The following is a 72089-nucleotide window of genomic DNA, read 5'->3' as shown; positions in this document are numbered from 1 at the left end:
TTTCACCAGCCCAAGATGAAATGAGCAGGTTGTCGTGCACTGGAGACAATTAGAGCCGGTAATTTGATTTAGTTGTTATAGTGAGTACATGTATTGTTTACCGGGTCAATTCCGAGTGGATAAGGTCCACCGAACACGCCGGGAATAGCAGGATCTAACTGGAGAACTGCATTTCCATCAAGAGTCTCAGACCTAGGACAGACGGAAGGAGAAGAACTACAATCCATGCTGCAAGATGAGAAACAGTTTAGAGCACGAACCTGCCAACACACACACACTGGCCACTTCTTTAGTTACACCTGGCTAGTAACAGGTTGGACCCATATGATGACGTTGACTTCCTGTCTTACTTTGACAGTCAGTTATCTTGTGTTTTGTATAATTAGCTTTGCTGCATTTAAATTCTAACACTCTTAAATATGAGAGTTTGTGCAGAGATGCTCTCCTGCATGTTATTAACTTACTGCTACCTTCCTGTTAGCGCTGACATCAAACAGGCATTTTCACCAAAGAGCTGCTGCTCACTGAGATGATCTCAGCGGACCAGACCGTCTGGCACAACAACCATGCCGTGTTCAAAGTGAGTGATTGGCTGATTAGATAACTGTTAACAAGCAGCTGAACAAGTGCTCCTGACAAAGTGGCCAGTCAGCAGATCCCTGCCCGCTCTGACTACAGAAGCCTCCTTTAGGTTCCTGCAGGCTCACACACTGAACTGGATTACATGCATCAGATTCGTTTTTTCCTCTGAGGCTGTGTTTGTGCTACTGTTGGTCATTTTAAAGGTTTAGCTGTTACGTCCCAGCTACAGCCGGGTCGTAACAATAGTGTTTTCAGTTATTTCTTGGAGACTGAAGTAAGTTTAATCTTCTAGTTGGCTGCTTCGAGTTAGTGCTGGGGATGACATTCAGTACTGGTTTTAGTCTGGTAGTGGTCACAAACAGGAAAAGTGGAAATCTAAACTTCATTTGTGATGCAGAAAAAGCCTGAACTCACGTCCAGTTGGCTCCTTTGGGGCCAAACATGGGCCTGACACTCCAGCCAGACCCAAACATGTTGAGTGACTTAGAGAAACAGTCATTGTAAATGACGCCTGTGTAGACGGAGAAGATCCCCATCAGGAGGATGATGTAGCGCCCAGCAAAAATCATGTTGAACATCTACAGAAGCAAACAGAAAACACTGGAATATGATGCTTCTGCTCACTGACTGAACAACGATGATTTACTATATTGGATTACTTCTACTTGTGTTAACGTACCTCATTGTCACTCTTCTGGGCGAGGAGGCGACTCTCTCGAATGACCAGGTAGAGGGCAGCGCAGGTCATCAACAGGCCGTGGCCCATGTCACCAAACATGACAGCAAACAGGAAGGGAAAGGTGATGATGGTGTACGGAGCTGTAGGCACACAGGGATCCAAACAACCATCATCCAACTCTGCTGCTGAAACTTCACTAAAATGTTTGGCTAGAAGCAAATTTTACACACAAAGTAACGAATCCTTTGTAACAGAACCAAAATCACTCTGTTCGTTTGGTTGACACTCGATTAGTTTGGCCTGAACACTGAACTGCTGCAGAGTCAGCGAGAGCTTCACATTCACCGCAGTCACAATCACAAGTTTGAATGAACAGTCATTTCAATATGAGCCAATGACCTGGATTGATTTCCCGGTAACTTCCGATGCCGTAGGCGTCCACAATATTCTGGAAGCCTGATGTGAACTTGTTGGTCTTGTTGAAGGTGGGTGGAGTCTGTTTGGTCTGCATCCTGTTTAGGATGGAGGGCACTGTTGATCCACTCCTCTCCTGTGAAATAAAGCCTCGTTTAGAAAACCTCAGACCTCAGTGAGTTTCACAGTCACTGTGACCTCGCCCTGTACCAAGAACATGGCCATGTTCCTTATCCACAGGTCCACAGACCAGTGAACGTTGTCTTTACAGCTAAACACAGAGCATCTCTCAGATACTGTCCTCATCCAACTATCAGCGGTCCCCAACCCACGGGGGCTCGTTTGGTACCAAGAATTGAGGCTCAGGTGTGAAATTTATGGTTTTGATCATTAACTCGGTTTCCCTGGGTCTTTTCCCGTGTGCTATGAATAAATCTTCTCTTGGTACTGGTGCAAGATACCACAGTTTGTGTCTCGGTCCTATCACTTTATTGTGTTGGATTTATCCACGACACCTTAAAGGCCGGTCCGTGAAAATATTGGTCCGTGGTGCAAAAAAGGTTTGGGACCGCTGAGGTAACTTATTAGTCTAAAGAGGGAGATTCCCCGTCAGGTGTTCTTTAAGCATTACGCAGCTTTCTGAGGCTTTTGTTGCCCTGTGCCAACTTAAATGTAAAATATGACATATAGAAGTGTTTTTCTATACATTCCCTTCCATTCTGCTCAGACATCTCTTATCTCTGCTATGCAGATGATATTCAGCTGTACAGACAGTTTTCTTCAACTAAATCGAGACAAACTGAAATAACTGTCTGTGCAGCAGAAACATGTGTCTGGGATAAAGGAGACACTTGGACGTGTTGGTTCTGTGACTCCTTCCTGTGTTTATCATCTCAAACATAAGCTGCACTGTGTCACGTCCTGAACTGGAAATGATTATTCACGCTGTTGTTTCATCACATTTGGATTCCTGCAGTGCACACGTGTCTTAGCAAAACCTCCGTAGAGCGTTTGCTCAGAATGATCCCGACAGGCTTCGACAAAATCCTGATGCAGCTGCACTGGCTTCTGGTTTATTTCAGCGTGCAATATAAGATTCTTTTATTAACATGGAGAGCGTTTCACGTGCAGGCACTAGTTTATATCAGAGAGCTTCTGCACCCATGTGTACCTCGTGGTCCTGTGACCAGGGCCGGCTTGCGGCGCCCCACACTGAGCTGAACACAAAAGGATCAGAGCCGTGTGTTCAGTGGGCCCACGCTCTGGAACTCTCTCTTCGGACTTCAGATCAGTCGCCTCCAGTTAAAAACATATTGTTTTAAACCTGTTTTGTATTCACGTTTTTTATGCATTGTTGGCTCTTGTGAAGCACTTCGTGACTGTATTTCTTAAAAGGTGCCATAAAGTTTTACTGACTTACTGCTGGGTAGTAACTATGGGAACATTTCAACAACATCATCTGCTCTTTGCACTTCTGATTAGATGCAAACTGCACTTGGTTCACCCGTATTTATACATGTGTAATGACAATAAAGTTGACTCCTAACTAAGACACAGCGATTCTCTTTGGAGACATTCTAGTTTCTTTTTGCTTACTTTATAAAAATTCTCCAAAGTAGGACTAGAGATCCCAACCTGAGTCCAGGTTTGTGACCGTGGGTGTCTGTGGGCTCAGATGCACAGCACGAGAAGCAGAACAGAGAAATGTGCGACAGGCTGCAGAGACAGGACCAAACTCACCGTTCCTCTGCGCAGAGCAAACTGGATAGAGTCCAGGTCTGAGACAGGACACCACACCTCAGCTATCAGACACTTCTGCGTGACGTCGATGTTGCAGAGGTTCAGCGTGTGGTAGATGGCCTTCATCTTCCTCACCTTGATGAACCACACCCGCATGGTCTTAGAAGCAGCCTGCAGCACTCGCTGACGGTGGTCCTCGGTTTGGTTCAGCACCTACAGCAGCAGCGTGGAAGGATGTTTCATTCTGTTAACCTGACGCACGCTTCTTTGATTTTTCACGTTTTCTTGTTGAAGTTTGAAATGTGCAGTTTTAGCAGTGCAGAAAACCTCCGTCATATTCATTCACACAACTTGTATTTCAGTGTACTGCTCGGCTCTGCTGTGGCAGGGCGTCTGGCAGCATCAGACCGGTGCAGACCTTTCAAGCAGAACAGGCTTTTTTCCTGTCTTAATAAGGAGAAACGGGGGAACCACAGCACATAAAGGACGCGGCTCTTTCAGAGATAAGACGTGTAGCACAATGAAGCCTGTCTACACTACAAGGGCCTTTGTAATTTGACTGGAAATAAATGTTCTCAAGGAAAGGTGCAGGAGCCAGAGCGTCTCATGGATTTCATCTGGTTTAGTGAACAAAAGAAGTGCACAGCTAACAGCTCTGCGGCATCTGTCCAGGGTCGACTCCTCCCCTCTGCTTTATTTTTACAAGACTGTAAGCATTTGGCTGATGCCTGTAGGGCACACATAACTTACCATTTGGAGGTCATCGATGCGGCTGTTGACTCCAGCCAGCATCTCCTTCCTCTCCTGCGGGGTCTCTGGGCAGGGGTAGAGCGACGCACGGAACCTGCAGGAGCGCCACAGTCAGTCTGACCACACAGCGTGCAACACAGCAGATGGCCCCGCCCCTCCCTGACTTTATCACAGGCCATGTTACACTGGACATGTCGTACATTTCACTAGAATAAGATCAAAGCCTTTCGTGACGACAGACAGACGGGACATGTGTGTCACTCTCTACAGAAAATGTTCCACTCTGTGGATTTACAGCTGTCACACAGCGCTCACATTCCCACCTTCACTAGCACTCAGCTGTGATGCTACTATGTGATCGTGAAACGGTGTCAGGACTAAACATAAGCATGACGCTGCGTGATTCTACATTCTAAAACCTAACAGTGACAGCAGCAACGGTTTTTCATGCAACACCCACCCCTCACAGATCTTCTTCACCCGGTTCTTCAGCTGGTCACCCTGGAAGAAGATGATGAACACTGACTTGTGGACTTGGTCTCCCTGTTGAGAGGGAACGAAACATTAGATAGTGCTCTGTGTTCAACCCCACATGTATTATTCATCTGCTTTATTATCCCATTCTTGTTTGAAATTCTGTTCTCACTACTACTCTCCACAGCTCCACTGTTAGTATACTCACTGTGGTGGGGTCTTCTAGTGGGTCCTCGATCTCTGCCTTCCTTAAAAAGACATTACCACGGCACACCCTCCACAGCATCCGCTCAAAGGTGGGAATCCTCTCCCTGCTGATCACTCCAGCCACAAAACTGCACAGACACGAAACCAGCACGACAGAAACGTTGCAGCTTATAATCGATCACAGTTCACGAGTGACAAATGTGACCTTGAGATCCACTAAGACACAGGTGTCCAACTCCAGGCCTCAAGGGCCGGTGTCCTGCAGGTTTGAGACGTGTCCTTGGTCCAACACAGCTGATTGAAATGGCTCAATGACTTCCTCAACATGTCTTGAAGTTCTCCAGAGGCCTGATAACGAATTCATCATTAGATTCAGGTGTGTTGACCCAGGGGGAGATCTAAAACCTGCAGGACACCAGCGCTCGAGGCCTGGAGTTGCCTATCCCTGCACTAAGGGATCAGGATCATATATTTGATGAAATTCTGACGAGTACTGTGCCGACACGCCTTTAGCCAAATGAGCTAAACATGCAAACTCCCAGAGAGAGCAGTTATAAGAGACAGCAGTCTCAGTACTTCTTCAGTACTGTGGTGAGCATTTAGCATCTAGCTCCGCTTGCATCAGCAGATAAGGTTGGCTTTTTCTGATGTTTAGACTGACTGTAGCTCAGCAGGTACAGCAGGTTATCTACTAATCAGAAGGTTGACGGTTCGATCCCTGCCTGCTCCAGTCTGCCTGCCAAACACTGTTCGACAAGATGCTAACCCCAAGTTGCTCTCTGATGCATCCAGTGGAGTGTGAGTGTTAGAGAGAAAGCCCTTCTGCTTGTGTGAACGAGGCGCGTTGTATAAAGTGCTCATAAGAGGAAGTCCTTTAACCATTCCTTCACTGTGGACTTTATAGTTCCCCAGGATCACTTTCCATGAGAGAGCCAGAAGATCATTTTTAGTTTTTAAATTGATGTTACTTTATACATTTATCCTTATTATTTACCCCAGTCTGAGTGGGGCCCCGCGGCCCCCCTCACTACCCTCCATCAGAGCCGATGACTCCTCCAGCAGGTTAGGATCCTCCATCTGCCAACAAAATAACAAAAAGCACCTCATCAGGTGTAGGAAGTTAGCAGTTAGGCCCATGCATCACACAAAGACTTTTGCACTGCCGCTGCAAGGCCTGTAACAGCTGCACAGGGTGTGAAACATCAAATAAAGAGTTAACACATGTTCCAGTGAGTTACTGCAGAGTGCTGTGACTACTAGAACCATTCTTTTACATTTTATGTTCGAAAGCCGTTTTTAGGTCAGCTAGTCACAAATTTGTTGCACAGACTCATGTGACCTGGAACAGAGCAGGTGCATGGAATGGGAAACTGAAGAAGCTTATAGTATTTGTTCAACAGGAAAGTGATCCTGATTAAATAAAACAATGAATACATCACTGCCAGAGCGCACACAGTACAAGAAGGACAAAGGCAGGACTGAGGCCATACAGCATAGACACACAAGGGAACAGGTGTGCAAACATACAGGTGAAAACAAGGCAGTAAAACTGAGTGCAACACACACTGGACAACAGACTACCAAAATAAAACAGGAAGTAAGGTAACACAGAGACAGCGGGAAACAGGAGCTCCACACTATAACCACGAACAGAACTGGGACCAGGCCAGGACAGAAAAGTCCCAGAGCAGCTGGTTTGTGGGTCTGTCTGCATCCACTCTGGTGCCCAGTAACAGAAAAGCTGGCCTCACATTAATGACTGACTCTGATATTGAAGTTTTTCCCATCATGCTTTTGCAGTTAGTTTTGGGTCCTTTGCACTGTGGTGTGCTGTGTTATCAGTGTCTGAGCCCTTCACTGCACCACTGGTCACTTTGGTTCCACCCGTCCCAGTATGTCTGTGTACAGACTGTGAGAGTAATCAGTGCTTTGTTGTAAACTAGGCTAACGGTGGCGGTAGACTCTGACGGGGACACGCCTGCCTGAGTGTTTCTGTCCTGGTTACGTGTTATGAAAGGGTTTTTTCCTAATCATGGAAATAATTCTGCCATCATGCACTTTGTCTTCTCTCAGTCATCCATGTTGAGTTAACCGCCTCCTGCCTGTCTGACGCTGTAGGTTTATCCAGCCTAATGATGCCCGCCCTCACCTGCACTAACATCTCTTTCAGTCTCGTATTTAAAATTACATTTAAAAGCAGCGAAAGGCATAAAACACTAAGTCAAGACTTTAAATCAACTTCAGAGGTTGTGTCTGCTTCCTCTGGCCTCACCAGGCCTGCACCACTGACAGCTGACTGATCTGCTGTCAGTCCACTGTCCCAGAAACTTGAAGGCTGTGGACTGTTTATGGACATAGCTGCAGTTCTTAAATAAAATCTCTCAAAAATGTCTGCACTTCAATGAGATACTCGATGTTTGATTTACAATCCAGTGTTCAGAGGTAAACCTGCAAAACTGTGTTTGTCCCAAACATTCTGGAGGCACAGCAGGCGGCTCCAGACAATGTTGTAGCTGCAAAGCTAATGTCATCGTCTGCTGTCTGACAGGGAACTGCTGCCTTAATCGATGCGTAAACAAAGCCACTCTAACACTCTTTGTTCTTCTGTGTAGTGTACGTGTGAGCAAACCTCGTTAAAAAACTGCTGCGTTCGGTGGAGGATGTGTTTGAGCTCCGTCAGCTCCAGGAAGTTCTTCTTCAGGGCTTCCTGGTTGGTGTTTATCTCCTTTAGTTCATTCTCCAGCTTCTCAAATGTGGCCTGCCAAACACACACAGTTAATTGTGATAATGTTGATACGTTATTTTGATAGATACAACATTTTGTACCAACTCAATAAAAGCGATGGACAAGAAGGAAACACTGTTTTGGAAATGGCTGATTACCTCCAGATCAATCATGTCTCTGGGAAAAGGTACTTCCGGGTTCTCTCCAGTGTCCACTGTCGGGATGTTGGCTTTTTTGATCTCCTTCTCAACAAACCCTGTTCATCAAGGAAACTCGGTGATTACCTCGTTACCACAACAAGGGAACAGAAAGTGAGTCAGACTCAGCAGCACTCACTCAGCTTCCTGTCCATCTCCTCGCATCTCCTCACTTCATTCACAAACTTGCGCTGGAACACGTTTACATCTGGATTCAGCTGTTGTTAGAAAAAGACCAGAAATACATGTTTCAAAATGTATTATTGGAATTTGTCATTCACTAAAACCAGCTTACACCATGATAATCAAAAATGACTTCTACATGTCAGTGTCAGTCTGGCACCATTCATACTCACATCTCTAAACTGGACCATGCCCAGTTCTCCCAGCTCGCTCACACAGCAGTAGGCTGCCTCTGACTGGAGAAAGAGCTGGGCCAGAGTCATCTCCTCACTTCTGAACAGTTCCCCCATGATGACCTCTGCACTCCACCTCAGCTAGGATCAACAAACACTGCAGCAACGACAGGAAGGTTCAATAACAAGTACACAGTGCACAATAACTAGATAATATAGCAAATATACCACAGTCTCATTATACTTGGCTGCCCTCTTCAGACTTTCCTATAATAAAGCGTAGTATGGTTTCAGGTTTATACGGGCTGCAGTTACTAATCATTTTCTTCAGTGTTTTATCTGTAAAATAATCAAATAGTTATTTGTGTCTTTAAACTGTTTGAGAGCGGCTTCAAGCTGCAGGTGAAAACCCTGCTGGGGGCATTTCTACACCTGTCCTCTCTGTGTGGGCTTCATCGGGGTCACCTCCCACACACCACAGACATAAGACGCAGTATTAGGACCAACAAAAAAATATTGTTGGTCAATTTGAGAATAAAGTGGGAAATCTGTTTTGAGAAAAACACTGAAATGTGGATTTGACCGTTGTTGTTTGGCTGCTACAGCCTCTACACAATGAGATGCAACATCCTCCTGATTGTATGAGGGTGTATGGATAATCTTGCATCTGTCCATTATCAGCTCTTTTTGTACAAGCTCTCAGGCACGCACTTTAAACTGCACGGTGCTGATGGAAGCGTCCTGCAGCAGCAGGAAGTCAAATAAGACGAGTGCACTGTAAAAACCAAAAGTCCCACTGACACGCCACAGACAGGAAACACCACACACACCTCATAAATCGTATAGAGGATGAATGCACTGGCAGGAGTCTGGTTTTAGCAGGTCTATGTCTCACTCGTGTGCTGTAAGTAAACGGATGATGCTAGAACAGGCTAAAGATGCTAATGCTCGTCTAGAGACCGGCTTTACGGGCACTAGGCCACGCACGACAGCGGGCTGGGCTCCACACCCCAGGACGATGAAAGCCACATAAGGAATCACGAGGATTAATAATCGTCGACGTCATAAATGTAGTTCCTGTTGGTGATTAGTGCATCAACAGAGGCTTACGGAGCATCGCTGACGTCACTGCATCCCTGCTGATGCAGCTCTGTCCTTCACTGCTCAAGGACGCTGCTGGCTCAGGCCTACAGCCGCTTCATTCACACTCATTTTAAATATGAATAACTATAAACAACGACGTAACTCCGCTGTGTGGCAGGATACCGAGTCCCCACAGCCTCATCCCGTGCCTCTACGAGAACACGAATCACTGCTCGTAAAACTAACCTTGAAACAGACCTCATTGCAAACACAGAGGAGCTGACCACCGCCTCACAGCTCACACGGACAAACGTGGACTGTGGTTCATAATCCTCAAACACCCACCTCCACAGTATCTACACTCACCTCACAAGCTGCAGCTCGTCAGCCCTCTCTTCACACTTCAGTCTCCTCCTGGATGCTGCGGTGGTCCTGCGCTGCGTCAAGTTAGATACACTTCAGCAGGAAACATGTCCGATGGGAGGATTTCAAAGTAAAATGACTGTATCTGTATCTCAGGGATTTCTTTCGTTTTGACGATGGACACAGAAGTGATATTCGAACTTACACATCTCAGATGTGAAGGATGTCCTGCGCAAAACACGCTAATACAGCAAATGGGGAAATCTGTTCAATGGGAATATATTTTGAAAATGTTGAAGGTGATTCACGGCTTTTCTGCGGGATACATCCCTTTGACCTATCACAGTGTGTGGGGTCGATTCTTACTGCTCAGTCCCACCGAGCCCTGATGTCTGAGCATTTTACATGAAGACACAGAAAACACTGAAAGAGCTCAAAAGCCATCAAGAAAACTTAGAAGCTTTGCATCTACACATCGTTTTTAGCTCCCAAATCTTTCATGAAGAGCTGCATATCAAGTTCTGATTAACTGATTGTCATGTTCTTACTTGTGCCTATACGATGTTTATTACCAGCTAAAGAGCAGAGCTACCAGAGCCCCTCTTCTTAAGGTCTAACAGATGCTGTGTCCACGACTAGCCAAATGTTGAGTCAGTACTAATGAGAACCTGTAGAAAGTTTCCTATTACGAAAGCCACAGTAGTAGTTTCAGCATCTCTCAGTTCCACATGGTGCAGGGTTTAAATCAGGACACTGGGAGGCTGCCAGTGAGCAATTTTGGAGCATGGAATTCCCTTAATGTACATAAATTACCACAGCAGACGACTGCATGGAGCAGCTTTCTGCCTCATTGTGTGTGCCATGTGTTTTTCATAACGTGTGCCATGGAGATGCCTTCAATAACCAAATATGACTGTATAACTGAAAGATGTTGGCTGGATTTCCACAGATTTAAAATCAGCCTCTTTTAAAAATCATATGTTAAAAGATTTTGTTCTCACAGTGTCATGATTCGTTGTGTGGCAGGCAGGAGAAGGACCCAAGATGCAGATTCAGAGACACGGGGATAAACTCAAAAAACACAGCTTTATTGCTGGCCACGAGAAGCAATACAAAATAAACTAAAACTGGGAAAACTAAAGCATGAGATGTACAAGGAACCGAACCACGGGGAGAATAACACACAACATGAGGGAGAACGCGACGCCGAACAGAGGGAGACTCAGACAGAAATACACAGAGGGTAAACGAGGAAAGTGGGCACACACGGGGAACACAGGTGACACTGATAATCATAACGAGACAGGGCGGGGTGAACTGAACATGACATGTACAGGCACAGAGGTTCAGACAGGAGGAGAGAGAGCACGGGGAAAACACAGACATAACGGGCTGGGGAAACATGAAACAACCACAAAGGGAGACGAGGGCTCATAAATACATAGAGGGCACACAGGGGGGAGAGAGAGCACGGGGAGAACTTAGACATAATGGGCAGGGGAAACATGGAATAAAACATAAGGAGAGACGAGGGCTCACAGATACACAGAGGGGCACACAGGGGGTAAAAGCCACGAAGGGAAAACACTTAGGGAACAACACAACAGGGCAACTCAGAAAACATGGCCTAAATAAGGAACGAAATACAAAAATACAAGGAACTAAGAATACTGGGCCCACATGGCCCAGGACCATGACACACAGCTTCTTGACTGTTATTATGAAGCAGCCCAACTTATTTAAGTAAACAGCTTTTATCTTTGGGATGGCTGTCATGGCGTAGAGGGCAGAGGTATCCTGTCATCATTAACCTTAACACTCAAAGTCAGTGCTTCAGTAAACTGTCTGTTCTTTACACTGACTCAGTCATAGATATGTACATTTGCAAAGTTTTGTTGCTAAGATTAGATTAGAAGAGATGAGAAATAATTTATTTATCCCAGAATCTGGGAAATTATTGTGGCACAACAGTTAAAGCATGAAAACATTTACCAACTCATTAAGATACAACATCAGAGAGCTAAACAGGTCAGATGACAAAAACAAAAATAAAATACAGTAAAGAAGGAGTTTAATTAAATAAGTGTTTGTATGTAAACACTCCACTGTGTGTCTGTAGCAGTTTCTGGGTTGAGTGCACTGCTGGGGTAGTTTTCACATGGCAGGTGAGCATGTTAAAATCCTATTCCATGCTTGCATGCCGTGGGGCAGGAACTGGAGAACAAAGCTGATCAGCTGATCACTCCATGGCTCCGAGAAAAAAGCACAAAGACATCATCTACAGAGACAGTACCCCATAAGGAGACAGCTCTCCAGCAGGTCATGGCTGACTGGAGCTCCATCAGTAAGGACATGGTGATCCTGGAGACGAGTCATCCTGCAGTATGTGAACATGAAAATGAAGTAAGACTTGGAGCATACCTGCTGAAGCTGTTTCTGCTACTTTAGAGTCCCAAATCAAAACAACAGTTAGCTCAAAGCACTTCATATTGTAAGGTGAAGACCCTACAATCATACAGAGAACAATCAGATGAGCCTCTGTGAGTATCACTTGGCAACAGGGGGAAGGAAAAACTCCCTTTGAACAGGAAGAAATCTCCTGGAGAACCAGGCCCATCTACAGTGACCAGTTGGGGAGGAAGACAGGAAGAGAACCAGAGATTAATAATGATTAGATGTAGAGTGGTGTACAAACACAGGTGAGTGAAGAAGAAATGCCTGCCTATCTGTTCTCCCGCTACAATCAGCTGATTTCAGCTCGTGTGTCAGAGGAGGAAATAGTAGCGCAGTTTAGAGCACATGGACGAGACTTTTATTATTGTAGGAGAAAGGACGAGAGCGCGATTGTAAAGTGGAGACTGCTGCAGGACAGAAACAGCTGCATCATACTGTTAACACAACTTTGGCTCTTAGCAAGCACCTGCACAAACAGCATGCTAACTCTAATAGCCAAGAACGCAGAGTGATGCTGAAGCTGAGGAAGTGCTGACCCAGCACCGTGATAACCTGAGCTGCTGCTGAACAGCAGTCAGGCTACAGCTTCCGCTTCTACCTGTTCATGTTTGGTAAATGGCCTGTATTTATATAGCGCTTTTCTAGTCCCTAAGGACCCCAAAGCGCTTTACATAACCTGTCATCCACCCATTCACACACTGGTGATGGTAAGCTACATTGTAGCCACAGCCACCCTGGGGCGCACTGACAGAGGCGAGGCGTTTCTACAGTAGAATCACCGTGACAACCGTTATGAAGTCTCTTTGTGCTGGTTTTCATCTTTGCTTTGTGCTCATACCGACACACAGAGAAAGATCACGTGTGAGGTCATCAGGATGGATTGTGTTGGTGTGTGTGACTGTAGCCTGTAGGTTTATATTGTTCAGTGGTAACTATGTGACAGTGTTCAGATCTTACAGAGTAACATGAAAGTAACGAGTAGTACACGAATGTCTTTATCCTGGGTGTAATGAAGTAACGTACTGCATTACTTTTAAGACAAGTGTTCTGTGCAATATGTGCATTCACTTTTTTAACAAAATAATAATAATAATTTAATAAAGAAATCCCCTGTCATCACCGATCACAACAAAGCGGGGAACACCTCCAACATGCACGAATGTTCGATCACACAGCATGTAGTTAATGTGCATGGATGTAATGTCTTTGATATGCCGCTGAGAGGTGATGGTGACCCTCAAACTGGAGCCAATGAGAATCGATAGGGAATCGAATCGATAAGTGATATTGATAATGAATTTATAATCACTAAATTCTTATCAGTTCCCATCTGCATAACTGTCACGATTACGAGTGCATGAATCAAACACAGGACTCTGAATGAATTTATTTACACAGGTGTCACCAGGTGAGATATATACATATATACAGTGCTGGGGGGACGAAGCTGGGTCCAGGGCAGCCAGGGGAAGGTCCAAACTCCTCTTCACACGCTGACTCACACAATAATCCAGTCCAAACTCACTCTTACGCTTATCCACTCAGGGTCCACGGGGAAGGAAAACAGGCCAAGGTCCAGGGAATCTATACACACAGAGAGGCTGACGTTAGCACTAGGAGAACACAAGGACATCACTGGGTTACACTGAGGAAGTAGCACAACGACCCAGGAGGAATCAGACTCGTCTGAGGCCTTAGGTGGGAGCAGTCAGTGATGATGGATGCAGGTAAGTAATCATGATGTCCCGTGCCCTTTGTAACCAACAGCTGCACCTGTAATGTGCTTTATAGTACGTCCTCTTTAGTATTGTTCCCCCCTCCTTTTAAATTGCTCCTAGGTGCATAGGTGGATGTTGGTTCATGATGTGAATAATCCTGCTGATCTGACCCAGTTGCAGATGCAGCATTACTTCCTGTCACAAATTACACGACAGTGCTTGAAATGAGGAAGATTTACCAGATGGTAACCTGACTTTCAGAAAATTTCCTTGAGACATGTTTGATATGTCACTTTTATGGCATATGATATGTCACTTCTTGGTTAGGAAAGACATCATAAATTTCCTCCACAGCACCTCATGGTAGTTTTCTTTTCTGTGGAAAGAAGTTTATACTTTATCAGCGTCACGTGTAGAAAGAAATGTCTTTGGAGCCAACACAGCAGCTTAAGCCTCAGTCTAAAAAATAGTTGGTCTGAACTTGTGCTGCGGTCTAAACAAGGCCTCAATCTTAACTGAACCCAAAAGGGCCTGATCGCTAAGATTCAAGCTGTGGTTGAAAATCTTGGGACAACTTACCCTAATAGTATTAAATGTTAGACTTTAGAACTGTAAGCTGTTAGCTTTTACAAGCTGCTTTCTATTCTTTGTGTTTTTCATCCACTGCTGCTTTCCATGTTGTGGAGAGCAGGGAGACAGGAATGGAAACAAGAATAGCTCCAGCTTGGCATTCCTCCTTCGGCTGTGCCTCAGCTTGTATACGAGCAGATCAGTGCAGCTCTGCTAACTATTTCAGCCATGCTGATGGGACAAGGCTAGGCCATGTGGGTGTGCCATCGAGTCATGAGGGGCTGGACTTAGGTGGAGTCATACTGAAATTTGTAAATTTAGGGAGGAGATAAAGGAGGGGTGTGAGGAGAGGAGGAGAGCCCAGTGGAAAAAAGGGAGGGTGGGTTGGAAAAAAAAAGCGCTGCCGGCTGTAGCTTGACTGGAGGATCTCTCTGCCTGGTGAGACATTTACATCCTAACGCTCATGTGGTCACATCCAGCATCGCTCGGCTTCCCCTGATCACTGGCCCGACTCCAGGAGCTTCAGACAGAACGGACAGATAGCCGAGAAAGACAGGCTCTATGTATGTGTGCTGGAGAGGGATTAGAGAGTTTGTAAATAGGAAGTAAAAAAGAAGAGGCTGCAGAGCAGAGCAGAGGAAGACGCAGGTGGGAAGATAAGGAGTGAGAAAGTAATCCAGAAGAAACTGTGGTGAAAAAGGTTGATTACACTTTATAAAATCTACCAACATGGCAGCCATGGAAGCACTGGAGTTTGGAAGTGCCCAGCTGGAGCCTCAAACTCTCACTGAGATCTCTGATGATGAGGTTAACCTTCCACCTTCAGATGATGAAGACAACGCCCTTGCCGCAGCCAAGAAAGAACTGTCCACAATGGGCACAGAAGGGGACGCCGCCGAGGACAAAGATGATGGCGTTAAAGCTGATCCACAGGTTAACGGGGTCATGGTGCTCTCACTGCTTGACAAGATCATCGGGGCAGTGGACCAGATCCAGCAGACCCAGAGCGGGCTGGAGGCCAGGCAGCAGGAGATGGAGCGTACGGTGACCAGCATCCAAGGCGAGCTCACAAAACTCACCAAGAGCCACAGCACCACATCCAACAGTGTCAACAAGATGATGGAAAAGGTGCGCAAGGTGAGCGTCAATGTCAAGACAGTGCGAGCCACGCTGGAGAAGCAAGGAGGCCAGATCAAGAAGCTGGAGAACAACGAGGCGGAGCTGCTCAAGAGACGCAACTTCAAAGTCATGATTTATCAGGTGGGAGAGTGTTTGTGTTTCAGTATGTGTTAGTCAGTCTGATGTGGGAGTGAAACCCTGAGAGATGGGTGTGGTTCATGGATGAACCGAATAACCGAGCAGGGTTTTGGTTTGTGAGCCATATCACTGAAAACTCCTACAAAGGTGGTTTAGTCTGGTGAAGATGTTGCTGGGATGCTGAGGGCTTCAGGGAGTGGTTCTTACTGGAAGCTGCTTTCACTCTCAGACACACCAGTAAGACTTTTCTCTGGACAGATGATAAGAAAGAAAGTCTGACCTTTGAATTACTCTGACTTTGCAATGTTGCTCAGAATAATCACTTAAGATGGACAAAAAAAATGCAAAGATAGTGTTTTTGTTGTATAGACGCGCCCTCGTATTGCATTTCAAACACCACCCTGATCATCCACAGACTTTTAATTTCCTGAAAAACAAAAAAATGATCTTTTAACAGAAACGTTGTGTTTCTGCATGGAAATAAAAGCAGAGAACTGTAATTATTATGTAATTATTACCAGGCTTTGCAAAAGGAGCCAAATGCTTGTGGAACTGCATTAGAGTGAAGCGATCAACCAACGACAGCATTAGACTGAGGAGGATGAACAGCAAACAAGAGTTTGTAAATCATGAACCAAATGACTCCAAATTACACTTAATAATTAAAGTATGAGCCAACAGAACAAAGCTAGAGCGATGGTAACAATTTATCCGAAAACACAGCTTCCTCTCTTTCTCCAATTTATGATACATTTCCTGAGTTCACCCCAGGTCTTATCATTAATGCCCTTTCTACTGGCATTAAGTTATTAGACGACACAGGGAAGCAGAGATCATGGCTGTGTGTGTGTGTGTGTGTGTGTGTGTGTGTGTGTGTGTGTGTGTGTGTGTGTGTGTGTGTCTGTGTGTGTGTGTGTGTGTGTGTGTGTGTGTCTGTGTGTCTGTGTGTGTGTGTCTGTGTGTGTGTGTGTGTGTGTGTCTGTGTGTGTGTGTGTGTGTGTGTGTGTCTGTGTGTGTCTGTGTGTGTGTGTCTGTGTGTGTGTGTGTGTGTGTGTCTGTGTGTGTGTGTGTGTGTGTCTCTGCAGCTCCACCTTCTCAACACCAAAACTACAGCAGTTAAAATGAATATGCAGCTTCAGTTTGCAGTACAGGTGGCCTCCAGGTATCTCTTCCATAGCATGCTGTATGTAGGACAAAGAGCCTTCGCCTACTGGCAGCTCAAGTCAGACGAAATCGGTTCAGAAAGTCATTTCACTCTTTCCTCACTATTTCTAAAAAGATGGAAAATACCACGAGCATGCGTCAGGTCCAGTTTAAAGCAGAGGATTGGGGGCAGATGTTTCTTTTAAGAAGGAGCACGTTTTTTTCTTTGAGGGGAGCTGAGGAGAGCCCTGTTTCTTTTTTTAGCTTGAGAGGCTGCACTGTGATGTGTAATAGCTTGCAGCTTTTTTGCACAGTGGCGCGAGAACATTCAGAGTTTCCACCCTTGACTCAGACATCGTGGCTTGGACCCACCTCACTCTCTCTGTTTCACTCAGTCAAATGAGGGCTCCATCTTAGGCGCTGCAGACTGCCTGACTGCACACGGTCGGACTTGAACTCTGTGCTAAAGGACTTACACAATGCTGCTGGCGTCTGTGCCTCGGTCTACGAGTATAAGACTTTTTTTTAGCAATCAGCAGATGAGCAGGGCAGGACTCTGAGTGAAAAACAAACTTATCTTTTCATCACATATGAAGGAATTCAATGACTGAACTGTTTCTCAATCTGAGAACATCGTAAATCTACATTTTAATTAGTCCCCGATAAATTGCTGAAGTTGAGGGCTGAAAGCTTCCAAAACAGTCTGTTTGGAATATCAGAGGTTGGGATTTTGCTAACGTTAGCCAAGCGCCCTGCCCCTGTGGCGAGAGAAACTCCCCCTGAAATGCCAATCACCGGCTCCCTCGCTAACTCAAAACACTGGCTTTGGTTACAGTTGCCAACTATGACATAAGATCAGATTCATCCTCATTAAAAAAGCAAAGCCACAATGTGTTGTTCTGTTTTCAGTTTTCTCTGCTCCTCTGTTGCCCTTTCAGGGCAGATTCTTTTTAAAAGTCAGACAGTAAACACTTGGCCAACACCCCAGCATGGGACACACACTGATACTTGGAAACATTAACACTGTCAACGTCTTCGTTCAGTCTGAACACAGAGGGCAAACAGATGTGTGACAAATTAGAGGAAAAAAAGTGTCTGAATAATGTTTTGGGCCCTCGTGTGAAGAGTGATCCCCCGACGATCCTTCAGGTCTCCTGGTGGAATACCAGCACTGTTCATGTTCACTCAGTGTTTGGATGAAGGTGCTGTCTATCATGCAGATCAAAGATCATAGGAGCCGAGGGCCCCGTCATGCTGGAGGTGATCGGACATATTCTAAACCGTTCTTTATTGTGTATGGAGGGTGGGGCGGGGCAGCAACTAAACTTAAAGTAGAAGTGCATGGAACCACCAATGGACACATAGAGAACAATCACTCATGTGCATATTTTTAAACATCAAATGTGCAACATTGTTTCCACTACTTGTAAATCATTTGGGGAAAATTTAGGATATTGAATCTCAGCTGCAAACGCTGCAGTGTATCAGGCTTCCAGCGTTCACAGGAAAACTAGTCTTTTATGGACTGGTTCTGCCTGGGCACCCAAAACGCTTTACACAACTTGCCTCATTCACACAGGCACATCTAACATCACTGTCACACACTGAGAGATGCATCGGAGAGCAACTTGGGGTTAGGAGATAGTCTGGCATCCCAGGAATCAAACCACCGACCTTCCAGTTAGATCCGCTCTACCTCCTGAGCTATAGCTCATCCTATATCGCAGCATAACAGCATGTAAACGTCTACATACTGATGGCTGTGCAGAAATATGTGCTGACGTGATTTCTGTGGGTTACCAGCATCAAGGTGACACGTGGAACATGCACCACATTTAAGCATCACCATGAGCTTTACACAATGCTGCTGTTCAAAACAATATACACAAAAGCAACATCTCATTTCACACGTGCGGTCCAGTGCAAGCTAACAGCCATGCGGCATAAGCAGTACACAGCATACTAACAGCATTAGTATTCATTTAAATGGCTTTACTGCATCTGTAGTGCTAAGAATATATTTTCACAGCTTGGATTGCTTCACGTGCTGTGTTGAAATGTTATTACAAAATCAGGACGTAGCGGTCTAACCCCAAGGCTCTGAGCGTATTTGCAGCCTAGAAACACACAGCTTTCTGATGTGTCTCAGGTATTTCCCACTTTTCACTCACACTTGTGCTGCTGGTACCCTGAGGAAAGGCCCTGGCCTGGTGCTCTGCTGGTAATAAAAGCACAGTTGCTGTTCCAGGGGCCGGCTCACACAGTGAGGAAACAGCACGAGGGCTTTGTAGTGAAGCACAGGGGGCTGAATCTGTGCTGTAGTCTGATGCTGTCCCTGCTAGGCCTCCCTCACAAGCTGAGATTGATATAAGTGATGATTTCACCATGAGTGAAGGCTGCCATTGACTTCAGGTGTCATGTATAGTTTAATATATATGTAAATGCACCCTGGAAGACTAATAATCACGGAGGATAGCAAGATTGTGTCTTTCTTGGGTTTTATGACCTCAGTCATATTACATTATATTACAGCCAATCGAAAGTAATGCCACCCCATGCTGCTGGCACGTGTGATGAGCTACGATACAATGTGTAGGTGGAAACTAACCAGAGGGCGTTCTGTCAGCACGTGAAGCACCTGCCTCCCTGTTAGCATGAGCAGCAGCTCTCCTCCTCCGGTGTGTGTTTGTGTCAGCCTGTGTGCGTTGGGCTCATTGAGCTGCTTGTCCAGCAAGCCTGAGATTTACTCTCTTACATCTGTGTTCAGTTCCTTGACAGCTGAGGCCATACGCTGCCAGACGAGAGCTTACTGCACTCAGTGAGGATCTGGCCTGGAATGTGATACTCTACACCACAGTAGCGTGTGAGAGCGCTGAAATGCAAGGTGCACTGATAAGTTTAAAGAGTTTACACGCAGTGAAAATGATCACCTTGCGTCTTGCATTGTTTTGGTTTCCTGGCTCGTATCTTTAAACCCCATCAGGTTTCGGATGCAGCTGACCACAGGAAACATCAGCACAGCTCACAGCTCCACACCAAAAGTACACAGCATGTTTTTCTTAGTCCACATCACACTTGTTACGTTTCACATCACTCTGGGTGCTCCTTCAACAAAGTCTTTCTACAAGTTCCTCTCATCACTCCAGCTCTGCTCTGCGCTCTCCCGGGGCTTCCTTCAGCTTTAATCATCAGTCACATTTGTCTATTTTAACTTAAAGTAACCACAGGTAGCAAAACTCTGTTGACTTTAAACTTTTCTCAAACTTGAGGCAGCCAGTGAGAATAGAGGTTTAGGAATATCTGCTACTGACAGCAACACAGTGATGTGCTGTGTGGACGCAGCTTTAGCTTTTATTATCTTGTTGCTGCAGATGTCCATGCTGTCACACTTAAACACACCATTAGCTCCACTGACCTACAAAAAATAACTCGACAGCCAATCAGTAGCTAAGAAAATGTGCACCCACTGATTACTGATTACTTTGCCTTGCTACTAGCCGGTTCTTGTGTGAAGTTTAATTTTTGCAGGTTTTAAAAGCTCAGTCAGACATCATGTTCAGGTCGTGGTGCTGAGTGAGAAGCTTGTTTCCATTGTTGAACATCGCACTCATCTGTGCACTGAGCAGAACCATGAACACCTTTAAGGACAGACTGTTTTATAAAGTTCAGTGTGATGATGTTTAGTTTATACCTGAACACATGTGGCTCGTTGACCTGAAGCCAGCTAGTGGCAGTATATGATAACCAGGACAGTGCCTGCTGGTTTTTCTAACCCTGCACTTTAAGTCTAAATCTGCTACAACACCAGCAATAAAGACTGTGGGCCCAGTGCAGCAGGTTGGCCCGAGGGGCTTCATTCCAGCACTGTAAGGAGGGTGGAATGATAAATAGCATGTCACGAAGAGGTGGTGTGCATCCCTACCTCCTCTTCTTGAGGGAGTGAATGGGTGTGTTACGATGAAGAGCAGGGATCATATTTAAACAGCTGATTCATTGCACAGGCATCCCCAACTCTCCATTCTAACCTCCACTCCTCCTGATGTGGAACCAGTCACGGCCCCATTCCTCCACCTCCCTAGCTCCTCCAGCCACCCGCACTTCACCCTGCGTCACACCTCATTCCTTTTTCTATTTCTCCCACTTCTGTCATTCAGATCAGTTCCTCTGATGAATAAAGCGCTCGTATTTAGTCCTGAAGATTCAAAGCTAATCATGGGAAAGACAAATGAATCTGAAATGCTGCACGTGGAGGTTTTACCATGACCACGATCTCTAGCTCCATTTAAACTCCAGTCTAAAGGTTCTAGTCTGTAAACTAAATCAAGAAGCACCACTGTGGGTTTTATTATGATATTAACACAAAGTAGCTCTCCAGGTGTTTAAAGGGCGTGTGTGTCTGTGCCTAATGTGCTAAAAACTGCAGCCCTTTAATGTAAATGTAAAAGGCCAGGCTTCAAAACTACAAACTGTCTAACTTTAGAACAAACTTTACGGTATGTTTGAGCACATCTGTGGCTGTGGATACTTTCCATTTTATAACAACTCTAAGGAGAGGTCTTTTCATAACTACACCACCTGGACCGTGGTTATGTTCAGAATTAGGACTGTGGCTGTTGTGACTCCCAGGTGTGATGCCACAGGTAGCTGTAGCTGATAACTATTGGTCAGTGCTCTGTTAATCAGGTTCACTCACCTGGACCTCTTGACAGTGCTCACCTGGTGCTCTAACCAAAGACGGAAGCACACGCAGGGACAGATAATCTGGTTGAATAAAATGGAATTATATTACTTTAGGCTGTGTTATTTAAAATGCCTTTGATATTCATAAATCCAGGAGCGAGTAGACAAACATGAATGAAATGTGTTGGGCTCAGGTCTCCTGCTCCTGTCTCAGTGTCCTGTTTGCTGTTTTTAGCTTTTCTGGTAATAAAATGAGCATCCTCAAAGTCGAACGGTTTTCAGAATGAAGTCAGTTGGTCTCTGTGCAATGATGTATTTAACATAGCTTTTTAATGGAAGTCCATGCATACAATAAGATGCTTGGATCATCGGGTGATCGTGGCTCAAGAGTTGGGAGTTCGCCTTGTAATCGGAAGGTTGCCGGTTCGAGCCCCCGGCTTGGACAGTCTCGGTCGTTGTGTCCTTGGGCAAGACACTTCACCCGTTGCCTACTGGTGGTGGTCAGAGGGCCCGGTGGCGCCAGTGTCCGGCAGCCTCGCCTCTGTCAGTGCGCCCCAGGGTGGCTGTGGCTACATTGTAGCTGCCATCACCAGTGTGTGAATGTGTGTGTGGATGACAGGTTGTGTAAAGCGCTTTGGGGTCCTTAGGGACTAGAAAAGCGCTATACAAATACAGGCCAGGCCATTTACCATCTAAATCCCTGACTTTAGCAGATTTAATACCACAGCGCCGTACGTCTGCTCCTCCTGACCTGTGGAAAGAACATCGCACAAACAATCTGTCAGAACACATTTTGCTCATCCTCAACCTGAACGTTTCAGCTCTACTTCCCTCTGCGTTTACAATTTGAAACACCTGTTTCTGCCATACTCAACATTTCAGTCAGGCATGTTTACATCTACCATCCTACTACGTGGATTACAGCCAGTGTTGGTCAAGTTACTTGAAAAAAGTAATCAGTAACTAATTACTGATTACTTCCCCCCAAAAGTAATCCCGTTACTTTACTGATTACTTATTTTCAAAAGTAATTAATTACTTAGTTACTTAGTTACTTTTTAAAAACACGATTTACAACCTGAAAAGGTGATAAAGCGATAGATCTTTCAGCCCAATTCTACTTTTTCTGCATAATCTATCATACAAAATGTAATCAAATGGAAAAGTCTCTTTTTTTTAACTTGTTTTATCAGTTTTAATCTTTTAACTTTATGCATCAAGCAAAAATTTAATTATATGCAACATTCTCTGAGTTGAATAAATTAGTTTAACATTTAAACCTATTTTCTGCACATTCCAGCACATAAAATAAAATATTTTTTGTGTTTACACTCACTCTTTCAAATAGATGCAAGTAAAACACAGCAGAAAATAAATAAAGTCAAAGACTCAGCGGTCCTGTTGCTCTATTTTCACCTGTAAAGCAGGACTACGGTAGGCGGAGGTTTACCCTGGTGCAGGTGTGCCGCGGTCAGTTGAAGAATCCGCGAGCTTCTTTGTGAGTTTCCCATTACATCGTTGCACACTCGTGCTTGCTTGGAAGTTTAGGGGGTTTTTTTTCCGCTGTAAAAAGAAGTTTTCTTCCCACGCACAACGGACACTAATGTTTTTGTCACTTTTTATGGAATCAAACTCAAAGTAAGGTCAGTACTTCCACGCTTTAAACGCTGCACGCTCATACTCTCTCCACACTCGATATATGATCCATTGTTGATCTGCACACAGCTGTTGTCACTAACGGCGCACTCGCTTACGTCACTGTCATGAGACATTCTTGCAAAAAATCAGGGTTTTAGTAACGCAGTAACGCAGCGTTCCTACGGGAAAGTACCGGTAATCTAATTACCGTTTTTGCAATAGTAATCCCTTACTTTACTCGTTACTCGAAAAAAGTAATCAGATTACAGTAACGCGTCACAAGTAACGCGTTACTGCCCATCTCTGATTACAGCATCAGTCAGACCTTATTCTGAAAGTTTTGCTTTAACCAGGCCTGCAGCACTGTAAAATAAAAGTCTGAGCCTGGGAGCCTCTCGGCTCTGTTTTGCATGTAAATTCATCAAGTGAACCCATTCTTCTCACTCAGGTCGGTCCAGGTCCATATATGGACATGTGAGCCTCAGTGTTCCCTGCTCATTTTACAGGCTGGATCGTGTGTAACATTGCTTCAGCTGCACCAATGTTTTCAGGCTTTGGCACAGTAGGAGTAGCAGGAATGGGAGTATGGAGCACAGTCCAGTCCCTGTGTAGGGGACATTATTGACTAACATGATAGGACAGGAAAGAGGGGATGAGGGTGAGAGCAGAGGAGACAGAATGGGAGAACGATCTAAAAATAGCAACTATCACATACTTGTTTGATTGTGAGAAGGAAAAGGCCTTTAGGAGATGTTGTTCCTGTTTGTGTTGGAGACGGTGGCGTACTTGTTCAGATTTGGTTTCTGCCTGATTCTCAATGAGCCTTACACAAATAACATCATCCAATATTACTGTATAAATCATGAACTACCTGTCTGAATTTAGTGCTTTAGATATTTCAATTTAATAAACTTCTTTGTTATTCTTTCAGCTATTTCAGAGCGGCTTGCTGTGTAAAGTCTGAGGCCTGAGTCATTCTAGTATTTCTATTTTTTACTAACATTTACTTTCCCATACAAGCAAACTGGATTCTTAGCTGACTGTTAAATGGAGACCGTTTTACCTGCCGAGGGAATTCAGCACTGTTATCATCATAGCCATGTGCATCCCCCCAGCATAAACACAGAGGAGCCCCTGACTGCTCTTTGTCAGACCATCACTGAGCTGCGACACACACACACACACACACACACACACACACACACACACACACACACACACACACAGACCATGTGCAGGTATTAGCATCACAGACCATCTGTCTGTGATGCTAATACCTGCACATAGGCAATAGAAGCCTTACAGCACTGCTTTGAATGCACTGGGACATGTTCAGAGCTGCTGCCACTGATAATCAGCACACTAATGTGGACAAGTAGCATTGCAATGATATTTGCTGACATCCAGAAATGCACAGAAGACCACTGTGTCATGAATAACATCTCCACTAGCGCCAAAAACAAACCATGGAGCAGGAGGTCAGTGAAAAGCTAAAAGTGCAGAATACTGTTTTCAGATCTGGTGATGAGGCTGAGCTCAGAACAGCGAAAGCCAACCCTAACCGTGCCATAAGAACAGCAAAGTGTGCCCGTACTGGAACGCATCACACCCCAGTAACACCAGGTGCATGTGGCAGAGGACTCGGGTGGTAACACTGTGTGACAACACAAACCTTCCCAACTAACTCAAAACCCATTCTTCACCCCGATGAGATGGCGTGGCCACATCCAGACGCCTTCCTGACCGCTCCGCTCAGACTATGCACCTTTTGAGTGGTTTACTTATTTTTTGCTCTGGTTTACCTCCCAAAATCCTCTAGTTTTATGGTCTACGACAGCAGATCACTTGTAAACATCGGTGACAAGGTTGCACATTTAATCTTGGGCGCTTTTAAACCCGACCCGGCTGCCTGAGATACTACGCAGCGCAGACAACAACAAAGGACGGGCCGCTCACCCCAGGCGCAGAACAAAGAAGCGCCGGGGGAAACGTGCTGGCGTTCGAAATAGACTAAGACAGCAGGCGCATCACGCACCACTGCCCAGTATCCTACTGGCCAATGTACAATCCATGGAGAACAGGGTCGATGACCTAAGAGCAAGAGTCACCTTCCAACGTGGCATGAGGGACTGCAACATTCTGTGCTTCACGGAGACATGGCTGACCCCCACCGTGCCGGACCAGGCTGCAACTCTGTCGGATTCATTCTTTGTGCTCCGCGCGGACAGAGTCAAAACCAAAGGTGGAGGAGTGTGTTTCATGGTAAACAGAAAGTGGTGTGATGCCAGGAGCATTTCTGCTCTCTGCAGTGGCTGCTTGCCACATCTGGAGTTCCTGAGCATTAAGTGCCGCCCTTTCTATCTGCCCTGTGAGTTCACCTCGGTCATCACCACGGCGGTCTACATCCCACCCCAAGCGGACACAGGTATGGCTTTGTCCGAACTACATGATGTCCTGAGTTCGTTTCAAAACAAGGACCCAGGCGCAGCCCTCATTGTAGCAGGAGACTTTAATAAAGCGAACCTCGGACAAGTCATGCCAAAATTTTACCAGCATGTCTCGTGTCCGCTGAGGGGGGATCGAATTTTGGACCACTGCTACACGCCATACAAGCAGGGCTACAAAGCTGTCTCACACCCGGCTTTTGGGAAGTCTGACCACAACGCCATCTTCCTCATTCCCCAGTATAAACAAAACATACGGAGGGAAGAGGTAACCACGAGGGAGGTAAAACATTGGTCTGCCCAATCAGAAGCTACGCTACAGGACGCACTCAACAACGTCGACTGGGACATGTTCAGAGCATGCGCAGTCGACATCAACGAGTTTACGGAAGTAGCAGTATGCTTCGTCAATATGCTAGCGGAGGAGATTATCCCCACTGCGAGAGTCACCACATTCCCAAACCAGAAACTGTGGATGGACAGATCGATCCGCACTGCAGTAAACGCCAGGACCGCCACCTACAACATGGGTCTTGGCACTGGCGATATGAGCGCCTCCTACGGCGTGCGGCGAAGGATGCCAAATACCGGTACCTGGAGCGCGTGGAGTCTCGCTTCAACCGACACACAGAGTATGTGGCACGGACTATGCACCATTACGGACTACAAAAGGGACACTGCACCGATCAACGCTGACTTTGCATTCACCAACGAGCTTTACCAGTTCTACACCTGTTTTGAGGTTAGCCAGTTGGCTAATGCTAACTACCGCCTGACTACCGAGGACAGTGCAGTCATCAGCGAGAGACCGGTGATCAGCATCGTGGAGCACGACGTCCGAGCTGCTGTACTAACCAGCTAGCAGGTGTGTTCACTTCCGAAGTCTGTGGTCCCCACATGCTTCAAAAGATCCACCATCATCCCTGTGCCCAAGAACAGCAAACCCTCATCCCTGAACGATTACCGGCCAGTTGCACTGACCTCGGTAGTAATGAAGGTGTTTGAGAGGCTGCTGAAGAACATCATCTCCTCCAATCAATGGAGCTCCAGTGGAGAGGGTGCAGTCCTTCAAGTATCTTGGTGTCCACATCTCCTCAGACCTGACATGGGCTGCCCACATTCAGGTCCAGACCAAAAAGGCTAGGCAGCGCCTGTATCACCTACGACAACTGAGGAAGTTCAGGGTCTCTCCAAAGATCCTCAGGACTTTCTATACAGGCGCTGTGGAGAGCATCCTCACACAGAACATGACATCCTGGTTTGGGAACAGCTGTGTTAAGGACCAAAAAGCTCTCCAGAGAGTGATCTGTACAGCAGAACGTACATCTAGCCGGACTAGAGCAGATACTGAAGGACCCGTCCCATCCTGGCAACAACCTGTTCCAACTTCTGCAATCCGGTAGAAGGTTCAGCATTCTCCGGGCTAGGACAAAGAGACTCGAGAGGAGCTTCTATCCCAACCCGTTCTCACTCCCAAAGCGTAACATTTTACGCTAGGTGACAAATCGTCACCATATTACCTTTTCGGCTACCCACCACGTTCCTAAATGACGACCTCGGAAAAAGAGGAAATATGAGAACCGTCTGGACTGAACCTACACATGTTCGCTCTTTTTCTTCAAATCGCTTAGAAACACGCTATTTAACATCATTAAAGTCCTGGTTAAGGTCAGGAATAAGGTTATGGTCAGGGCTAGGGATAAGGTTAGGTTTAGGGCTGGAATACAGGGCTGGAACGTCTACTACCGCGGGAGCGTCATTGCACTGGATTCCAGCCTTAACCCGCCGTGTACCATAAGAACGCCGAAGGTCTACTTTCGCGTTCCTCAGGAACGCCGCGGGACGTGACAAAACGTCGACATGTTACGCCTCGGGAGTGAGAACGCTCTGTCTATCCCCAAGCCATCCGGGCCCTAAGTGACTAAGACAGGACTCTCTTCTAGACACTCTAAACCCACCGGCACAAAGTACATTTCAAATTCCTTTAATTTTAAATATGTTCATGTTGTCTATTTTGTAAAATGTTCAGATTGTCTATCATTAAGTGAATTATTTAATTCACTTAATGTACAGAATTCACCTGCTTGCTGCATACATGCTACTACTGCACATTCACCTAATGTATATAATATATAATGTTCTTCCTCTCTCCCCCCTTTTGCACAAGTCGAGGAGCGTGTCAGGCTACATTTCACTGTGTGTTTTACTTGTATAACTATGCATGTGACAAATAAAGAACCTTGAACCTTGAGTCTTGAATCTTGAATCCCTGAACGGGTATGACTCCATCAAACTACTGACCGAAAACCATGATAAAGATGCACAAAAGTCAACCATGGCAAGTACCTGCAGAAGGAGTCATTCATTCACACATCACTGATTATGCATTTAAAAAAGGGACTTTATCACTGACAAACCCTTCAGTGTTTGGTCATTTCACAAATACTGTCATATTTTTCAGCTGGATCTGCTCCAGTACTGGTCACTTGACATCAATAGAGTAATTGTCAGTGACTCACAGTGAAAAGCTGCGGTTTTTGAAAACATTAGCTTGTTCCTCATATGATCCACTCTGTCATATGATTCCAGGTTCGAAGACTCTCATTTCCAGTCACATTAGTGGCCCTGAACACAAGAGCATTTGTGATAAGTCACAGAGTCATCAACCTCTGTTATGACTTCAGTGTTGCTCTCGCTTTTTTAACACCTTACACTGACCAAAGTAAGCTCTATTGCCATTAGACTGCAAAGTGTCTTACTTATTCTTCAGAGTACTTTTGTATGAAACTGCGGATTTTTGGAAGCTTTGGGAGCATGAATGTTGCTTAGTAGTCACGTAAAGTCTTCATGTGACATGACAGTTTTGACTATCTGTTAACAGACGTCCAGGCAGGTGAAGCAAAGGTCTTGAAACCTCCTGGTAAGTTGACCCTGAAGTTTTTGTCTCATTACAGAGTTGGAACCTGGCTCCATGGTGAGACAAATCCACTGCCTTTAAATCAGTGGGAGCCTTTCTGTGTTCTCCCTGTGAATGGCCAGTCAAACTGGGAAAGTGTAATGCCTGTCCCAGTTCCAGGGACCAGGACTCCTATCCTCCATATAGCTTGAAAAATAAATTTTTCTATATTTCATGAATGTCTGCATCAAATCTACACTAACAAAAAAGTTGGACAATTTAAACCAAACCATGTTGCTATTACCACCAAAGTTATTTTTAAAAAGCAAGCCTCAAAGCAAAGTCACCCACAGACACATTCCCAGTATACATATCTGCTGTTAGCAGGGGTTCAGTTATTTTCATTAACAGGGTAATCAAGGATTTAGTGTGCTAACTGCAGCAAGAAGAAGAACCAGAGCCCGTTTGTTCCACTACAGCATGGTATGGTCTGAGATAGACATGGGTGCTGAACTTGAGCGAGCTTTTATTTGTTTTGTCGCTCCAGCTCATCATCTGGACATTTTATATTTTAGTTTTTGGCTAAACATTTATGATTAACTATCTGAATTTGAAGGGTAAGGTAGCTATACTGTGTTTGCAGGAGAGAGTGGAAGGGAAGCAAGGCCAGGAGCATTGCAGATATATTCAAAGGGTTCTACCGTGGTGTAGAAATGGAGTAGGGGTAATCTTGAAGGAAGAGTGTGGAGCTGAAGAGAGTGTCAGACAACTTAGAAGATGGAGAGAAGTTCTTGAGAAAGTTGGAGGAAGTGGCAGAGAGTTTCCCCAGGGTGTAGACAGTGGTGACTTCTATGGACATGTAGGTGAAAGGAACAGATGTGAGGAGGTGTGTTTGAAGGAGAGCAATTCAAAAGGACAAATGTTGGTAGACTTTGCTAAAAGCATGGAAATGGTTGTGGTGAACATGTACTTCAAGAAGAGGGCGCACAGACGGTGTTTCTGAGTGAAGAGAGTGTTTAGAGAGGATGGAAGGAATACGCTGAGGAGCTGAATGTAGACAAAGAGAAGGACAGTTAGTGAATCGAGAAGTGCAGAGGATTACGAAGGAGGAAGCGATGTCAGCTATCAGTGTAGGCCAGAATAAACACTGCAAACAGATGCCACGAGACAGTCGCTGTACATTCACTGCTTAGTGACTTTACTGTCCAGGGTGATGAAGAAAATGAAACAAATATGGTTACCACGATGAAAGGGTCAGTCACCATCACTCATCTTTTTCTTAGCTTTAAACCTGATCCACAGTGACCGACTGTCTATTCTACCTCACAACAGGTGACACACTGGTGTGTTGAAACAGATAAGGCTCTATCTCATCTAGAGCTTGGCGTTCATGTTTATAACAGAGTGGAGTCTGAAAGCAGGGCAGGGGGTCAAATGAAAAATTGTGGGAAGTATTTTCCAACATTTTTGGAGCTTGACTCATACCAAACAATAAAGCCAGGATGTGAAGTCATTAACAGTAATGACCAGTTGGTCGTACACCTCTGAAAACCAGTGTCCACCAGTGTGACTGTGCTCTTCTGTAGCCAGAGCAACAGCAGAGCACAGTCACAGCTGAGGCTGAGGAAGAAGGCAGTTGTTTGGCAGCTCCTCTCCTTACACACCAACCTCCTCATTGTTTTTGGAAACAGTAACACAGGGTGACCATGGAAACGACCGCTATCATCTCTGTCCGTCCAAGTGTGGGGACATGTACACAGAGAGGCTGCCAAGCTCCAGATACTTGCCCCTTTCTTTTTACTGGGCTCGAGCTGAGGCTTGTGATTAGAAGCTCATCGCGTAAAAATGAAACATTTCTGAGGGGAAGGCTTATCTCAAGCTTTGCCTAAAGTACACAAACTTTTGAAAATTACAGATAGATTCATTGTATTCATTTGGAAGCCATCAGTCACAGGAGGCATTATGTTTACTAATCACACTGGATTGTGTGTTTCTTCGGTTACCTTCATACACTGATATGTGCTTCTGCATGAAAGTACATGATCAGAATACTCATAAACCAAAGCATGCCATGAAAACAACCTCCAGTGATAATCCACAATGGCAAGCTGTGTCTTGCAGTAAGAGTGAGAACAGCACCAGGCTGCCTCACACACACACACACACACACACACACCTGCAGCCTTGGAAACACTTCAAGAAAACTTTATTGGTTCATTTATGCAACTTTACAAAGCTCAGCTGGTTAAACAGACGAGAGCTTTTGTCATGGATCGCTGTGTGGCAGGCAGGAGGAGGACCCAAAATGCAAAACTCACAGACATGGGGATGAACTCAAAAATTACAGCTTTAATGCTGGAGAGGCAGAACGTAGGAAATACGAAACTAAACTGGGAAAACTAAATACAAAGCTCGCCAAGAAACACAGGGAGGAACACACACAACATGAGGGAGAACGCGACGCCGAACAGAGGGAGACGCAGACAGAAATACACAGAGGGTTAACGAGGAAAGTGGGAACACACGGGGAACACAGCTGACACAGATAACCATAACGAGACAGGGCGGGGTGAACATAACACTGACGGGAGACGGGCAGAGTCAAACAGGAAGTACAGAGGTTCAGACAGGAGGAGAGAGAGCACGGGGAAAACAGACATAACGGGCAGGGGAAACATGGAATAAAACATAAGGAGAGACGAGGGCTCACAGATACACAGAGGGGCACACAGGGGGTAAAAGCCACGAAGGGAAAACACACAGGGAACAACATAACAGGGCAACTCAGGAAACAGAACCTAAACAGGGAACTAAATACAAAAATACAAGAGAACTAAGAATACTGGGCCAACACGGCCCAGGACCATGACATCACCCCCCCCATAAGGGCTGGCTCCAGACAGCCCAAACACAGGAAAACAAAAACCAAACAGAAAACGACCCAGGGCGGGCGGCGGGGGCCCAGGACGGAGGGCTCGGAACAGAAAACAAAAACGAACAACAGAAAACACAGGAGCACAAGACCATAGTTCAAATAAAGTTCAGGGGGCCGACCCAGAGCCCACCGGCATAAAAGTTCACGGGTCACACGGTCGGGGGGCCGACCGGGCGGGTGGCACAGGTGACAGAGCTGGTCCGGAGGCCGGCCGCGCGGAAGGCAACGGCGGCGGCGAAGGAGACGACTGAGCAGTTCAGGAGGCCGGCCGTGCGGAAGGCAGCGGCGGCTCTCCAGTGCCAGGCGTACTGGCCGAGGCCCGGTGGGCACAGGACCAGTAGAGGCGGGACCAGTCGAGGCGGGACCAGTCGAGGACGAAGACTCCGATGAGGCTGGGCCAGGCGATGCTGCAGAGGCTGAGGCTGGACCAGGCGATGCTGCAGAGGCTGAGGCTGGACCAGGCGATGCTGCAGAGGCTGAGGCTGGACCAGGCGATGCTGCAGAGGCTGAGGCTGGACCAGGCGATGCTGCAGAGGCTGAGGCTGGACCAGGCGATGCTGCAGAGGCAGAGGCCGACGCCGGACCAGCCGACGTTGAAGGCGATGCAGAGGCCGGACCGGGCGTGGGAGATGCGGGGGCCGGACCAGGCGATGACGGGGCCGGACCAGGCGAAGCACAGGCTGAAGCTGGACTAGGCGAAGACGTGGACAGAGACACGGAGGCCGCAGCTAGCGTGGGTGAAGACACGGCTGCTGCAAACGTGGACGAGGCTGCCGGTGAAGCAGCTGGTGGCTGAACGGCCCCCTCGGACCCTCCAGCGGAGACGAGGAGGTGCTGGCCGGGCTGACCTGAGCCGCCAGCGGAGACGAGGAGGTGCTGGCCGGGCTGACCTGAGCCGCCAGCGGAGACGAGGAGCGGCTGGAGAGGTTCCCCTGAACCCCCAGCGGAGACGAGGAGGTGCTGGCCGGGCTGGGCAGAGCCGCCAGCGGAGACGAGGAGGTGCTGGCCGGGCTGGGCAGAGCCGCCAGCGGAGATGAGGAGCTGCTGGAGGGGTCCTCCTGAACCCCCAGCGGAGACAGATGCAGAGCCAGCTGGTGCGGAGACCTTTGGCTCAGCGGACGCTAACTGTAGCTGCACAGGGCACACAGTCGGCTCGGGACACAACGGCTGGGGCTGTGCAGGGCAAACAGTCTGTCCAACGTTTGTCAGTACCATGCAGTCCACAGCTGGCGGAGAAAGCTCACAAAGGCTCCCAGCTGAGGTTGGCAGTAACTGAACAGGTTGCTGAGCTACTAACTGTGCTGGTGACAGAGTTAATGACTGAGCTGATAACCAAACAGGCACTGGAGCAAGAAACTGAGGTGGTAACAGAACGGGTAATGGAGCTGCAAACTGTGATAAAGACTGGACTGGTGACAAAACAAGAAACTGTGCTAATAACTGAGCTACTGACTGCGTTATGGACAGAAATGGCAGTTGTAGTGGTAGTTGCGCTTGTGGTTGAGCAGGTGTCTGACTCTGGGTTGCTTTCCTTCTGGGAACAGGAACGGGTGCTAGGCCTGGCCGAACACCAGCCATCCCCACCCGAGAAACAGATACGGGTGCAGGGACGAGCTGGGCTCTGGCTGCCTTTACCCTGGGGGCCGGTGTGGGTGCAGGAGCTAGCTGGACCTCTGTCGCTCCCACCCGAGGAACTGAGACGGGTGCAGGAGTCGGCAGGGTCACGGCTGACCTCACCCGGGGAACCGGAACAGGCACAGGCGACGGCTGGGTGTCCATCAACCCCACCCGAGGGGTAGGTACGGGTGCCGGGATGAACGGAGCCTCTGCCAGGCTGGGGATAGAAGCAGGGACCGGCTGGACCTCAGCCACCCTCTCCCGAGGAACTGATACGGGAGCAAGGGAAAGCTGGGCCCGCGCTGCCCTGGTTACAGGAACTGGAGTTTGAGAGCAGAGTTCAGGAGCAGCAACAGACACTGGGAAAACCAAGTTATTGACGCCAAACTCAGTTTTAGGAGATCTAGGTTTAAAGCAAGCAGGTCCTAGGAAATCCACTGCTATAACACTCTCCAGGTTAGCGCTAGCAGTCCTGGAGGAGGTTAGCTCAGGGACAGTCACCGAAGCAGTTTCAAAACAGACAACATCAACAACTGTCTCTTGAGGAACGGTGTGCTGTCTAACACAGGTCAGAGAAGGAAGAACGCCAGAGACAGTTCTTTTCAGAATCAAGGCTGGAAGGACAAACACAGGTTGAGAAACAAAGTCAATTTTCATATAGTCCATAGGTGAACCAACTCGGCAGGCTGACTCAGATCGAACTGGATGGGGAGCCACACAGTCCAGGGACGAAGTAACACCCACAACAGTTTTCACAGCAACAGGTTCAGAGGAGTAGCGAACAGGATCAAGCATGCGTTGCCGTGGGTCACAAAACTTGACCTGATCAAGCAACTCTTTAACGCTTAACCCTAGTCTTTCAGTTAGCTTAGCAAAGGAAGCGACCATCTTGTTACCGCTCACTCGAGAAACTGAATGATTAAACACTGGTTGTGGACCTGACTGGGCACCACTGGACATGTCAAAAGACAGAACGGGTTGGCACATGAAACAGTTACTAGAAGGAGCATCAGTTACAGAACACTCAGTCTCAGATGGTTTGGCTGATGATGGTGGTGGTGTGTGGCTGAGTTCAGACTGGAAAACCCCAGAGTGTACAGGCTGGTTAAAACAGTTCTGTGGGGCTGCAATGCTGGTAGCAGTGTATGGGTGAGTCTGGTGTAGGATAGCTGTCTTAGGTTCAGCTGTCTCTACATGTAACACATTCATATCGGTTAAATCAAAGGACATACTGCGAGCTTTACAAAAATCAGAGGGCTCAAAAACACAAAGGTTGCTAGCAACTGGTGAATGATCCGACACCGAGGTGCCTCGCTGTATAGTGTCTCTAGAGTCCAAACACACAGTGGTGGAGTTATCCGTTTCAGGAAACACAATGGCGGGCAAAACAGAGTTACTCACAGTGGTGGAAAAGTCATGAAGTCCGGGTCCAGAAAACTTGGGCTGAGAGTGTGACGCACAGTCACTCTCACCCAGGGATGAAAACTGCTCCACTGCTCGGGAACGCCGGCGACGTGAACGTCGTTTTCTCCGGGAAGGGGGAGGAGACGAGCCGGACCGCGAATCCTCCAGCGGACCAGGCTGAACGTCCTCCGACTCTTCACACCGGAGAGGCAGCTCCGGGCGGATGCTTACGGTGGAAACGAGGAAGTCCCGGATGTGGGGGTGCAGCGCGCCGAACAGCCACGGGAGTCCGGACACCATCCGCTGTAGACGGACGGCTACGACCTCCCGGTGTTCGTCTCCTGGCAGCACTTCCCACTCCTGACAGTGATATTCCACCGTGTAGATTAAATCCTCCCGGAGCTCAGCGGAGGGGTTGTGAGTTGCTGGGTCCATGTCGTGGTCGCGTTCTTCTGTCATGGATCGCTGTGTGGCAGGCAGGAGGAGGACCCAAAATGCAAAACTCACAGACATGGGGATGAACTCAAAAATTACAGCTTTAATGCTGGAGAGGCAGAACGTAGGAAATACGAAACTAAACTGGGAAAACTAAATACAAAGCTCGCCAAGAAACACAGGGAGGAACACACACAACATGAGGGAGAACGCGACGCCGAACAGAGGGAGACGCAGACAGAAATACACAGAGGGTTAACGAGGAAAGTGGGAACACACGGGGAACACAGCTGACACAGATAACCATAACGAGACAGGGCGGGGTGAACATAACACTGACGGGAGACGGGCAGAGTCAAACAGGAAGTACAGAGGTTCAGACAGGAGGAGAGAGAGCACGGGGAAAACAGACATAACGGGCAGGGGAAACATGGAATAAAACATAAGGAGAGACGAGGGCTCACAGATACACAGAGGGGCACACAGGGGGTAAAAGCCACGAAGGGAAAACACACAGGGAACAACATAACAGGGCAACTCAGGAAACAGAACCTAAACAGGGAACTAAATACAAAAATACAAGAGAACTAAGAATACTGGGCCAACACGGCCCAGGACCATGACAGCTTTATGGAAACTGTCGGGCTCTGAAGTCCCACATAGGCTTAGAGACGCACTGTGGGCCTTTAAGAAACGTACAAAATGACATAAAAGAGACACATCTGACCAAAGCAGCAAATGCATTTGAATGACGATTGTGTGTTATTTGTCTTTAATTAATTAATTAATGAATTAATTAATTAATGTGTATGTGTTAGTCCCCATAGGGAAATAGTTCCTCTGCATTTAACACATTCACCCAGTGAAGCAGTGGGCAGTCACCAATGCAGCGCCCAGGGAACAGTGTGTAGGGACGGTACCTTGCTCGTCACAGATTGGCTTATTATTTCAAAACCAGACAAGAACATTAAACAAATACAGAAATATGCTCACATTTCACAATTATACTTGAAGGTGGCTTTCATGCAATTCTAATCACTTCAGTTATTAAAATAATGAGTTAAATTGTATTTGTTAAGGAGCTGTGAGGTGAAGAGCCTACAGGGAAAATCCTGAAAATCTGCAAACCCAACATGAGCAGCACAAACAGAACCGCTCGTTATGACTAAACTTGCAGAACGTTTTAGTTTATAGCATTTTTAAAATCATCATCATCATATCCAGTACATGATGGTGCATGAAACAAGCACTTATGTATCAGGAGTCTCTATTAATAACTACATGGTAACGACCAGCTGAGTATGATGGTGAGAGACGCCAGAGATTTGATCACCGTCTTTGTTCTCTGCTGCATTTAGTCTATCCGGTCGTTAAGTCTGACGTCACTAGCTGTGTCTGGGTCTAAACTCCGCTGCAGGTCCATATATCAAACGATCACTATGGCATTACTGAGAGTTGAAAAACTGTCTAAAGTCTTTCATCTTTAATAAAATGATCAGCGTTCTGCTCTACCAGGTGTAACAATTGAGTTTAACATCCAGGCATCCATGAAAACGGAATTTATGACATTTAACGGAGTTAGAAGTTAGCAGGAAGTTAGCTCGCTAGCTTCTATCTAAATACAATATAGCATGTCCTGACTGCGGGGTTTTAGAAACAGATTCAAACGTACAGCTCTGTTATCACTTCCAGCATAAATGAAGACAGAAAACTAAACAGCAGTGACGTTTGTAGGGTTACTGAAGTTGGGCTAGCTGGTATATAATGATGTGCTACGTGACCGCTAGCGACACAGCTATGTTAGCATAATATAAACAAGCTAACTTTTTTCCCACTCGATAAAAGTTAACGTGAGTGTTCTCGGTGGTCAGGAACAAATGTAATCGCATGGCAGGATGCTGTAAAAGGACCAAACTTCAGCCAGGAGAACAACTGAGATAATCCATCCTCAATACGAGGTTAGTCATTCATGGGCTGGGCTGTAGTTACATCCTAAGGTTTTAAAAACTGAGCTTAAATAAATGATTAGCGGTAATAAAAGCCGAGGGAGGTCAACAGTGATCACTGACTGTTTTAGGAGCTTTTTGAGATTAAATAGAAGAAAATACAAAACATTAAACATGTTAACAACACAAAAGCCATATTAAACGCAGACTACTTTAGACCCGGAAGTAGGATTCGTCACGTCATCACTTAACGACCGGATAGGAAGACAAGACTTCAGTGATCTGGGCAATATTCACAATAAAGCTGAATGCTAGTGGGACGTTATGTGTTCAAAGTATGTGAACAACCTATATGAGAACAAAGCAAATTTAAGACAAGTGCAGTGGACACAGCAGGAGCTGCCTTGTAAGAAGGCACCAGACATAAAGAAAAACCAAACAAAGCACAGCTATTACACTTAATGTTCACTTAAACCACATTCAGCTACATTTACCTTTCAGCACAGCCCTTTACCTGCCTTACATCTGCACTTACAAACTGTTTATTTGATCTAATATGAACATGTGACTGATGAAAGCCAAAGACTATGAAAATTAATCAGAAATAGAATAACTTGGCCAACAACTGGCACATAATATTTGTTCAGTTGCTCTGGAGCTGTTATGCCAATCTGACTCATTGCACAGTGATCCCCGTCTGACCACGTGGTACCTCAGGGAGGTACTACACTTTGGAAAGGACAGAGAGAAAGAAAAGAAAAGAAAAAAGGGAATTTGGAAAAGAAGGCTGGTGCTGCGCTCCAGTGCAACTCTAGGCCTGGTGACTCATCCCTCTTCTCCCTCAGGGACCTGCGGCATGCCTTCACTTTATATAGCAATCTGTATTTCTCTCTCTTTGGTCCCATGTCTCTGATTAAAGGGGATGAGTGGAAAACAGGAGGAGGAGTTTTATGCTCTTTCTGAACATCACTTTTTCCCATGGCATTCAATAAGAAATACACACACACACACACACACACACACACACACACACACACACACACACACACACACACACACACACACACACACACACAGTCTAATAGGGTGTTCATTAACATTAGACTGATGTGTGCATATTGTTACATTCAATAGAAAAAGATATCAAGCGGTTCATGGAAACTATCTGTTACAGCATGTTAACTTAGAAATAACACCTCACTCTTTTCTAAATGATGAACGCTGATTTATAAATGTTTTATGAAACTGCAAATATTTGATGTCTCGTGTTAAATGAGCTTTGAGCTGCGTGCACAGAAACATTTCTCCTGCAGAGAAAATACAGTTTTTTACAGACGCTAGGACACATGTCTCAATACTTAGGTCACTTTTGCAAAACTCTTCACACAATCCTCCTAACTGACTGTCAGCTTGGCAAAGCAGTTCATTCCACATTCAAAATGCACTACAACTACCAAAACACTTCATTCAGGTCTCAAATAAACTCATTCTTCCAGAACACTAGCAAAGGTTGACAGCCGACAAACACACTTTGTCACCCACAAAACAATGACCTAAAAAACACTAACAACATGTAGCATTACACAGTGTTTTCTTGTGTAAAACAAGGACACATCTCTGTTTATAATTTCAATATATGTTACTGGAATGAATCAGACATCATGCAGAATTCGTTAATATTTGTTTATGTATTTTTATTTTTTTGCACTAAGTAATCCCAAAATAGAAAGTCAAAGTCAAAAGTCAAAGTCAACTTTATTTGTCGATTCTGCCACATGTACAGGACATACAGAGAATAGAAATTGCGTTACTCTCAATCCCTAGATAAATAGCAAATGAACATTTAAATATATTTAAATATAAAAGTGATTAAAAATGCAAGTAAAATAATTAAAAAGTAAAAATTTAAATAAATAAAATTTTACATATAACAGAAAGCTATACAATATACAATATAATGGGTAAGTGACATTGAGTGTAAACCAGGCAGAGTAGTGCAATTAGGCAAATAGTGCAAATGGAGATTTAGTAATGTACGGTAAGAGAAAGTGTAACAACAAAGTCTTATGAGTCTTATACAAGAATTTGTATACACACCATCCACTGATACACATACAATAGTAATGCTATTCTACTCCATTTCTGGCTGGGTCCATGTTTACATCACAAAAAAACCTATTCAGCAGTTGTCTCCTTTTGTAATGAAATTGAAGGAGTAACATCTGTGCAGATGTTCATCTACAATGAGAATCAGCTGTGGCTGGTTAAACTGCATTTTTAGATTGGAAATATGTTTCAATAAAATATTGCTGTTGGATTTTGCTGTCTTATTCAGTTTTGCATTGTGTTATTGTTTTGGCCACAAGTTTAACAGTTTTGAAAACAGTATGTAAGCACATGCAAAATGTCCTGTACGTACAAAGATTTTTGGCAGTTGTTGTGTCTGAGTGAGAAGATAATTCATGAAATTTGAGAGATGTAGTCATTGAATGCATTTTGTGCCAAAACAATGATAACTGGTCCTCAGTTTAGCCCACATAGACTTCTGTTGTGCTCACTGTGTGAGGAGTTTTGCAAACATGACCTAAGTATTGAGAAATGTGTCCTAGCATCTGTAAAAAACTGTAACACGAGACATCAAATATTTGCAGTTTCATAAAACATTTATAAATCAGCGTTCATCATTTAGAAAAGAGTGAGGTGTTATTTCTAAGTTAACATGCTGTAACAGATAGTTTCCATGAACCGCTTGATATCTTTTTCTATTGAATGTAACAATATGCACACATCAGTCTAATGTTAATGAACACCCTATTAGACTGTGTGTGTGTGTGTGTGTGTGTGTGTGTGTGTGTGTGTGTGTGTGTGTGTGTGTGTGTGTGTGTGTGTGTGTGTGTGCTGCTGAGATCAGCTGGCTAATGCTCTGTGCTGTCAGCAGAATTGTTTTTGTTTAATGATGAGTGTGCACGATGACTCCTGTGCCACGGTCCATCTCAGTGCAGCTCTTTGGTCAAGCATTTTCCTTTGTCATGCTTTTCCATGTGACTTTAACTGGTCTGATTTCCTTTTTCTAGGACACACTGTTAAATCCAAAAATCCAAAAATTGTTGGGTTTCCTGGGTGTAGCCAGCGGGGTCCATGGTAGCCATGGCAGCAATAACAATGCCCGAACAACTACCTCAGCCAAGTATCTGCCAAATGTGTGTGTGTGAGCTTCCTGCTGCAAACTGGATACAGTTACAACATTATATCCTTGGAGATAAATCTGTGCATGTGCACTTCATGACACTATTGTTGCGTTGTAGTTTGCGATGACAACAAAAATCATTCTGGAAGCAAAGATTTCCAGTTTCACCACCAAAGTGCTGAATTGAAGTTGTGTTTCCATGGTAACAGGGACGAGGCTGACTGGAACTATAATGTTTCCAGATAAAAGCAAAACAATGTTTACTAGTCAGGAGCCGTAATTTGTGTGTGTGTGTGGTGGGGGGCGGGGTAGGAGCACCATGGAAGCTTTCCACTCTCACACAGCAACCACTCATCAGGCTGATGCAGAGCGAGAGGAATCCGGCAATAACACACCCTTCTCTGTTTCTGTTTTCCTGTTTAAACTCTAACCACCGAGAGTTCCCCTACTGCTGTGGAAAAGCATGTGTGTGTGTGTACCTGTGTGAGCAGCATGCATACTCTACTGTACTAAGCTCTAGGAGTCCACATTCCATTACACACACACACACACACATTCAGGGGATTTTCCAGTAAATCCAGGAAAAAGGGGAATCCTCGTGATACAACTGCTGATGCAAAGAGTAACTGAGGGCAGGCTGAGAAGCAAGCGAGGACACTGTGTGTGTCTGAGTGTTTTCTGGGGGACTGACATTTAAAGAACAACTCACAAGCCAACTGTCATGGAAATATACATTTTGTCTTGCTACTTTTTCAGATCACATGTTTAAGAGGAGCCATTAAACAGAAATGATTTTTGTCAACCTTCTAAAGTCGAGAATTGAAACGTTAACCTCATAACACCTGTGGCTCATGGCTATACTCACAATAGGTTTGACCAAGTCTAAGCATGGAAACAGTCATGGAACACTGTGGAGCTTTAATGCAGTGCTTAAAACTCAGTGCATAGTTCTGTGCAGCAGGACCAGCAGCTTCAGCCTCATGAGTTAGTTCATGTTTTGAGGTTACAAAAATGTTCAGTTGTTTCATGGTAACTTCTACTGTAGTACTAACCTGCTCTGGAGGATGAGATGTTCAAGAAAAGAGATCAACTTATACAGAACCAGCACCTGTGACCTATCAGTCCTCAGGAAAATAGCAACTCAGATAGCAGGAGGATCAGTTTATACAGACTGTCTCCATACAAGCAGACACCTTCCCACCACACCTCAGACGATTTGCACTGACATGGCAACAGTGAATGACTTTAAGCAGATTGAAGCTACTAGGAGTGAAATAATGTGAAGTGGCAACATGAAGTCGGGGGAGCCGAGATAAACCAAGCCAAGCGACTGGAGCAGCCAACGAGCCCGAACACTGTTGACCTGTTGGTGAATATGTTAGATACATTTACAGTTTTTTACAGACGCTAGGACACATTTCTCAATACTTAGGTCACGTTTGCAAAACTCCTCACACAGTGAGCACAACAGAAGTCTATGTGGGCTAAACTGAGGACCAGTTATCATTGTTTTGGCACAAAATGCATTCAATGACTACATCTCTCAAATTTCATGAATTATCTTCTCACTCAGACACAACAACTGCCAAAAATCTTTGTACGTACAGGACATTTTGCATGTGCTTACATACTGTTTTCAAAACTGTTAAACTTGTGGCCAAAACAATAACACAATGCAAAACTGAATAAGACAGCAAAATGCAACAGCAATATTTTATTGAAACATATTTCCAATCTAAAAATGCAGTTTAACCAGCCACAGCTGATTCTCATTGTAGATGAACATCTGCACAGATGTTACTCCTTCAATTTCATTACAAAAGGAGACAACTGCTGAATAGGTTTTTTTGTGATGTAAACATGGACCCAGCCAGAAATGGAGTAGAATAGCATTACTATTGTATGTGTATCAGTGGATGGTGTGTATACAAATTCTTGTATAAGACTCATAAGACTTTGTTGTTACACTTTCTCTTACCGTACATTACTAAATCTCCATTTGCACTATTTGCCTAATTGCACTACTCTGCCTGGTTTACACTCAATGTCACTTACCCATTATTAGAAATGGGAAATATAACAGAAAGCTATATTGTATAGCTTTCTGTTATATGTAAAATTTTATTTATTTAAATTTTTACTTTTTAATTATTTTACTTGCATTTTTACAGTTTTTTACAGTCGCTAACAAGCGTTTGTCCAAACAGTTGTCACATTTGCAAAACTCTAAACACAATTAGCACAGCATCGGTCTGTTGTGGCCATACCAGTCACACATTTCATGTCGTGTTCACCCAATATGCAGTCAGTGAACACATTTCCACAATGCTTACATTTTCTTAACAGACAAGCTATACCTCCCAGCAAAATCATGAACTGTTTTTGTAGTATCTACGAATGTTAACACACAACATCCCACAATAGCAAAAACAATATCCCAAACCTTAGATACAGTATAAAAACCTCTGCTTCTGCAATGATATGTCGGTGGATCCGACATACCAGGCGGTTTTATCCCAGGTGCATCGACTTGGATAACATCAGATGTGATGTTGATGAAAACATGTGGCCTAACCCTGAAGATCGCAGAGATTAGATGCAAATCTTTTGCCTTTTTATAGCCCCCCTCCCCCTCCCCCCCTTTTTATCTTGGCTTTTTGCTGTTGTTTTTTTGTTCAGAATGCTCTTGTGTGTTTCATGGATATTTTGTTCACTGTAAGCAATACTGTAAAACTTTCTCTGTCCTATCATACCGTGTTTCTACTGTACCTCCTGTGGTAAACAGTAAAGAAACAAAAACTTGTTTGCTTTTTACTGGAATGCTTTTGAATGTGAACATTACTGTACATGTGGACATACAGTTACCAACCAAGACATTTCTGGTGTCAATATGGTGGATTGCATGTTTCGCATGCAAATACCTGTGAAACTGAAACATAAATGTCTATGCAGTTTTTGTAATGTCAATAATAGCCAGTATTTTGAAACCTGGTGTACTTTGATTGACTGCATGTACCTTGTGAAGTGAAAACAAGTGTTATTCTTTGACAGACTAATTTCATTTTGAGTCAGATTTATAGTGTTTTTGTACAGTTAGTGTGTGCAGAGAAAGATGTGTTCTAATTTTGAAATGAGGAGTTAGTATATATTTAACAAAGTGTATTTTTGGGAAGGATATTATCCATTTGGCCAATTGTGTTTTGTAGGTGTGGGTCTGTGTTAAGAGTTTAGAAAAGGTATCTGAAGTATGGGTAGGCGCTTGTTAGCGACTGTAAAAAACTGTAATCACTTTTATATTTAAATATATTTAAATGTTCATTTGCTATTTATCTAGGGATTGAGAGTAACGCCATTTCTATTCTCTGTATGTCCTGTACATGTGGCAGAATCGACAAATAAAGTTGACTTTGACTTTTGACTTTGACTTTCTATTTTGGGATTACTTAGTGCAAAAAAATAAAAATACATAAACAAATATTAACGAATTCTGCATGATGTCTGATTCATTCCAGTAACATATATTGAAATTATAAACAGAGATGTGTCCTTGTTTTACACAAGAAAACACTGTGTAATGCTACATGTTGTTAGTGTTTTTTAGGTCATTGTTTTGTGGGTGACAAAGTGTGTTTGTCGGCTGTCAACCTTTGCTAGTGTTCTGGAAGAATGAGTTTATTTGAGACCTGAATGAAGTGTTTTGGTAGTTGTAGTGCATTTTGAATGTGGAATGAACTGCTTTGCCAAGCTGACAGTCAGTTAGGAGGATTGTGTGAAGAGTTTTGCAAAAGTGACCTAAGTATTGAGACATGTGTCCTAGCGTCTGTAAAAAACTGTAGTGCAGACACACACACACACACACACACACACACACACACACACACACACACACACACACACACACACACACACACACACACACACACACAAGCCTCTTAGTGAGGACCTTCATTGACATAATGTTTTCGGTAGCTTCTTACCCTAACCTAACCATAACCTAATTGTAATCCTGACACAAGTATAGTAGAATGCAGATTTTGGTCCTCACAAAGATAGCTAGACAGGAACACACACTCACACACACACACTCACACTCACACACACACTCACACTCACACACTCTCACACACACTCACACACACACACACACACTGAGAGGTTGCCAATCCTTACGTACCTCATTGGTCTATTTTCCGTGACTCTGAGTGTGCTTTCCTGTCTTTGGCACAGCATCCTCACGGAGAACAATGTCCCATTAAATTAGCAGAGTCAGGAAGTCAACACACCAAGGTGACTGCCTGAACTTCCTCCTGCGCTCTTTCCATGTACTTTAGACACACACACACACACACACGCATGCACGCACGCACGCGCACGCGCACACGCGCACGCACACACACACACACACACACACACACACACACACATCTTTACCAAACTGATAGACTGACTTTGGGCTCCTTAAAGACAAGACAATCATTGACATCTCATTTTAAGCAGAACACTAACACTAAGTTATTGCCACAACTATTTTTATATTCTCTATAGTCCATCCATGCATCCACTTTCTTGTACTCATCTAAAACTAAACTGACTCTGTGATTCTCTGTGGTCTAAGACAACATGCAGCATCTCCATGAGAAGCCTTTCAGTGATCATGTGACAGAAAACAAAGCAACCAATGAGCAAAGAAGTCGCTTCAGTCTCCAGATCCTCCAAAACTCTGTTTTCCAGTTTTCTGAACTATTTATTTTGGATAACAGAAATATTTTTATAGAATAAAAAACTGGTGTGTGAACCGTCCATCACAAAAAAGTATTTAAGTCAACATTATAATCTTATTGAAGTAGCTCAATAGTGCACAGGTTGTATATTCAAATATATTTAAGGTACAATTTTTAATGACACTTTCTCAGGGAAGCACAGTGGCACAGTGGGACTGTTGCTCCACAACAAGAGGGTCCTGAGTTCAATTCCACCATCAGGCCGGGGTCTGATGGGGTCTTTCTGTGTGGAGTTTGCATGTTCTCCCCGTGAGTTCCCTCCGGGTACTCCAGCTTCCTCCCACAGTCCAAAGACATGCAGTTTGGGGGGGATTAATCCAAATTGCCCATAGGTGGGAGTGAATGGGTGTCTGTCCCTGTGTGTAACAGACTGGCGACCTGTCCAGGGTGTACCCCGCCTCTCGCCCTATGACAGCTGGGATAGGCTCCCGCGACCCTGAGAAGGATAGGCGGAAGCGAAAGGATGGATTTTCAAATCATATACGAGATTTCATTGGCTTATAATTATTGATTTATTGATGTGTATATCTCTTCCATGTTGATAATTGTCATTACTTGTATATCGCTCTGTGCAGTTAGATCTATAATGAATTTGCAGAACAAAAAAAATCTTTAGAAGAATTTGTTTGTAAAAATTAGTGCTGCTGTCCTGTGATGGCTCAGATGGTGTCCTAGCCAAAGCAAAATACCTTCTCTGCCGGCTGAAAGGATCCTGATGTTTATTTGTACGCAGGGCCGTTGCTAGCCATTTGGGTGCCCTAAGCACAAATGCTTTATGGTGCCCCCCCCCCCCCCGCCACTGAAAAAAAAAAAAAAACATTAATACTTTTGAATTTCTCAGTGGAATTTGTTTAATTAAATAACAACAAACATGACAGTTAAACAAATAAATAAGGTTAAAGGAGGTTAAAAATACTGTTACAAATAAATACTGAAACAAAAATTGAACATTGGAACAAGAACAAAGAGCCTGGCAATAATGTGTAATTTTTTTTATAAAAAAATAATATATATAATATAATAGTATTATTATTAATATATTTACAAATAGTTTCACAATAGAATTTAAATAAGAAACTTAAATAAGAAAAATAAGAATTTGAACACAAAAGCCACATTCCTTAAGTAACTATGTTAAACATTTTTACAATTCGTTGTCAGAGTATGCCCTAGACTCTAGGGCATACTCTGACAACCAGAAAATGCAGGCGTGGTGTGCCTCTCTAGGGCCTAGAGAGGCACACGCCTGCATTTTCTGGTTGCAAAATCAGCTATAAGGTCATCATATGATAGCTTCTGAGCCACGTCACCATTGATGCTGATAACAGCCAGACCACTTAAACGTTCCTGCCCCATTGATGAACGCAGGTACGTTTTAATGAGTTTGAGCTTTGAAAAGCTTCGCTCAGCAGAGGCAACTGTGACAGGCAGGGTCAGTGCAATACGCAGAGCAATCCACAGATTGGGATATACCTCTTGAAGCTGATTGTCATGTAAAAATGACAGCATTTCCAAAGCAGACGTCTGTGGTGGCAGCTGAGGAAGGTTGATGATTTCCTGCATCATCTCAGGTCCATCAATGTCAGCTACTCCCTTATCTGTCAGTGTCTTCTGTACTTCAGTGCAGTGTTTTTTTAAATCCTCCTTGGACATCCCATTCACTTTGCTGAAATCAAGCAGCACTCCATATTTCTCCTTCACTTGATTCATGGTCTCAAACCTCTCCTGTAGGGAGATTAAAGCAGAGTCCACAACACAATTGAAAAATGTGACCTCAAGCTTTTTAAGGGCATCATGGAGGGGCTCATCAACAGCTTCATATGCAAACTGCCTTTTTGTGCTCCTGAGCCTTTTCTCCTTCAACTGTGGTTCTATGTTCAGGGCCTCACAGAGTTCTTTGGCAGCTGACACAGCCTCATCAAACCCAGACTGTCTGTATTTAGAGAGGTTACTTTTGGCAGTGTCAATGAGCCTGACAGCAACATCGAGCTGCATGGAGCTGGACTGTAGTAACTTGTTCACCTGGTTTGTGATTGTAAGAAGTTCACACCACACGATGGAGCAAATCAAAAATCGAAATGAGGCTACTTCCTCAGCAAGCACTTGAGCCTCCACCTTTGCGACTGCATCACTTACAGCTTCTCTGGCCTCCAGGAGAGCATCCCTCACTTCTTTTGTCTGACTCCGGACAGCAGTTACACTTTGAAGCCTGCTTTCCCATCTAACGTCACTCCAAGATTTAAGTGTCAATTTCACATGTTTTGTTAAAATGGCCCATCGCTGGGTGGCACTGGAAAAGAAATTGAACAACTTCTGCAAATACCCAAAGTAGCCAGTTGCATCTGGAGAGGACTTGGCAGCATCAGCTATGACCAGATTCATCGTGTGAGCTCCACAAGGCACAAACAATGCTCTCGGGTTTAATTGTAGCAGTCTGGCCTGAACACCTTGCTTCTTCCCCTTCATGTTGGCCCCATTGTCATAGGCCTGTCCTCGACAGTTTTCAAATGGAATGCCAAGCTCCTTCAACTTGTCAAGGACAACATTGGACAGGTTAAGGCCAGTTGTTTGCTCCACATTTATATAGCCAAGAAAGTATTCTTTAATATCTGGTTGTGCTTGGAAACAAACAATGCGTACTATGACTGACATTTGTTCAGTGTGACTCACATCTGGAGTACAGTCAAGAATGATGGAGAAGTATTTTGCCAACTGGATTTGCTTCACAATGGCGCGGAATGTTTCTGAAGAGATAATCTGAATTAGTTCGTTCTGTGTCTCAGGGCTGAGGTAATGTGTGTGGGAACCTTCATCTTTTATGTTGGCCAAGTGATTTGCCATTACAAGGTCATATGTTGCCATAAGCTCTACTTCCTTCAAGAAGTTGCCATTGTCCGGCTCATAAAGACAGTCAGAAGAGCCCCTAAAAGACAAATTTCTGGAAGCCAGTGAGAGAGTTATTGAGAGTAATCGTTTGAGAATCTCTCGCCACTTTTTCCTTTCTGCCTCTAGTAAGGTCAACTCCTGTTGATCTATTGCCATGCTTTTCTTTAGCCGTGTGTCCAGTTCTCTCCACTTAAGCATGCACTGTATGTGGTCTTGGCTACACTCATGACCCCTCAAACGGATGTTGATGTTCGACCAGTCACTGAAGCCCTCTGTACTCAGCTTTATATCCTTCACACTGAAAAGCTTACATGCAAAGCAGAACACAGCATTGTTCTGCGGTGAGTACACTAACCAGCTCCGGTGAACCTTTTCTCCATTGGGAAGAATTTTGAACTTAAGGCTAGTGTGAAATGCTCTTCCATCAGGCCCCTTTGGAAAATTAAAATCAGAGCTGACATTAAAAGGACCTCTCCGCACAATTTCAACACGATCAGCATCTACAATGTGAGCTGGCCAAAGAGCAGGATCGGTTGAAGGGGGCACACATGTCTCCACAGTGTCACTTTCTGATAGTCTCTCAGTGACAGGACTCTCAGTGGTACTTGTGTATGGAACTGTACCTGAACTGGTGGTTGATGGTTCTTGTTCTTCTTGGCTAGGGATTGTTGCAGGGTCTACAATGGCTGGTGGTTGATGTCCAGGGATGGCACTACTACTGGATGGTTCATCCTGTCCTTGAGATCCTCCTTGAACATATTTAAGCATTGACCCTGCATACAAGAGAAAATATTCAGGGATTTTACAGAAATACAATTTTGAATCTACAGTAGGCCTACGAAAGATTGCATTATAAGACTAATAAATTAAGTAAGTCACTGGTACATTTAAAAATTACTAACTATATTTTACATGTATAGATTTTCATAATGGCAAATGGCAATATAAACATGCTGTACATAATTTGATATAAATGCGCAAGTAGGAAATCTATATTACTGGAAGATATAGGTTTCATATTACAGTTTCACCAACAGATGTCGCCCTTGATCTATGAACCTAAAGAAAGACGAGAACTATTTATGTGTTCAGACGTCAATGGCATAAATAAGATATGCGTCTTTATAGATATCCTGAAATGCAGCAACATACAAAGTAATCTTGTCTAATCTGATAATAATACTTGACTGCATCACTGACCTATCCCAAAGTTAAGGTTAATCAGTAGCATGCATGACGTTAGCCAGCTAGCAACCTGAGGAGGGAAATGCTAGTCTCACGAATCACGATAACGTTAGCAATCGTGAGTCACGATTGCTAACGTTATCTGAAAACCGTCAATTCAGTGACCATGATGAGTTGCTTTTAGTAGTCCATTCTATATTCATATCCACAACGTAAACAAACTACCCAACATCAATCATTTGCAACATTTGTTAACACAGTATGAACACTGCTAACAGGAGCTATCACAGAGTTGACGGACATGAGCGTGCAAGCAAGGGCTACAATAATGAACTTTTTTTATTATTATTATTTAAACATTGCCTTACCGGCAAGCGACGCCTGAGTTTCATCACGCTTCCTCTTCTTCTTTCTTTTCTCCGCTCCCGACTCCTGTTGCCGTTTCGAGGCCATGTTCAAACAGGTGTTTACCAATTATAGAACAGACCACTGGGAGTGGGGGGGCACCAGGAGGAGACTGGAGACAGGGCACAAAGCAGATTCACCCCTTTTCTCGGGAAAATTGTTTTATGTTGCTTTTGTATTGTTTAACCATATTAATGCATATGATATTTATAGTATTAATATGGTTTACTTTTTTTTTTTACGACCCTGATTTTTTTGGTGCCCTACCGGCCATTTGGTGCCCTACGCAGTGTGCGTTATGTGCGTTTGCGGAGCTACGGCACTGTTTGTACGTCATTTCTTTAGAGGATTTAAAAATATTCTGATTCTGATAGATAAAATATGTAAAAATGTCATTACAAAGATATGTGGAATGACCCTTTTTTACTTAAGCACCTATTTGTGCTGTTGATGTATGTGATGAATATGGGTGCAAACGGCAAAAGAAGCATGTTGGTTTGTATAAAACAAAAGCCCATCCTGGAATCTGGAATACCAAATCTACTGTTTACTGGGACATGCAAATTATTTCTGGAATAATAAATGGTGTGGTGTCATTGGAAGGAAGTGTACCTGGGAGTATTTTAAGTGTGGAGAGATCCAGGCTCGAGGTTTAACCTTTCTTAAGTGATTTTCAGCACCCACTGCATTGTCCTTGACTTCAATATAAGACACAATGAATTGTAACTAGGCAGGTATTTTCCAGCACCCCCGCCCGGCAGGAAAGCCAAAATCCTTCATCTAAGGTCAAGTTTACCCAAGATACTGCAGCACAATACCTCAATAAAACCACGAGAACAGAACACAATGGATGCAGACCCCCCCCCCCCCCTCCTCTACATGCTCACACTTAGCTCTCAGTGCTACCTTCCAGCTAAGACTTTGATGCTATCATCTTCCTGCGGACCAGATGGTTTTCCACGACTCTTAGAATCATCCCATGTGTGCAATTAGTCGTTTCATACGACAGCAGAAAAGCATCTCCACTTTCCTCACCTGACCATCCCCCATCCCTGCTAGTCCTTTGTCCCGGCCCCACCGAGTTCCTGTTTTGACAATAAAGGCAGTGTAAGGGGAGACAAACACACAATACATACAGCAAGTACTACATTCAGTACACAAGGTACATGTCTGGAGCCCAGTTGGATTCAAAGTTGCCGTGATGGAAAGAGGAAGACCCCCGCCCTCTCTTCCATCCCTGCATTTGCAGGCCAGAGTGCTGAATTTATGAGAAAAGAGAAAGATAGGCTCCCTTGGCTGGAATGTTATTGAGAAAGGGAAGATATGGTGGGTGGAAGATGGAACAGAGAGGGGAATGAATGACTATGGAGGCGAGCGTGAAGTGTTTCTATACAGGAATGCTTTACAGGGCGGGCCAGGGTCAGGCGAGGCAGGTCACACATACAAAATATTCCAAACAAGTAAAGTTCGGAAACTGCAAAGCTCACCAGATGCAGAGTGATAGGACCGCTATTCCAGAATGTCGCCTCCAGACAGTGTGCTAGAAGTCACGAGGTAATAAAAACCACAATGGTTCATCTCAGAAGCAAATGAGTGCAGAAATAAGAATCCCACTACCTCTCCTGCTGAGAGGTCCCGTCTCTGGAGGACGATGATACAGAGTTTCCAGGTTAACACGACATGACAGAGAATGAGAGCATGCAGCAGCCTGCAGAGACAAACATGGTTCAACCACAAAACTTTAAATGTCCCGGAGCACTCTCCTCCCCTCCGCATGTGTGTTAAGCACATCTTAATGATGTCAGCAGAAGGGTCAGAGTAGCTTTGTGCGCACACTGTAATTATGTTGTTTGCCCCTTTTGTCACAGCTGACATCCCACACAAACGTTTTCCTTTCATTCCTCTGAGACAGCTTCATGTCTTTACTCAGAATCGTCTCTGTTTATGATGGCCTCTAATGGCTGCACTGTGTGGAAAACCTGAAGTGAGTCACACGGCTCGGCTTGGTTAGCCTGTGAGTACTTGCACACATCGACAGAAAGAGGAACAATGCACAAACACACATAAAGCACTTCATGATAGCAGAGACATACCACTCCTTTTACCAATACTCCTATCCTAAAGCTAAAATTTGAATTGTGACTTCACCACATTAATCAGTCTTTTAATCCTGTATGAATCTGGATACACCAACCAGCAGAACCACAACGCTGCTCTGGACTGTGATATGTAACAAGACACACTATCAGCCTTAAAATGTGATAATATGTCAGTAATGTGTTTAGCTACAGTACGTTAACAAAACCTCTATCAGAAGAAATAATGTCATGATTTATGCTCTTTTCTCCACAGGATGAAGTGAAAGTTCCCTCGAAACTCAGCATTTCAAAATCCATGAAGGTTTCCGAGTCTGTGTCGGGAAGCAGAGGAGGCAGTCTGCTCGAGCTCAAAGAAGCTGTGGAAGAGCCCGGAGAAGAGGGAGAAGAAGGAGAAAAGGCAGACAAGCCTCACGTGGACCTCTCATCGGACGAAGAGGGTTTGGAGATCGAGGAGGCCATGGAGGAGACTCGTGCCGAACGCATCAAGCGCAGCAGCCTGCAGCGTGTACAAAACCTGAAAACTGTTTTCTCAAAGGAGAAGATGGATAAGACCAGAGCAAAGACCAAAGAGAACCTGGAGAAGACCAGACAAAAAACCAAGGAGAACCTTGAGAAGACCAAGCAGAAGACAAAGGAGAACCTGGAAAAGACAAGGCAAAGAACCAAGGAGAATTTAGAAAAGACCAAGCAGAAGACCAAGGAAAACCTGGAGAAGACCCGCCACAACATTGAGAAGAAGATGGGAAAACTCGGGACACGCATGAGCGTCAACCCTGAGCGCAAGCAGAAGATGAAGACATCCAGCGACAAGATGAAGAAAGCCTTCACACCAGACCATGTGGTTTATGCCCGGTCCAAGACCGCCGTGTACAAAGTGCCCCCCTTCACCTTCCACGTCAAAAAGATTCGCGAGGGTGCTGTTGAAGTGGTTCAAGGCACTGAGATGGTCGAGGTGTCACAGGATCCCGAGCCCTTCAGTGAAGTGGACGCGGAGGCTGAGGAAGGAGGGGTGGAGGTGGAGATGGAAATGATGAATGGAGGTGGTGATGAGGAAGAGGCTGATGAGGATGAAGAGGAGGACAGCCACGATGCTTTGCAGGAGCACGAAGACAGAGACAGAGATAGCGATTAAAGATATAAAGCAGATGCTAACAAGATCATTGTTAGCATTAAGATTAAGATACCACAGAAAATTATGAGGCTAATTACAACCTGGGTATCATTATTATTATTATTATTTTGATTTTGGCCATGATTCCTGCCAATTAAGACAACATTGTGTTCACAAAAATGCTTTCTGGGAACATGTAATTCTCAGATTATCCGACAGGTGGTGCCCAAGACAATAATTCAGCCTAAAAAAAGTGAGCATTCAAACAGATTGTAATCATTCTCTGCAGCAAAACAGAACAATTATAAACACAACCAAACTAAGTCAGAGCTTTTGCAGGAGGCCGGTGATGTCTTTAACTGACCTTTGGCTCTGTTTGCATCTCACCTACATGTCTGCCTGCTTCAAAGCTCCACTGGCCCTGATTGTTCTGCACTCACAGTCAGAGTCAGTCTTTGTGTTAGGATTTTTAAAAGTAGCACCTGAGAACAGAGAGGAAACCCTGGAGCTATAACCATGAAGAGTGCTAACACATTTGGCTTTTCAGCTCTATAAGGTGATCATCTACAGAGGCCCCTCCCCCAAAAGGTCCTTTTTATGGACCACGTGCTAAAGGCTGCGCTGTTATTAAGACTACAACAAGTTATATTTTTTCCTTTATTTGATTACACATTATGGCTTAAGAATCACTATCCAAAGGAATATGTGACATTCCTCTCAGATTTCCAAAGGTGGAGATGATCATGAGCAAAGACCAGGATAAAGGGGAGAAGATGAAAGTTTGTTGTGAGCAGGGCTGAATTATTCTTAGAAAGTGTCCCTTTTTCCTTTGTCTGACTCACAGCTGGAGAAATGTTTGTTTAAAGGATGTCGGGCTGCAGATTCCCGACTGATAAATGATAAATTCACAGAGTAAATATTCACGCTTATCCAGAAATATCAAGTATCACACATGCTATGCTATTCCTTCCACCATCTCTACTTACTAATGTTATAGTATTCTGCTTAATTTACTCTTTACTTAGAAGCACAATGATGTCTGTTACCAAGTTATTGTTGAGTATTTGTGTATTTGTATGTGATCACATTTTATATCAGGCTAATGTTCTTACTGCTGACAGACTGTAGTAGACTCGCTGTGTCTTTGTTGTTTTTACAGAACATTGTACGGCCATTTCTCCCAAAGAACAACCGTTATGAAAATGAAGGTAGTTAGGTCCATTACATTTCTTTGAGTGATCTTCTCCTGTGTTGAAAAAAGTCTTCTGTCATTTTTTATTGTTTTTTTTTGTTCAAAAGACCGTCTGATATGAGTTGGGTAAAGAAGCTGCCACAAGGACCAACGCATCCTCAGCTTTTACAATCACTGTGTGCTCTCTGGAGCTTTTATGTGACTGCTGCAGACTGACACTGACCCCTAGTGTCTGGTCATTTCATCATATTTTCCTCTACACGTGTGTTCACCAATAAAACCAACAGCTCTTTTTAAAAGTCAAGAATTTATGTTGATTTGCATTTGAATGTTCTGCTCTGACTGCATCTCTGTAGCTCATTCATCATATATTTCTACAGGTGTTCTGTGGTAAGGGCAGGGGGCGTGGCCAGAAGCCAGAAGGCTACAAATACATGACAAATGATTCTAAGAGAGCTTCATGTAACTGTTCCCAAAGGTTTCTGCAGTGTTTGTCAAAGCTTAGTTCCCAGAGTCATCACCATTTGCTGTTCATCTTTGTATATAATGTGAATCCCAGCCAGTGCGCTGCTGCCTGCGCTTCTTCCACATTTACATGTCAAACAATTGTGATGTTTGCACAGCTTGCAACAAATGACATTTATATGTAAGGACGGCTGAAATATTTTAGCATTGTCGATGTGCAGCTGAGACCTTTGGTGATTTGATGCTCAAACCACCAAAAGGGGGAAACAATGCCATGTCTGTGAGAGCAGTAACAACATGCAGCTGCACTGAAGCCTGTGCCAATGGAACAAATGTTCTTTGCACTTAACCGTTTGCTTGCTTTTGTTTCCTTTGTAATGTTACTTTGCTTAACCACTAATGATTTCATTAAAATGCTATTTGGTTCACAGCTTCTTTGTCTTTATTGAACATTTTCTGCTGCTCTTGTATTTAAAAACGACTAAAACATTGATATTACAGAATTTGAAATGCAAAGGCATTTATTCATATATATTATATATATATTATATCCTGTGTGTGAAAACTTTGCACAATAAATTAGGACATTTGTTTGGTCAGTGACGTCTTTGTTGGGAGATGCTTCTTAGCCTGTTAATTTCCCCTTAAATGGCGCGTCACTGAAGGGAGAATGCATTCGTGAGTTGAGCAGCAGAGGTGAGGATGTCGGTTGTGCCTATGAAAAACTAACTTGCCAAATCTGCCAAAACAGAACATACATAAAAAGGCACATTTTTCTTTATACATGTACAATGACAATAAAGGTCTTTTCTATTCTGTTCTATTTTTCTGCTACTGGCTCTTGTTTGGTGTCGTTTATTGGATTGAAAGATTGAAGTCTGAGGATTTAACAGTTTATTCATTAAACAAACAGAAGCATGTCAAAGGAACCATCAACAGCTGCAACATACTCAAAAATAATCTGTTCTACTTCACTGAATGGGTTTTATTATGCCACCATATTTCCATCTAAAACATTAAAAAATTGTTATGTGAACATGACAAACGTTCACTGGTTACATTTTACAGAGTTCAGCTATTTAGCTCCAGTAAATCCAACAAGATTGATGTTAAATTAGCGCAATAAAATACTTCAGAGCAACATTTTACATAACATTTTCTTTCTTGTATCAAATTTTATGTACTTTGTGTAACAAGTAGTGTTATTGTTAAATGAACTTATAGACAGAAGATATTACAAATATCAACATTGTAGTTTCAATTAGATTCGTTTACTCAAATAACAAAATTGACCACCGATGAATGACGTCAGAGTTAACAGCATCCAACATTATTGTTATAACTAGTTCTTCCCCTTTTATCTTTCAACCTGTTGGTCTTTTATACTAAACTTTCTTCAGCTGTTGTCTACATTCCACAGAATTACTTGAGCATCACTTTGTGCTGAGGATGTCTGACACTGTCACAGTTGTACAGACGAATACAGATGTTGGTAAAGCAAAACACACACAACAAAATCACAACAAAAGTCACCTCAAGGCGCTTCATAGATACAGAGAAAAACCCAACAATCATATGACCCCCTATGAGCAAGCACTTTGGCGACAGTGGGAAGGAAAAACTCCCTTTTAACAGGAAGAAACCTCGAACAGAACCAGGCTCAGGGAGGGGTGGGGCCATCTGCTGTGATTGGTTGGGGTGAGACAAGGAAGACAGGATAAAGACATGCTGTGGAAGAGAGACTATGGCTGTGTCCCAATTCAGGGTCTGCACGCTTGAAGTATGCATTTCAAGTGCGGGTACGTCACCGCCACGCGACGACGGCTGTCCCAATTCGAAGTGTACTTCAAATGCATACTCCAAATGCGCCGTCGATTTCTCCAAATATCAAACGTGGTCCGGTGCACACTTCGTGGTCCCATATATCCCACAATTCATAGCGCGGCGGTGGGTGTGGATAATTTTGCCGCAAAATACGGCAGAAGGGAGCGGCCGAAGAGGTTTTTTTTTTCCCCCAAACTTTATTGAACTTATAAAGCGAACAGTCAGTCATTCCAGTTCGGTTTGTACAGTAGACATACAAGGGAAATAAGAGTAACAATATACAGTACAATGAAATAAGAAGGATAAATAAATAAAGGAGAAAAAAAGAAAAAAAGGGGGGGAATGTGACAGACTTCATAACAACTTTGTACTTGAAAGTGTCATGGTCCTGGGCCATGTTGGCCCAGTATTCTTAGTTTCTTGTATTTCGTTCCTTATTTAGGCCATGTTTCCTGAGTTGTCCTGTTTTGTTGTTCCCTAAGTGTTTTCCCTTCGTGACTCTTACCCCCTGTGTGCCCCTCTGTGTATTTATGAGCCCTCGTCTCTCTTTGTGTTTGTTCCATGTTTCCCCTGCCCATTATGTCTATGTTCTTCCTGTGCTCTCTCTCTCCCCTCCTGTCTGAACCCCCGTGTACTTCCTATTTTATTTTGTGATTCCCGCACCTGTATACGTCATGTTATGTTCACCCCGCCCTGTCTCGTTATGATTATCAGTGTCACCTGTGTTCCCCGTGTGCTCCCACTTCCCTCGTTAACCCTCTGTGTATTTATGTCTGCGTCTCCCTCAGTTCTGTGTCGCGTTCCCCCTCATGCTGCGTGGATTTCCCTGTGTCTCTCTGCGAGTGTTAGTTTATGGTTCCCAGTTTAAGTTTTGTATTTCCTGTGATCTGCCTTCCAGCATTAAAGCTGTGATTTTGGGTTTATCCCCTGAGTCCGTGAGTTTGCATTTTGGGTCCTCATCCTGCCTGCCACACAGCGAGCCATGACAGAAGAACGCGACCACGACATGGACCCAGCAGCTCACAACCCCTCCGCGGACCTCCGGGAAGATCTGATCTACACGGTGGAATATCACTGTCAGGAGTGGGCGACGCTGCCAGGAGGCGAATACCGGGAGACCGTAGCCGTTCGTCTACAGCGGATGGTGTCCGGACCAAGGTTATTATCGTTAATGAAAACTAACGAAATAACGAAAACTAGAAGTGAAAAAACATTTTCGTTAACTGAAATAAAAAAAAAAAAAGGAAAACTAACTAAAACTGTAATGAGTGTTCACAAAACTAACTAAAATTAACTGAATTTATAGCAAAAATGTGTTTAGTTTCATTGATGTGTGCGTGTCATACAAGAGTCAAGGGTGAAAATGAAATTTAGTTTCCAGATTTTTTTCTTGCTGTCTCATTATGCCAGCAGGTGGCCAGTACGTTAGTCGAGTCGTCTGTGTTGCTCCGTCCACGCGCAGAATCATGTCAGGAGAAAGCGCCAGAGTCCAATTTGGGATTACTTTGAATATGACTGTGCTTTGGATAAAGCAAGTGTCTTGTAGTGGAAAGAGACAAATTATGAGGAACATTTTTAAAGGGAAAAAAATCCCACAAACCTTAAAGTGCACTTGAAAAGCTCACACAAGAAGGCTAACCTAGCTTACCTTGAGAAGGTTAGGGAGCACACTCAACCCTCATCCCCAGAAACAGAAGCTAACCCCAGGTAAGGCAGCGTGATGCATCCCGAGACAACAGGACGGGGACATCTACATAACTGTGTGAGTCAATTGCCTTCAAAAAGTTTATCAATTCACTTGAACCAAAATTACGAACACCCGGTGCTGCAAGAGCTAATAGTCTCATTGGGGCCAAGATATACATTTTATAGTTGCCTGGTATCAATGGTTGTTCATCTGTCTTTATTTATTTATTTATTTAAAGAACCCATAGGTGGGAATGTGAGTTGTCTGTCTCTGCGTGTTAGCCCTGCGAGAGACAGGCGACCTGTCCAGGGTGCAGGGTATGGTAGCTGGAATAGCAACATACCCAAGGATAAGCAGAAGAGAATGACTGATATGATGAAACTGGGATTTTGTTACACTTAATTATTGCAAACACAAACTATAACTGAAACTAATCAAAACTAAACTGAAACTAAGGATTTTCAAAAAATCTAAACTAAACTAGCAAACAATTGGTAAAAACTAATTAAAACTGATATAAAATTGAAAATCTGAAGTCAAAACTAAATAAAAATAAAAACTAATGAAAATTGCAAAACTATTAAAACCCTGGTCCGGACTCCCGTGGCTGTTCGGCGCGCTGCGCCCCCACATCCGGGACTTTCTCGTTTCCACTGTGGGCATCCGCCCGGGGCAGCTGTTCCAGCATGAAGAGCCGGAAACGGTCAGAATCGGAACTATGAGGCTCACCACCGTTACACTGTCTGTTCACGTTTCGCTTCCACATCTTCGCCACCGCCTGACTACACTACGCGGAGCACGGAGATGCCAGAGGCAAGTGACTTCAGTGAAGAGGAGCGGCAGCAGGTGTTACGGGCGTATCGGGAGGACGAGCTCCGTCGGAAGCCCTGGCTCAGTTCCGAGGAGGAGCTCTCGTCAGCTGCCCCACCTCAGACCAACCGCCCACCCTCGTCTCCTGCTTCCTGCCTGGTACGGATGTGGTCGGAGGGCGAGGAGCCGGTCGCCACGGAAGGCCAGGCTTTGCCCACGGCCGCTCCAAAGAGAAAGCGGCGTTCCCGCCGCCGTCGCGCACCGCCACGGCCTGTTTCGCCCTCCACTGAGCAACACAAGGAAGCTGTGGGGGGCATGGACGTTGACCTCGAGGAGCAGCAGCGCGCCGCATGCGCGCAACTGGAGGAAGAGCTACGGGAGGAGCCATGGCTCGCTCCTGACTACGGAAAGGTTTTTCGCGTTTTCCTATTTTACTTTGTGATTCCCGCACCTGTATACGTCATGTTATGTTCACCCCGCCCTGTCTCGTTATGATTATTAGTGTCACCTGTGTTCCCCATGTGCTCCCACTTCCCTCGTTAACCCTCTGTGTATTTATGTCTGCGTCTCCCTCAGTTCTGTGTCACGTTCCCCCTCATGCTGCGTGGATTTCCCTGTGTCTCTCTGCGAGTGTTAGTTTATGGTTCTGTTAAGGTTCACATAATTGAGGAAGGAGAGTACAAACAACCAGGTCCAGAAGATCTTGGTCAAACAATTGATTTTAATGAATACACGCGTGGGAAGACAGGAATTAATCTTCGACTTAATCAAAGCATATACAGATTTTTATAGCATCAGGGTTTGAATTAATGACGCCCCTTCATACGTCATAGACAGAATACATACATACGTCAAATCAAAACCACAATGACTTTTAACACAGTTTAAAAGAATGTTGTCTTCTATCTTCATGGCCGGTACTTCCTGTCACTGCCGGATGCTCTCTTGTCATCTTGACACCTCAGCAGCAGTTCTGCGACAAACTGCTCTTTTGCAACCCCAAGCAAAACATGATTAAACTTCCACCTATAAATGATTCTCTCTAACTGAGTGTGTGTGTGTCGTCCTCAAATGCTCTCTAAATTCACCCGTTGCACTTCTGACCTTTTACCAGACCAGAGGCTCATCCTTATGTGTAATAACCTAACTGAAACTATATGTGCTATATTGAATAAATGTTATAATCAAGAACCTCTACTAAAAGCTTAATAAAAGAATATAAAAGTATAACAGACAATTTGAATAACCTAGTAATTCAAATAGCCTCGTCTAACCTGCTCCTCAGAATAACTTAGACTCTGCTTTCACTCCTGCAAACTCTCTGCAACTTCCTGTCAACTGCAACTTAGTCTTTCTGAAAGACACACACACTGTTTAAATCTCTGAATACAATATCAATGCTGCAGATTATATTATTAATGCAATAGTAATAATGATGATTATTTACCAATAGCAGTAAAATAATTTCCCTGCTCCACAGTTCCTAGTTTAAGTTTTGTATTTCCTGTGATCTGCCTTCCAGCATTAAAGCTGTGATTTTGAGTTTATCCCCTGAGTCCGTGAGTTTGCATTTTGGGTCCTCATCCTGCCTGCCACACAGCGAGCCATGACAGAAAGTTGTGACAGTTCATTCGTTAAACATTTCTGAATAAATTTCAATCAATGATAAACCTTTTTTATTGGAAGTTAATTTAAGAGAGTTTAAGTAATATTCAATTTCAAGTTCCTGTACACTATGCCGGCCACTTGGTTATGGCATTCCATGTATGCCTTGCCTGCTAGCATCTTGCACCCTGCTGTTATGTGCTGGATTGTCTCATCTTTACACAGCCTGCACCTGGGGTCTTGCCTGGTGTGATAGACCCCAGCCTCTATGGATCTTGTGCTCAGAGCTTGTTCTTGTGCTGCCATGATTAGTGCCTCTGTGCTGTCTTTCAGTCCAGCTTTGTCCAGCCACTGGTAGGATTTCTGGATATCAGCCACCTCCTCTATCTGCCGGTGGTACATACCGTGCAGGGGCCTGTCCTTCCATAGCGTAGTGGTTAGACTACACGCCTTTGGAACAGAGGATCGCAAGTTCGATTACTGCCTGGGGCGTCTGTATCCAGTAAGGGTCCTAAGGCTAGACCCCCTATGCTAAGCAAGCCTACCGCAGACATGAGCGAGACAGATAAATATGAAGGCATGCCGGCTCGGACGTCGCCCGGATCAACAAGGTCCGCGTCAGGTGTTGAGGAACCAGGGCACCCTGACGAAAAGTGGGCTACTGGAACAAGAAGGCATCGGTGGGCAAGAGACGAAAACAGGGCGTTGTTGGAATGCAAGTAACCCCGGCGGAAGGGGCTACATGAATAGGATGAGGGACCTATGGAATATATGTGTGTGTGTGTGTGTGTGTGTGTGTGTGTATATATATAATGTATGTATATATTTATTTTTTTTTTTTTCACACAGCATCCCAACTTTTTGGAATTGGGGTTGTTTGGATATACACTCAACAAAAATATAAACGCAACACCTTTGTTACTGCTCCCATTCCCCATGGGATGGACGTAGAGACCTAAAATTCATTCCAGATACACAATATAACCATCCCTCCCAAACAGTGGTCACAAATCAGTCCAAATGTGTGGTAGTGGGCACATCTGCTATATTGAGATAACCCATCCCACCTCACAGGTGTGCCACATCAGGATGCTGATCTGACATCATGAGTAGTGCACAGGTGTACCTCAGACTGCCCACAACAAAAGGCCACCCTGGAATGTGCAGTTTTGTCTCACAGCAAAATGCCACAGATGCCACAAGCAATGAGGGAGCGTGCAATTGGCATGCTGACAGCAGGAATGTCAACCAGATCTGTCGCCCGTGCATTGAATGTTCATTTCTCAACCATAAGCCGTCTCCACAGGCGTTTCAGAGAATATGGCAGCACATCCAACCGGCCTCACAACCGCAGACCTCGTGTAACCACACCAGCCCAGGACCTCCACATCCAGCAGGTTCACCTCCAAGATCGTCTGAGACCAGCCACCCAGACAGCTGCTGGAACAATTGGTTCACACAACCAAACAATTTCTGCACAAACTGTCAGAAACCGTCTCAGGGACGCTCAACTGCATGCCCGTCGTCCTCATCGGGGTCTTGACCTGACTCCAGCTCGTCGCCGTAACAGACTTGTGTGGGCAAATGCTCACATTCGATGGCGTCTGGCACGTTGGAGAGGTGTGCGCTTCACGGATGAATCATGGTTCACATTGTTCAGGGCAGATGGCAGCTGAGAATGTCCCAGTTCTTGCATGGCCAGCATACTCACCGGACATGTCACCCATTGAGCATGTTCGGGATGTGCTTGACCGGCGTATACGACAGCGTGTACCAGTTCCTACGAATATCCAACAACCTCGCACAGCCATTAAAGTGGAGTGGACCAACATTCCACAGGCCACAATTGACAATCTGATAGACTCCATGCGACGATGTGTTGCACTGCATGAGGGAAATGGTGGTCACACCAGATACTGACCGGTTCTGGGTCCCCAGACCCCCAATAGCGCAAAAAACTACACATTCCAGGGTGGCCTTTTGTTGTGGGCAGTCTGAGGTACACCTGTGCACTACTCATGATGTCAGATCAGCATCCTGATGTGGCACACCTGTGAGGTGGGATGGGTTATCTCGATATAGCAGATGTGCCCACTACCACACATTTGGACTGATTTGTGACCACTGTTTGGGAGGGATGGTTATATTGTGTATCTGGAATGAATTTTAGGTCTCTACGTCCATCCCATGGGGAATGGGAGCAGTAACAAAGGTGTTGCGTTTATATTTTTGTTGAGTGTAGGTTGTCTGTAGGTTATAGTTCTCAATATTAATATGAAAATGAACATTAACTAATGGTGAAAAGTTACAGAAACATTACTCACCAGTCCCCCGGCCCCCTTCCTTGCGCTTAGCGTACAGCCTCAGGGTGCTGGACTTGGGGTGAAACCCTCCATGCATGGTAAGGAGCTTTCTTGTCTTTATGTCAGTGGCTTCTATCTCCTCCTTTGGCCAGCCTATTACCCCAGCAGGGTACCTGATCACGGGCAGGGCGTACGTGTTGATGGCCCGGATCTTGTACTTACCGTTCAGCTGACTCCTCAGGACTTGCCTGACCCTCTGCAGGTACTTGGTGGTTGCAGCTTTTCTAGCGGCCTCTTCATGGTTCCCATTCGCCTGCGGGATCCCCAAGTACTTGTAACTGTCCTCTATGTCTGCAATGTTGCCTTCTGGTAGTTCAATCCCCTCAGTTCTGACTACCTTCCCTCTCTTTGTTACCATCCGACTACACTTCTCCAGTCTGAACGACATTCCAATGTCATTGCTGTATAGCCTGGTAGTGTGGATCAGTGAATCGATGTCTCGTTCACTCTTTGCATACAGCTTGATGTCATCCGTGTACAGGAGGTGGCTGACAACTGCTCCGTTCCGTAGTCGGTATCCGTAGCCAGTCTTGTTAATGATCTCACTGAGGGGGTTCAGGCCTATGCAGAACAGCAGTGGGGACAGAGCATCTCCTTGGTAGACCCTGCACTTGATGGTGACTTGTGCTATGGGCTTGGAGTTGGCCTCTAGTGTTGTACGCCACATCCCCATTGAGTTCCTGATGAAGGCTCTTAGGGTCCCATTGATCTTGTACAATTCTAGGCATTCCAGTATCCAGCTGTGGGGCATTGAGTCATAGGCCTTCTTGTAATCAATCCAGGCAGTGCACAGGTTGGTCAGTCTGGTCTTGCAGTCTCTGCTGACTGTTCTGTCTACCAGTAGCTGGTGTTTTGCGCCTCTGGTATTCTTGCCAATCCCTTTCTGTGCCCCACTCATGTATTGACCCATGTGCCTGTTCATCTTAGCCGATATGATGCCTGACAGGAGCTTCCATGTAGTACTGAGGCAGGTTATTGGTCGGTAGTTGGATGGGACTGGTCCCTTCTTGGGGTCCTTGGGGATCAGGACCGTCCGACCTTCAGTTAGCCATTCCGGGTGTCTCTCGTTAACTAGCAGCTGGTTCATTTGTGCTGCCAGACGCTCGTGGAGTGCAGTCAGCTTCTTTAGCCAGTAGGCGTGAACCATGTCGGGCCCTGGTGCTGTCCAACTCTTCATACTGGAGACCCTTTCTTGGATATCTGCCACTGTGATGGTTACTGGACCCTGTTCAGGGAGGTCACTATGGTCTGCCCTCAGATCCACTAGCCACTGAGCACCATTATGAGCCACCGTTATGGGTTGCGTCCTTCTCCCATATGCTCTTCCAGTATTGCTCCGTCTCCAGCCTTGGTGGTGCTGTTCTCTTATTGTTCCCTTGCCACTGAGAGTACACCTTTGCTGGTTCTGTGGAGAACAGCTGGTTTATTCTCCTGCCTTCTATCTCTCTGGTGTACCTCCTCAAGCGGCTGGCCAAGGCTGTGAGTCTTTGCTTGGCAGTTTCCAAGGCCTCAGGTATGGACAGTTTGCTGTATTTCTTATGCACCTTCTTTGCCGCACCTTTCTGCAACTCCGTTAGTTGGCTAACCTCCCTCCATGCTACTTTGATCTTGCCCTCTAGCCTCGTTGATCAAAACAATCATGTTTTATAGTCCTGTGGTCTCAGCCTCAGATACGCAACTAATCAAAGTTATGTCATGACAAAAATGAATGACTAACAAAAGATTTTTCTCCTTCATTTTTGTCACACAAAGCTGTATGTAACGTGTCTCGCGGTTAGTATCATGGTTGCTAGGCAACCTGAGCAGCACGACGAAGCGTATACTGTCCCATTTCACAAGCCTCTCACTTCCGCACTTCTCGTACTTATAGTACGCACCGTACGTAGTACGCGTAGTGCGCGTACTTCAAGCGTGCAGACCCTGAATTGGGACACAGCCAGAGGTTAATAACAAGTACGATTTAATGCAGAGAGGTCTATTAACACCCAGTGCATCATGGGTGTCACACACCAAGGAATAAAAAGGGGTTTTAAGATGCATTTTAAAAACTGGACAGTGAAGGGAGGTCTGAGTAAGGATGAAGCTCAGGTAAAAAACAACAACAAAACAAACAAACCACAGAATTTTAAAATGAACTTGAAAACATACAGGCAGCCAATGGAGTCTGCCTGGAGGAAAATCAGGCTTTGCCAAGCACCTTAAATGATAAGAACTTGGCAGTAGCCCTAATTTGAGTGTCCAATTCAAAAATCACTGTCCATCTTAAAACCCAAGTTATTAACAACAAGTTTAAAATACACTGCCAGGGGTCCCAAATGAACAGAGGAGGAATCACAGGGGCTGCTAGGCCCAAACACAATCACCTCTGCTTTGCTTGAATTACATTTTAAAAGTTCAGGGCCATCCAAGTGTAACAAGTGCAGCATGACAGTCAGTCAAATTCTACAAAATCATTAATACAATGATCCAGACATGAAGGCTAAAATAGTCCAGTGTCCTACTTGAGTACAGAATAAAAAGCACACAGTCCAAGTCCACTTTAACAGGGACCAGCAGGTGTCCTCCAAGACCCACCACCCTGTAAGAAGGAGGCCAGTGATCACTCCGGCCTCAGCAACTCCACTCTGAGGCATAGTGTAGGTGTTGGCCTGCACAGAGACAAACTATCACAACCCACAGAGGAGCAAACTATCCATCATAAACATATCAGGTCATATTTCATACCTGCACAGAGAGAAAAAATATCACAGCAGTGTTTGTAGTGCGGGCTGTAAGTAGACAGGGCATCAGTGTAATCAAATACACCTGCCTTCAATTAGTCCAACAACATCACAGCCAGTGACTCACAGCAAATATGACACACAAAACCACTGCTAAACTAGTCGCACAAACAGAGATGAATTAATAAAGGCAACATCAGTCCACCATGTTAGACAAGTGTTAATATCTTCTGCCAGAAGTGAGTTAATACAGAAGGCAGCTTTCTGCTTCAGAGGCAGATAAATCTGGCAGTCGTCAGCATGACAGTGGAAGGATATTCCATGATCTCCAGCCCTGTAAATACAATGAAAAACAGACCTAGAATTGAATTCAATTTTATTCATATAGCGCCAAATCACAACAAAAGTCACCTCAAGGCGCGTCATAGATACAGAGAAAAACCCAACAATCATATGACCCCCTATGAGCAAGCACTTTGGCGACAGTGGGAAGGAAAAACTCCCTTTTAACAGGAAGAAACCTCGAACACAACCAGGCTCAGGGAGGGGCGGGGCCATCTGCTGTAATTGGTTGGGGTGAGAGAAGGAAGACAGGATAAAGACATGCTGTGGAAGAGAGACAGAGATTAATAACAAGTACGATTTAATGAAGAGAGGTCTATTAACACCCAGTGCATCATGGGAATCCCCCGGCAGCCTATGCCTATTGCAGCATAACTAAGGGAGGATTCAGGGTCACCTGGTCCAGCCCTAACTATATGCTTTAGCAAAAAGGAAAGTTTGAAGCCTAATCTTGAAAGTAGAGATAGTGTCTGTCTCCTGAATCCAAACTGGAAGCTGGTTCCACAGAAGAGGAGCCTGAAAACTGAAGGCTCTGCCTCCCATTCTACTTTTAAATACTCTAGGAACAACAAGTAGGCCTGCAGAGCGAGAGCGAAGTGCTCTAATAGGCTGATATGGTACTACAAGGTCATTAAGATAAGATGGGGTCTGATTATTTAAGACCTTGTATGTGAGGAGCAGGATTTTGAATTCTGGATTTAACAGGAAGCCAAAACAGGAGAAATCTGCTCTCTCTTTCTAGTCCCTGTCAGGACTCTTGCTGCAGCATTTTGGATTAGCTGAAGGCTTTTCAGGGAGTTTTTAGGACTTCCTGATAATAATGAATTACAGTCGCCCAGCCTGGAAGTAATAAATGCATGAACTAGTTTTTCTGCGTCACTCTGAGACAGGATATTATGGAGGTTTTTAAAACCTGATTGGAAGACCTCTAAGATACCATTCTAATTTAAAAAGAATAAAATCAATTGGGAATATACAATTTTCTCCAGGAGACAGAAAAGGCAGCTTGGAGATAGTTAACCACTACAGTGTGGTCCACATTAGATTAGACTGAAGCAGTAAAGTCAGGGTCAGACTGTGTCACAGAATAAAAACGGGTTTTAAGACGTGTTTTTAAAAAAAATGGACAATGAAGGGGCCTCCCTGGGAAAGAAACAATTCTTAACTTTATATGTCAGCACTTTGTTACTAGCAGCCTGTCACAGGTAATTTGTTCCCAATTCTTGAATGAAAAATGCCAAAAATAACAGTTTAAAAGTATAAACTTGTATTTTTACGCCACCAAAGAGCTATTATCTGAAAACTTGGCACATCTCAGGATAGTGTGCAATGTGTCCTTAAAAAGTCTGAAAAAATTGAACAAGTGGAGAATAGATCTGCTATAGTTTACAGCAGATGCTGTTCATTAGCTGTAAACTATCTACAGCAGATGAACTGCGTCTCAAAGTCACGCCCTTAAGAAAGAGGATACAATCCTGGACAGACCTGAGAGATGGCCCTTCAGCTAATCCATCTTCTATTCACTGAAGCCTCATCAGAAACGGTCTCAGCGGAAGGATTGTGTCAAGAAGCCATTTTTAAGGAAGGAAAATAGGGGAAAAGGCTGAGGTGTGCCACATTACACAAGAACTGGACTGAAAATCAGTGGCTATGGATGTGATGGAGTGCTGTACCATCAGATTTTGATCCACCATGTTGCATCATCTGCAGCCTCTAATCGGCAACAGCATCATTTTTCTTCATGACAATGATCCCAAATGCACCGCCAATGCAGTAAGAGCATGCTAAGATAAATCCACACGCACATGAACTCACTCATTGATTGGCCTCTCCAGAGCTCAGCATTAAACTGTGTGGGATCATCTTGACAGAGACCAAGTAAATCGCAGAAATATTCAAAGAAGAGCTTTGACTGTCCTTCACGAAGCTTGGAGAACTATTCCTGAAGGAATTACAACGCCATTGTCAGGATTGCTGTGTGCAGCAGGCAGGAATGGAGGACCCAAAATGCAGACTCGAAGGCAGAAACTTTACTCAAAAGACAGCTTTATTGCTGGCACCAAGAAACACAAAACTGGAATGGCAGCCGTAGGTGGTTGAGCTGGTGGTTGCACCGGTGGCGCCGTGGCTGCCACAGGTGTTTAAGTGGCTGGTTGATCTGGTGGACGGATGTCTCTCCAGAGCCCCCAGTGGTGACAGCTGAACGGGCTCTACCGTTCCCACAGTGGACACGAGGGAGTACTGGAGCCACTCCCATCCAAGGAGTAGGTACGGGAGCAGGAGTAAGCTGGGTCATGGCTGCCCTCACCCTACGAGCCGGAACAGGCACCAAAAACAGCGGGACGGGTGGAGCTTCCGCCGGCCTGGGAGCCAGAGCAGGGAACAGCCTGGCCCTAGCCCCCCCTCACCTGGGAAACTGATGTGTGCAGGGGAAGGCTGGACCGCGGCTGCCCTGGGAACAGAAACACGGAGAGAGGTGGAGGTTTAGAACAGACTGACTCAGAAAACATCATTTTTAAACTTTATCGACCACAATGAGCAGGTTTTGAAAATACAGTCTTTGAGTTAACAGTCTCAGAGAGAACACAACTCAAGGCTCAGAAGGAGCAGTGTGAAAACAGTCCAATGAATCAACAGGTTCAAAATAAACAGTCTTGGGTTTGACAGTCTTAACAGTTTTTGAGGCGTGATTATTGTCTTTAATTATAACCAGGAGCATGAGAAAAATAGTATTTGACTCAACACCGGGAGTTATATCAGCCACTGAGGGACAGCGGCGGGAGCGCCACTTCCTCCAGGAAGAGGAAGCTGATTAGCCAGGTAGCTTAGCCTCCAGCTCGTAGTATGGCGGGCTGTGGCTGGGAAGCACAGGTAGGAGTGAACCGGAGTAATCCAACTTGAAGCGACCAAGACTTCGGTGCTGGCGGAGCAGCAGGTAGAGGTCCACGGCACACATCTCTCTCTCTCGCTCTCATTGAGCACAAAGACAAGAGCAACTTAACATGAAACGTGGAACACGGGGAAGCCAAGGTAACAGAAACCTAAGCACTAGAACTGAGAACATAACATGAGCAGAAAACAATAATGAGCAGTGGCAGTCCTAGCCTGTTTGGTGCCCTGGGCGAACACTCCCTCTGCCCCCCCCCCCCCCCCCCCAATATATATATTAGTGCTGTTTCTTAAATGTGTAAAATCTGTAACTTAAGGTACTGTTTGGAGTTTAGTCTGTTACTGTTACTATTTTTACCATTGGTTCTTGGAGCAACTGTAACCCACATAATTTCCTTAGGGATTAATTACGTATTCTGACTCTGATTGTTTCAGGATGACCTGCCATTATCCAATCACACATCTGCTTACCTGCATCTTTTGCTTGTTTCCCCTCCTCTTCTCTTCTCTTTTTTTCTAAACTGAGCACCTGATGGCTTTGAACTTTTCTTGTCCATCTTGGTTTTAATTTTGCACTCCAGTATGAACACAAATCCCCCAACTCGAAGATCACCACAACATAACCCAACAGACCTACACCTTAGTTCACAGATTCACTTTGTCTTTATTTCTGGGATTTCACACAACCCAGGCCCCTCCCCTTTCGACGGATTGTGTGTGAGACTTTAAATCATCAAACTGTAAATTATACATTTTAAATTGTTATTGATCCTTTACCCCGAGTCCTAAAGTGTATATTTATTTTCTTACTCTTCTTATATTTATTGTTTGTTTACTTGCACTGCTGTAACTGGAGCCTCATCATCTCGTCTCTCTATATACTGGACTGTATGTAGCAGAGATGACAATAAAGTTTAAATGGTAAATGGCCTGCATTTGTATAGCACTTTTCTAGTCATTAAGGACCCCAAAGCGCTTTACACTACATTCAGTCATTCACCCATACATTCACACACTGGCGATAGCAAGCTACATTGTAGCCACAGCTGCCCTGGGGCGCACTGACAGAGGTGAGGCTGCCGGACACTGGCACCACCGGGCCCTCTGACCACCACCAGTAGTGTTAAAATTCTAAAATTGAGAAAGGGTACAAGAGGTGATCGAAAAATAACCACACTGGTCCGGCCGGGTGAAGTCAAACGAAGATTTTAATTCACACGTGGGAAGATCACTGAAAACAGCAATTGATCTTCGACTTACTAAGGCACAAACAATTATTTTATAACATCAGGGTTTGTTTACTGACGCCCCTTCATGCGTCACCGGTACATTTTATACATAGATCAGATCAACATCATCATGACTTTTCACCCAGAAAATCATCTTCTATTTTCATGGCTTGTACTTTCCGTTCTTATCTTAAAATGAATTGTTCCTCTTTCTTGTCTAGACATAACTGATCTCTCCTCTAAATAAATCTTAACTAATGTGTGTGTACGTGTTGACCTCACATGCTCTTTGTGTCACCTCTTCACCTCCTACTGTCTGTGTCTCGTCCTCAAATGCTCTTTCTCAATTCACCTGTTGCACCTCTGACCTCTCACTAGACCAGAAGCTCACTGAGACTATGTGTATGTCTTCTACTAAATAAATGTTTTAACCAAGAACCTCTACTAAAACCTTAATATAAAATGACCTGATATAAGTGTTTTGTAAGCATGTATTGCAATTCCTTCTATGTTCTAGTTTTCCCTCAGCATGTATCACCTGAACAGTCACGTCAGTGAGGCTTACGACCTTTAAAGAACCTGAACATCAACTCAAATAAGCACAGATATGCAATATGTATAAAATAGTTATAACTGCACCTGAAATACAAAGTTAACATCATCATAAACATCTTAAGGCCATCTTAAAGCTATCTGTTACATTGTTAAAGCAATGATCATACTGCAGATTATATTAGGCTGGTCAAATACTTTTCTGTTCATCCCCACAATAGGCAAACATGGGGTTATTATCTTGCCCAAGGATATTTGGCATGCAGCCAGGAGGCAGCCTGGGATCGAATCACCGACCTTCTGATTAGTGGCTGACCTGAGCTACAGCCACCCAACTTTGACTTCAGCAGCGAGCAGGCGCACCGAGGGGTCTCGCGCTCACTTTCCGTGTATAGAATTTCGAAAAAACATCGGTGCAAATTATAAGTCTGTATCATAATGTCTGGTGTTTTCGTGCTTGTTGGTTTGTTTTTATTTTTGTTTTATTTTGCGAGTTGGTTATTAGATGCCACTCCAGCCAGCCAGAGAATCCCCCGCCGCCCCGCCCTCTCCTCCCTGTGCCGCAAGCAGCAGGCGCACCTCGCAAATGGAGGGCGCCCTTACTCCCAGCAAATGGGTGATAGAAAACCGATTGATGCCTATGACATTCCCAATATGCACTGGCTGATGTCGGGGCAGCATGAATACGAGTAATCTTTTTTTTTTTTTGCCGATGCCCGTGATGCTGCCCTGGGCAACCGCAAACGCCCTGACAGAATAACCTCAAGAGCATAAGTAAACTAAGTTAGGAAATACAAAATACACAAAGAACACAATAAATAAACAAAACTCAAAGAACCAAACAACAAAACACACAGGTACCCTAACAGCCATCTCAGAAAGTCCAGGCTGTGATGAAGAATAAAGAGGCTCTAGACTTTCACAGTCAATAGAATTATAGAAACTCTGTTTTTGCGTTATATACTGTGTTTCCATGTATGTTTGCACACTGTAATAAATCATTGCACCTATCATCATGGTGGGCAGAAACTTAAGTAAAAGTGGCAGTTTAATTCCTGGAAAACGCACTAAAACAAAAACAAAAGATAAAGTAGAACTAAGGATCTCTTGACTGGGTAACTAACAACTAGACGTAACTGTTAGATTTGCATTGTTTATTGTCATTTATGCTTAGAAATATTTAACCATGTATACTTAGAGGTGTATAATCGATTGTGTAGTGATAGGATGTGTGATCCTTAATAGTCTGCAAAGGCTTTGTGTGCATTCCAGAGTGTTCTGGCTTTCACACCCACATCCTGGGAGCGTGGGGGAGGTCGTACCTTGTCTTATTGTTTTATGGTAGGATAAACGTAGCTATATCTGCTTTAGTCTAAGTGCCTTTTGTTTAGATGAACTGCTGGACTTCCAGACCAGCAGGTTTAGGGAAGTCATTTATGGGGTCACACTCTGACACCCCCCCCCCCCCCCCCCACACACACACACACAACGCACAGGCAAGGTACTCTTTGTTTGTATGTAGACGTCATATGTTAATGAACCTATGCATATTCATGTAACCTCAATAAAAGAGCAGTGTTACGGGGGAGCGGATGAGAGCAACTGGGGTCAAGCGAAGGAACGGTGTTTGTCCAGTTCTCTCCCGTGCACGAGAAACATAAAGAACTTTGCCTACTCGTGTCTTGCTTTGCTGTGTAATTAAATTGTCCTTAACGTTCCAGCGAATAGGTTTGTAGCATAAACCTATCATTAATTGGTCCTTCGAGCCGGAGCCCTGGAGTCGACATTCACAGAGGGGAGAAGAGACACGCTGAAAGACTGACGTCAGCCAGGAAGTTCCTGTAGTAAAGTCCCGAGACATTAGAATTTGTCATCGGGCCGGTGGATTAGCTGTCTGTTCTCTCTCATCGATGAATGACGATAGGCGGGATTCGAGGCTGATATTACACGCTAAGCAACAAGTATGTTCAAGTCATTGCCACTGTGTGCGGTTTATATATATATATATATATATATTGATATTGTTGAGTGCGAGAGGAACTGATCTGAA

At 44.7% G+C, this 72089-nt stretch overlaps 2 protein-coding genes across 5 annotated transcripts in view; one reads left to right on the top strand and one right to left on the bottom strand.

Moving 5' to 3' along the window:
* Positions 1 to 9654, bottom strand: part of LOC308390813 (V-type proton ATPase 116 kDa subunit a 1-like) — a 28706-nt gene extending 19052 nt beyond the window's left edge. For all 4 annotated transcript variants that reach the window (XM_080873102.1, XM_080873103.1, XM_080873104.1 and 1 more), the window contains exons 1-14: positions 9574 to 9654; positions 8125 to 8281; positions 7908 to 7986; positions 7730 to 7827; positions 7476 to 7604; positions 5841 to 5923; positions 4848 to 4974; positions 4626 to 4708; positions 4166 to 4259; positions 3416 to 3628; positions 1661 to 1811; positions 1262 to 1401; positions 997 to 1160; positions 102 to 192 (exon numbers count right to left, since the gene is read on the bottom strand). In XM_080873102.1, coding sequence (XP_080729228.1) covers positions 102 to 192; positions 997 to 1160; positions 1262 to 1401; positions 1661 to 1811; positions 3416 to 3628; positions 4166 to 4259; positions 4626 to 4708; positions 4848 to 4974; positions 5841 to 5923; positions 7476 to 7604; positions 7730 to 7827; positions 7908 to 7986; positions 8125 to 8241 — 1569 coding nt within the window. In that variant the 5' untranslated portion in view covers positions 8242 to 8281; positions 9574 to 9654. The remainder of the gene's footprint in view (positions 1 to 101; positions 193 to 996; positions 1161 to 1261; positions 1402 to 1660; positions 1812 to 3415; positions 3629 to 4165; positions 4260 to 4625; positions 4709 to 4847; positions 4975 to 5840; positions 5924 to 7475; positions 7605 to 7729; positions 7828 to 7907; positions 7987 to 8124; positions 8282 to 9573) is intronic.
* A 5061-nt stretch (positions 9655 to 14715) lies between these two features.
* On the top strand, positions 14716 to 54448 carry LOC308390385 (caveolae-associated protein 1-like). Its single transcript, XM_080872331.1, has 2 exons — positions 14716 to 15572; positions 51504 to 54448. The coding sequence occupies exons 1-2, from the start codon at positions 15042 to 15044 to the stop codon at positions 52380 to 52382; spliced, it is 1410 nt and encodes a 469-aa protein (XP_080728457.1). The 5' UTR covers positions 14716 to 15041; the 3' UTR covers positions 52383 to 54448.
* Positions 54449 to 72089: the final 17641 nt, after the last annotated feature.

Source organism: Rhamphochromis sp. 'chilingali' (genome assembly GCF_963969265.1).
Source record: "Rhamphochromis sp. 'chilingali' genome assembly, chromosome: 22".
In the NCBI taxonomy this organism is placed as follows: domain Eukaryota; kingdom Metazoa; phylum Chordata; class Actinopteri; order Cichliformes; family Cichlidae; genus Rhamphochromis; species Rhamphochromis sp. 'chilingali'.
The sequence above is the reverse complement of the archived record's forward strand: the minus strand, read 5'-3'. Positions and strand labels throughout refer to the sequence as shown.

Excerpts from the sequence above, each read along its gene's own strand:
- LOC308390385 (XM_080872331.1), top strand. The coding sequence starts at position 15,042 with ATGGCAGCCATGGAAGCACTGGAGTTTGGAAGTGCCCAGCTGGAGCCT. Across the intron at positions 15,573-51,503 it reads TCAAAGTCATGATTTATCAG|GATGAAGTGAAAGTTCCCTC; the intron begins GTGGGAGAGTGT and ends TTTTCTCCACAG.